Genomic DNA, 67,937 nt, shown 5'->3' on the forward strand with positions numbered 1-67,937 from the left:
TATGGCGCTAGCCCATTGAGGAAGGCGTCGCACTGGGCTGCTGGATTCCAGTCACTAAGCCGGGGCCCGGGTACGGAAGTCAATAGCGTAGTCAGCAATGGGCCGACTTCCCTGCTTCAAGCTCATGAGTTCCCCAGTGGCATCGAGGCCCAGAGAAACTGCCACAAAAACCTTACGAAGTTCAGCAGAGAAGGCCTGGAAAGAAGAACAGGCCGGCGTGCCCCTCTCCCACTCTGCCGTTCCCCACAGGCATTCTCTGCCAGTCAGTTGATTGATGGTAAAGGCGACCCTCGCTGCCTCCGAGGCGAAGGTGTAGGGCTGCAGAGCAAACAGGATAGAACCGTTCGTGAGAAACGGATTACAGCCCTCTGGGTCCCCAGAATAACGCTCTGGGGTTCCCACCCGGGGCTCTGGAGCAGTGCCTGGTGGGGAGCAGGTACCGGAGCTGGAGCTGGAGCAGGAACAGGAACAGGAACGTCAGGTTGTGACACTGAGCCCACCAACTGTTGGACCTGGGTGGCTACTGACGATGGATGGATGGATGGATGGATGGATGGATGGATGGATGGATGGATGGAAGTAATTTAGACTACTTGCCACACTCTTAGTATTAGGTGCTAATTTGAATCATATAAGGTTATTTGGTCTATGTTCTTGTTACAGGCAGAAACATACACACTCGCAAGCTCGCGCTCACGCACATACGCGCACACATGCGCGCACTCATTGACTCATCAGTCTGTCAATATGTTGCATTGTCCAAAAGTACAGATAGAAAAAAAATACAAAAAATCACAAATTCCAAATGGCACACATGTTATTTCTAGGGAGTATCTGGGAGTGCAGGGTAATAATATTAATAGTTCCCACCATACAGCCACTCAGGAGGACTTAAATTGAGTACTGTATTTTCTGGACTATAAGTCGCATTTTTTTTCATAGTTTGTCAGGGGGTGCGACTAGTACTCCAGAGCGACTTATATGTGAAATAAATACATCATTACAGAATTTCACATGTTCATTATTTTCACACTGACAACCACAAGAGGGTGCTTTAGGCTTGTGTACCTGTACCTGAGGAACGAGTTCCTTTAGTGACGCAGAAGAAGAAGCGGCGCTTCGTCTATGGAGTGAGACTTGATTATTTGGTAAACTTGCTCGGATGTTCTTTATGCTATAGTCTGAATAACTGTTAATATGTTGCGTTAACAAAGCAGACACATACTCAGTTCGTTGTGAGTCATGTAGCTGAATGTGTTGCGTTAGCATACCGTAACCCTATTGTTTATCCATTATTATTTTAAATTGCCTTTCAAGATGAAATGTATGTTCTTGGTCTCGGATTTTATCAAATAAGTTTTCCCCTAAAAGCGACTTATAGTCCAGTGCGACTTATATATCTATTTTTCTTCTTTATTATGCATTTTTTGGCGGGTGCGACTTAAACTCCGCAGCGACATAATGTATAGTCCAGAAAATACGGTACTACAGAAGGGCCCACGTAAACCCAAAATTGCCATCATCGTACAAAAAGCCTTTCACTGCTTTACACAAGATATGTTTGTTGGTATATACACAAATGTTTGAGCATATGTAAGTATATATTGGGCATCAAAGGTTACTGTATTTTCCGGACTATAAGTCGCATTTTTTTCCATAGTTTGTCATAGTTTGTCTTGTCATAGTTTGTCAAACCCCACTTTTATGCCCCTTTTTTTTTGTTACAAATATGATACCAAGAAGAGAACTTACATCAGAGCATATATTATTTCTTTTAATTTATTTTCTGTCTCGTTTTTTTTTCACTTACCTGTTCAAAATAAAAGTTATTAAATAAAGCAATTTAATAAACTCACTTAAACTCACAATTTAAGAACCCACTTCACCTTGCAAAAGTGCCCCAAATCTTTGAGATTGTGACGGCATCTCCTTTACACAGTTTTCTTCAGATAATCAGATTGCTCTAAAGAAGAACAGCTGGATAAGGATCTTGTATTCTAGCTGGACTATTTCAAAACATAATTCTTCTACTGGGGAAGCTATATTCTGTTGATTTGGATGTATGCTTTGGGTGGCTCTTGTGAAATTTATTTTCATTTTTGGTTTTCTAACAGAAGCATTAAGGGTTTGTGGCATTTGGAAATGGCTGTGATTCCCTGCCAGCGAGCTGAAGAAAAACACACCTGGATGTATTGAAAGAATTTAAGATATATCAGTGTTTAAATGGTTCTGGCTCCCTTTTTTTCTAATAGTGCACCCATTTTGACTTTAAAGTCATCTAGCGTGAAGCTCCAGACCTGTCTTAAAGCCATAAAGTCCTGGATGTCTTCATATTTCCTCCTCCTTAACCCAGGAAAAACTGAGGTCATGGTGTTTGGTCCTGAACCTCTCATCATATGATCTGATCATATGATCACTCTAGATGGTATCTCATTAACATCTAGTCTCTCTGTGAGGAATCTAGGAGTAACTTTTGATCAAAATCTCTCCTTTAACTCACACATTAAATTAGTCTCTAGAAGTGCCTTTTTTCACCTGAGGAACATCACAAAGATTAGGAAGCTACTGACGCGGCATGATGCTGAAAAGTTAATTCATGCTTTTGTTACTTCCAGGCTGGACTATTGTAATTATTTATTAAATGCTGCAGCTAGAGTTCTGACAGGTATTGACAAAAGAGATCACATAACTCCTGTAATGGCGTCACTTCATTGGCTGCCTGTTAAATTTAGAATAATTTTTAAAACCCTTCTTTTGACCTACAAGGTCCTCAGAGGCCTAGCTCCATCCTACCTGGAGGAGCTAGTGATACCTTATCAGCCCAATAGACCGCTCCGCTCTCAGAATGCTGGTCTACTTGTGGTTCCCAGAGTTTCTAGGAGTAGAATGGGGGGCCGAGCATTTAGCTACCAGGCCCCCCTGCTATGGAACCAGCTCCCTGTCCAGGTACGGCAGGCTGACTCCATCGCTGCTTTTAAGATCACTTAAAACCTACCTCCAAGGCTGCCGGGGTCCGAAAACATGATCACCTGACAGGCCTCTGTCACCCCACTGGGTCATGGTTTCCTCTCCTCTCCTCTCCTTTCCTCTTCCTCATCAAGCAGACTAGTTATGCTGATTCCTGTGTAGTTTTTCTGCCCCCCCCCCCCCCCAATTTACAGGTATCGGAGCTGCATGATGACCTCCAGCCCCGCTGACCCGTTGTATAGTGTATTTTTGTGTGTGTTTCTCTGTTCTGTTCCTCTCCTCTCCTCTCCTCTCCTCTCCTCTCCTCTCCTCTCTCTTTACCCAGCCGGCCATCAGCAGGAGGGTCCCCCTACATGAGCCTGGTCCTGCTCAAGGTTTCTTCCTGTTAAAGGGGAGTTTTTCCTTGCCACTGTTGCTTGTCTGGGGTTAGGCCCTGGGATTCTGGAAAGCGCCTTGAAACAATTTTGATTGTATAAGACACTATATAAATAAAGATTGATTTGATTTGATTTGATTTAGCCCTGCATATGAGTCATTTTGCTAAATATCTCACAGTTTTCATCTCACATCTGGGCTTTTCCCCATGTAAGTAATATCTTGTGCAATATTACTGAACAACAAGTAACGAGCATCTGGAAATAATGTAATTTGCCTCTGATGTCATCCAATTTTAGCTTCTAAAATAGACATAGCTTTTGCACAAAAAAAGATCAACGTTTTTTTCTGCGATCTTTTTACATTCTAGTCATCCTTTTTTAGAATTCTCTGAGGTTTTTGGGGATGTCTCAGTCTTCATTCTTTAGCCATGTAGCTTTTCATAGTGGCAAGATTATCACGCCAGTGCAATTCTAGTGCAGTGGGGAATAAGAGAGGGGTGAGGTGGAGTAACGGAGAGAGAGAAAAAGAGAGAGAGAGAGAGGGGCAGACAGAGCGAGTATTGGTGCATATGTGTGAGAAAAGAGGAGAGAAGAAGACAATATAGAAAGGCTGGGTAGTAAAAAGACAGATCTGCGTTTAGGAGCGAGAGGCAGGGAGAGACAGTGCAAGAAAGAGGGAGGGGACCTGATATAGTGACAGAGAAGGGGGGGTTGTTACGTGGAGCAGCACCCCACTTCATCAGGCAGTGTACGACAGCCCTGCAGTGCGATCACACAGTGTGGGAAATGGGCTGTGAGATCGAGAGCTGGAGACAGCAAGCAGAAAGCGAGAAGAGGGGGCTTTAAAAGAAGAGCTTGAGGAATTTGCTTGGATGAGACAAGAGGGGATGCGGGATGATCACTGAGTCTGTCATGGATACTGGAAGGATGTGAAAGTGGTGGCAGTGGCAGAGACAGACCTGTGATCTCCTGCGCCGAGGTAGCTGGCGTCAGGACATTATGCCCTGCGAGCAGAGAGGGGTGGCGTGCATGTTGTAAAAGCCAGGAGCAGCTGCTGTGTCTGCATCTCCGCTGCCTACGTGGCTCACAGAGGCAAAGGATGCAGCAAACCTCTGCCCTGACATCAGGAAATTGCTAGCCATAACTAACAAGGAGAAGAACCAAATGGGCTGAGTTTGGGAATACTTGTGCCTGTCTGCAGGAAGGAGCTATTGCCACTCTGCATTGTGGCCCTGCAGTGATCTTCAACGCTCACCTATCATTTGTGGGGATGTGAACCTGGATTTACCACTCAGAGAAAAGAAGCATGTCCTCTGGCTGATCCTGCTGAAGCATTGTCTCTGGCTGATCCTGCTGAAAAGTGTGAATACTAGGCAGTAGTAGGAATGTGGGCATGACTAAGAAAAAGGAATCTGTACTTGGATTTGATAATGAATTGAGGAATTTGGAATCAACACACTGTGGACATTCTAAGCCAAAATTTCCCTTTTATGTAGGATTTTTAAATATGTCTACCTGATCGTACTCTGTGTGGCAAATGTGTATTCCTTGATCAAAAATATCATGAGTACCTCAACAGTACTTTAGAATGCTGCTACCTTCATTGTATGAGCCTTGTTCTATATCTCAAAGAGGTTGACCAATGAAGCCATGGGACTCAGCCAGAGCTTTACAAGTATGTGGTTAAACCCTGATGAATTTATTTTGGGGGAACTGAAGTATTTCTAATGGAGGTCTTGCTGATTTTTCAAAGAAGTGTCAGCGTTTTAGAATAAATACTGTATAATGTGTCTAAGAAGATGCATGATTTAATGGTATTTGTTATAGTTTTCCCCAGCCTAATTTAGTCTCTTCAATTGTTGTGTTCAGGAGTAGAACATTGTTTTTACACCTGCTCATCTGTTCACTAAAGGAATGTTTAGTGAACATGGTTTGTTGGAGATGCTAAGTCCAACATAACTAAAGATCTTCAGATGGGCTTCTTTCCCTGCACTACCTCCACCCTCGCCTGACATTCTCAGTCAGTCACACTAACACCAGTGGGTGTACATTAGCCTTGTTAGTCCCCTTCAGGGATTGAACAGGGCCCACAGCGCTTCCTCTTTCCTTCTTATTAACCGGGCCCCGTCTTTACTTTGAGAGCCCCTCACCCCAGGCCTGGACCCTGTCCCCCCCCCCACCCTGCCTGGTGCTGCTGCACTCGGCTCTGCTTCTGTTGGCCAAGGATGATGTGGCAATGCCATGTGTCGTCCTCTGAGTGCCGCTGCTACCGACTGAACGGCTTCTCCCTGCTGAAGCGCTTCCCTCTCTCAGCAGATGGGGCCTGTGGTAAAGCCCTGGACCAGCCTGTGGGAGAGTGGCTGGAGCATGTTGGGCTGCTGCAGTATGAGAGCAAGTTCCTGCTCAATGGCTTTGATGACCTACGATTCATGGTGAGTCACCTGCAGCATGTCTTCACAAGAGTCACTCGTAATTTGCATCACTTACGTCAACTCATGCTGCATTTGTCTTTTTCATGGTGCTCCTTCTTCTCACAGTAGCTCCATTCTTTTTTCTGTGCCAATCACCCCCATCCCCACTTCAAGATCTATGCTTCAGCACCACGCATGATGATGCAAAGATTTATACCCCCATGCTGAATCCCTTTTGAGAATGGGCCATCACTAGTGAAAAGACAAATGGCAACCAAGACCCATTAACTTTTTGCTCAGCTTTCTCAATCGTGATATTTCATTAACTATTGTATGCCAAAGACATGTCCTCACCATATATTGAATGCTTTTAAAAGACTGTTAATAGACATGATTGCTATGTAGATAATATAGTTCATATCAGTCTTCAACCTTAACACTTACACTCTGCATGTTTGCCCTTACAATGGTCTTCCCATGCTTGTAGGAGACAGCTGTGCTCTAGCTTCACAATGGCAAGTTTGACTGCAATAGCATGCTGCATTTGAATACAGTAGGTTAGCAATGATGCCTTTGCATGCAGTTAAAATGACCAGAAAGCTGAATAAAGTGCCCTCTATGATATTTGAAAAACATAATCAGTGTTGGTAAATTTGCTATTCTGCAGGTGATAAACCAAGTGTTACTATGTTCATGAACCTTCATGCTTTATTCACTGTAGTTTTAAAAAGCACCATTCTTTTCTGAGCCACATGATCAACTTAGAAGATAAAGGGTAAACTTGGACACTTGCTCAGAGGCAAAAGATTAAAGGGTTCCAGGAGAGGACTGTGTCTCATTGATATAGCTTTCCTGCTGGAAAGGCATTGAACCACAAAATAATACAAACATGTGATCACTCCTACTTGTGGTGCTCTGCATATACAGGCTTAAGGTACAATCTGTCAGCAAGCCTGCGGGAACAATATGTATATTAATGTAATCATCACTGAAGGAATACAGCAGGGGTGTTTGATGTGGATTAGAGCAAGCTCAAGACCAAGATGTTGGGTCAGAAGATGAGATTAGTGGAGCTTATTAGAGCTCAGACTGTACCAGCAGATATTTTCTTCATTTTTGTAGTACAACTGAACAAAGAAACGACACTGAAGCTACTCTAAGACCCCAACTGATCCTTATAATATTACATTTAGATGTCAATAACATTACATCTTGTTTGACTTTCTCACGATAATTACTGCAAAAGCTCGTTCTAGAAAAAGGAACTAAACGATGAGTCAAAATAATTTTAATGTTTGATTAGGAATTTTTGATACCCTAACCTTAAATGTAAGTGATATACATAGGGCAGTCTTCTTTGGGAATGTATTATTTAATGAAATGACTGATAGTTATTGAATAGCTATAGAAGACATCATTGGAATAAGGTGGAACTTAACACCCATTGATTTTATACAATTGGAAATGACAATAAGAAGGTTTTTACAGGTCCTATAGGCTTTAGTTCAAATTATGATTACCACAGTGCTCTATTAAATGTCTATCAGTATTGCATTGCAGCTTCGTACGGAGATTGGAAAATTATCATCACTTTTTCAATAATTTCCAAATCTTGGAATAAGTTCTTTTGACACAAACAAACCAATGTCGTGTTTACTGTCACAATGTTAAAAGTCAAGATTTAGTCACAGAGACATATTTAAAGGATGCAAAAAACAGTTTAATATTTTATGCTGTGGAATGTGAAAAATCTCACAGAATCAACATTTGAATTTTGGATTCATCAGTCTCTCTTTTTCTCCCTCACTCTTTTAAAACCGGAGTTGTTTTTTTTAATGTCATAGCTAATGCAGCATCATGCAAAACCTTATATCTTAGAAGTTTTCCATCAAGCATCTTTGCCACATTAATATTTCATCATATTTTGCAGTGGCCTTCCTGAAGTATTTAATGTACTGTAATGGCAGACTGACATTATTTTTAAACCTGATCATTGGTACATACATCTTTATAATAATTAGGAGGTCACAGATCCCTTGTGGTTTAGAGCAAAAGGGCAAAGAACTAATTGTTACATTAAGTGTGTTTAGTGTGGTGAAGGGGCTCTTTTGTGGCTGCATCTGTGCAGTGTATAAGAATAAATCAATCTTTAAATATTTTATAAACTATGCTACAACTGAATCATGCATTCTGAACACGTGTTTCAAATGCAGCATCAAATAACAAGCATGAAGCTTCCAGCTAAATTATTAAAAATGGAAAAGTTTGTTTTGGGTCACCTTTAACGTTGACATGGTTTATATTTGACCCTTACTCCATCCAATATCTAACTTGTACCCAAACACGAGGCCTGTGATCAATGTTGTGTTTGGCCTTGAAGTAAATCCAACCAATCCCGAAAATTCAAAGGATGGGGGGGGGGGGGGGGGGGGGTATTTAGCTCTACATTTACAATGGTCCTGTTTAACCTTTCTGCCCATTGCTGAGAAACTACTTGTCAGTCACAATTTCATAATTTAATGTTTTATGTTTCTTAAATAATACAAATAGGTTAGATACATAGGAACGTTAAACATCTTCCTGCTTTCTTGTGTTTAGTTTTCCTCTTCCAAACGCAACAGTGAGCACATCATCAAGATTTTGGTCATAAATTGCCATTGGATCACATTGATTACTCTCAACAATTCACTGAATTCATTGTCATCCCACTCTGCTCTTACTGCTTGTGTCAGCTGATAAAGTGTGTGTGCATGTTTATGTGTATACAAATCTGTATATTACACTGTTGGACTGCTTGTCAAAATCTGGAACAGCTAACAGAATAATGTTTTAATTGTTCTCTGTTTTTACATCTATTTTTTCTAAATGGTAGAATAAATGCAGGATCATTAAGGGTAGTATTTTAAGTAGAAAATATACATATACAAAATTGCTGGCACATGATATATTCATCTTTTGGCATTAGTAGTATGTGGTTGTGTTAGGGAGGAAGAAAGTGATCAGTTTTCTTCCCGTGCTGTTGCCATCAGAGGAATGAGACAGAAGCTTCAGTTTACTTGCTGCAAGGGCAACCACACGTCTGCAGTGAGAGCTACAAGTGTGGGCCCTGGTGAGGTTTATTTTATACTAGCACACGAACATGTACGATTACAATAAGCGTAAGTGTAAGCGTCATATGATAGAGTGTAAGCGTCACAGGATAAAACAAAGCATGACATATACAAAGGGAACATATAAGAAAATGGGGGATGGACTGTCACAGGATGGTCAGGTTGTCTCCTGCTATCTTGAGGTGATAGAACATCAGCTAATGTAGGTCACAGGGCTCTGGTCAGGAGTGATGGTCTGGCCACCAGGCGCTCGCCAACGTGCCCCACCCCCAGGCCTGGCTACAGGAGGGGGCCAAGGGAAACTTGAGACCAATATTGTTATTCATCATTAGGGGGTCCTGGGCTACACTTTGTCTGATCCCTCACCTAGGACCTGCCACCTATGGCAAATAGGTGGCCCTACCAGGGGCATAAAGCTCCAGACAACGGAGTTCCTACTAGGATCATTGGGACATGCAAACCCCTCCACCTCTATAAGGTGGTAGCCCAGGAGGGGCCATTTCCATTACACTGTTGCATTCCACGTCTCGATTTAACATAATTCCAACATTTCCTTGTTCGAGTTAAATACCATTCTGTTAGTTTGTTCAATCATTCATACTGTTGACTACGACGTCCAGTTTCCCTTTTTTGAAAGACTACCAGTTGCCACTGATCCAATCCACCTTTTTTTTGTTTTTATACATCTTGTTTTTCCCCATTTGTCCAACACTGCTGTGACTTGCGAGTTAGCATGTGATCTGACAACAGATACACAAGTATCACGTAGAGAACCAATGTTGGTGTAGTATAAGTACTGTTATGTGTCACATATAGAATCACCTGGAGAAAAAAATAATTGTACTGACAGCTTGTGAAACTCCTGGTACACTGAAAATACTACAAGAAGTAGGTTGAACATACCATAACATAGCGATTTGACATGCATTAGTGTAAGAATGATTGTGCGTATCAATGTGGTTTATTTGCTTGTGTCTGTTAACATTTCTTCACACGCAGGGAAGTAACGTGATGGAGGACCAGGATCTCAGAGATGTTGGGATCACTGACCCAGGACACAGAAAGAAAATTTTGCATGCTGCACGCAGTTTGCCCAAGGTAGTTAACATCATAACTTGAATTCAGCAAGACCCTGACTGACAGTGTCTGAGAGCTTAAAGGTCAAACTTTCTGCACATTGGGAAAAAAAAGTGAAGTGGGTAAAAAAATGTATGAAATAGAGGAATAGAAGCTGGTATTTTATCCAAAGCTGATCTCTAGTCTAGTCGGTTAACTTATCTAAGTCTAGGTGCTTGGTGTGATTACCTTTGCCTAACCATGTCCTGGATGAATTTAAATCTACATGGACAAGCAAATATTTTGTAATTTTATACACAGTGGATGCAATAATAATTAAGCTGATGTTATCTACACATTAGTGGCAAGATGGTGAAACAAGAATAGACAGAACACTCACTCACTTTCTACCGCTTGTTCCTCTACTGAGGGTCACGGGGGGACTGGAGCCTATCCCAGCACAATGGGCAGAGGCAGGGTACACCCTGGACTGGATGCCAATCAATCGCAGGGCTAACACAAACAACCATTCTCTCTCACACTCACGGGCAATTTTAGAGTTTCCAATTAGCCTAATCCCCAATCCCCTTTGGACAGTGGGAGGAAGCCGAAGTACCCGCGCAGGCACAGGGAGAACATGCAAACTCCACACAGAAAGTCCCCAGCCCAACCGGGGATTGAACCTGGGGTCTTCTTGCTGTGAGGCAACAGTGCTAACCACCACACCACCATGCCGCCCCTAGACAGAACACTGTTTAGAAAAAAATGACAGTAGGGGTTCATTTCATATCATAGACTGAAGCCCACCACCAGAGGGCAGTCCAAATGCTCCAATGACACCAGTTTTGGGGAGCTCATTGTACATTGTTTGTGTTATAAAAGGGGTGCATTTCTAAAGATAAAAAAAGATAAGATAAGCTGCATTTGTCATATGCACAGTTATACTCAGTACAGAGTACAGTGAAATGTATTTTTTTGTACTTGCAGCCAATAGCAAAAAACACACATCACAGCACACAAGGTAGTAATAAATAAATAAATTAGGGCTTAGAGATGAGCTGTCAGGTGGCTTGTGGGTTAAAAACTCTTCTTCAAGCTTTCAGTCTTAGTCCTCAGGCAGAGGTAGCATTGGCCTGAGGGAAGTAGGGTAAGGAGAGAGTAGCTGAGGTAGCAAGGATGTTTAAGAATCTTCCTTGCCTTTTACCTAGAATATTTGGTGTGGATGTCCTGCAGGTTGCAGAGGGTTCTTCTGATGGTCAGCTCTGCACATGTGTATGCCAACTACCAAGGAGTTAGGCCAAAAAGTCCTTTTTGGTGCATTTTGCCATCATGTTGATGATGCTTGATGGTGCACGCATTCTTAAGTATCTTAAGTGGGAGCTTAAAATTGCTATATGCAGTCCTTAAAACTGCATATAGCAATTTTAACATGGACATTGATTTATTTTGAAAAAGAAAAAGTCTTATTTTGATAATTAGATACATTTTAAAATGTTTTGATTAAGTCAAGAGCAATTAAAGAGGTATAATTTATCTGAGATTTATGTGAAGCTGATGGAAAAAAAGGTGAAGTCCATAAGGCTTTTGAAAATTCAGTGGTAAAAATTTTTGTAGCCAAATAGCAGATGTTTTTGTACAAGAAAGAACTAATGTTGTATAAACATGAACATAGCTTTAGGCCAGAAAAACGATGGATATTTGAGCTGAAAATTTGTCTTCACGTCAAATTTAAATGTCAGCGTTTACAGAGAGGTTTTATATTTTCTCTTTTTAACGTGAATAAATGAATAGATTAAACAATTTCCTTTTACTTTTTACCATTGGATTTACCTCTTAAATAGTGTGAGAAAAGTGGTCAGTTGCTATTTTAATTTTTGAGTGAACTATCTCTGTTCTGCTATCATATGTGTCTCCTCCTTCACTGTAGGTAAAAGCATTGGGCTGTGATGGCAGCACGTCTCTTGCCTCTTGGCTGGATAGCCTTGGCTTGCACGAATATCTGCCCAACTTCCTGTCAAATGGCTATCGCACACTGGAGTGTGTCAAGAATCTGTGGGAGTTGGAGCTAGTCAATGTAAGAGCTGCTCTTTTGCCAGTGCAATCTCAGTTGGGTCTGACAGAGACCCACAAGTGTCGATGAACACAGCTCTGATGAAGAGCTTGCAACAAATATGACATGATTGGTCAGAAGGTTTCCGTGTCTCTCAGCATAGTGTAGAGAGCACAAAGGATATCCTTTGGGGCATATGATATCAACAACCTACCAGTTTTGTACAAGGTAGAACAGGAGTGAGAAGTGACAGAGTCTCCAAAATGGCCTCCGCCAAGCCATGCACATGTCACTGGCCGACAGATACAGGTCAGATACAGGCTTCATTGACCCCCAATGACTTACTACATACACATACACAAATGGGATCTGTCTCAGTGAAGCACAGTGAAACTTAATTGGCACTTTCCAGGGAACACAATAACAATCAGATTTGCCTTTGGTGCCATGTTCAGTTCACAAATGAGAGCAGGTTCACAAAGTGCACCTGCGATAGATATGAGAGAGTTTGGAGACAATAGAAATCGTCTCTGCTGAGACATCGTCCTCTCATCAAGAGCATGCTTAGAAGTATACATAGGCATGTGAGGGCCATCTACATTGTTAACAAATTTTTAAAAAATAAATGAGAAAAACTACACAAGAATCAGCATAACTAGTCTACTTGATGAGGAGAGGGGAGAGGAGAGGAGAGGAGAGGAGAGGAGAGGAGAGGAGAGGAGAGGAGAGGAGAGGAGAGGAAACCATGACCCAATTCGGTGACAGAGGCCTGTCAGGTGATCAGGTTTCTGGACCCCGGCAGCCTTGCCCTATAACAGCATAGCTGAGATGTTAACCTAATGATTAGACGACCCCCTAAGTATGATAGTTTGTCTGTCTATGATAGTAACTGGAACTGCAGAATTAGTAACAATAACAAGAATAACAAACATACTGTACATGCAATGAATAAGCAACCTGTCCAGAAGACTGCAGTCCAGGAAGATGGGTGTGACAGTGGGACAAATTACACTCTGTGCAGGGTTCTAATCCTGCATCTGAGCTTGTTGGCACAACTTGCTTTCATTCCATTTCCTGAATCTTAAGCATTGTGCATTAAATAATAAAGAAAGAACAACATGATTGCACAGCAGATTTAGCTTCCTGTGTAATCTGAAGGCTCTTACATGCATTTTACGCACCTATTGCATACATGTCTCACAAGAATTCTGCACACATAATGGAAAAACAGCTCCAGAATTGCAAATGACAACGATTGTCTCTTCTGTTGTCACGTCTCAATAGATAAATAATTGAAGCCTTCAGACAAAGGCTTGTATGAGCTTGAATTCCTGTTATGGAATAAGCATCATAATTTCCAATGTAACATTAATCATGTGACATCCACCTTCACTGGATGATCATGAATGCTAATAGCCAATTATGCAAATGTACCGTCTTAGGATAATGAGTTTTACATAAAATGAGTCTATGCCACCTCCGCTGAGGGACGTTGCCACACAAACTGATACCAATGGTTCATGTACAATGTTTCAAATGACTATGACGGTCTGACACAAATTTACAATCTTAACATTGTACATATTTAAACATGATTCATTTTAAAAAATCTGTCTATTTACATGTTGATTATTGTCCCATAATCCCGCCAGACTCTTTCATAAGAGGCACAATGCCCCAAAATGTGTTTTGAATTATAGAGTGTCCTGAGAAGAAGGCAGTGCTGCATTTTAAGCTTAAGGCAAAACAGATTGGGGCTGAATTATTGAGGAGAATTATTTCTGTCTGTCTGTGGATTTCTACCAGGGACAGATGTTGCATGCCACTAACAGTGTGTCAGTGTATTTTATAAATGTCTCTCTTGGCTTAGTGTAGGTAAATGCTTAGGTCTCTAAATATTGATGTGATATAATATAACCTGATGCTGTTCTGTATAGGTGATTAAGATCAATGCCCTGGGTCATAGGAAAAGGATAATTGCATCTCTTGCAGAAAGACCCTATGAAGAGGCTCCAAGCAAGTCCCGTCGTCTCTCTCCAATTCTGGTAAGCGTGGCAGCTAACAAGCAATATCACAATTATATTTTTGCATGTTGTCTATTATATTGACTCGAAGCAATTTTGGACAATCAAGGATCTACATATATTGCCAGTGTTGGTCTGTATTTTGTTGAATTCTGGATAAAATGATGCATTCCTTCACAGTGCACTATTTATAGAATTTAAATCATAATTAAAACAATTGAATATCACATACATTCTGTGGTTTAAAGCAGATCGTGGCTTTCCTAAACCACTGTGAGCCTCCATGAGCCATGTGTGCACAAACACATATTGGGTATTTAGTCTTTTTTTTAATTAAGAAAATTTTACCAAAACCCAATAAAAAAAATCTCACACAGTTTGTGTCAGCAAAAGGAAAAGAGTGACGAAATATACAATTAAAAATCATTTCTTGCACAGTGGATTTTTTCAGCAGTTTCTTTTCATCCAAACATTATTTTAGCAATTTGAGGGCAAAGCTCCACTTTGCATTTAACGGCAATCTAATTTTAGAATGAGAGTGCTTAATGTGATTAAATTCCCAGCCATAAGATACTGATTTCCCAGGCAGATTAAAATTGGGCTCAAAACATTTGAGAGTCCCTAAAATGGATAATGTTTCTACAGTATGTAAAGCTCAAGTTGATGTTGATGTCAAACCTTAATCTGCTCTTTTTGTATGTCTCTTCTGTCATGTGTCTGTGGTAATAATCTGTGAATGGCAGTTCCATGACCTTTTGTCCCAGACAACATCTCCCCTCAGTAAACTTGACCCCTATACCAGTCGCTCCATGGACATGCTGCTCCCACTGGCTGACTCAGATCGGCGGCGGCGGGCACTTGAGCAAGACTGTAGCATTTCCCTACGCTCGTTTAGTGAAAGGCCACGCTCTGTAGTGAGTTACAACTTCTTATACTTTCATTTATCTCTTAAACATCTCTTAAGGTACTATCTAGGACAATGTAGAATGCCAGAGAATATAGTTTATTTTTTCATGTCACAGTAGGCTGACACTTATGTCAAATCGAGGCCATACATTTTGATAATTTGGAAACAATAAAATGTAATCAAAAAATAACATTTGAAACAGAAACTTTATGTTTTGATGCTGAAAAACAACCAGGTTTTTTGATTTTCAGATTCAAATTTTATTTTTTTTATGTTTACAGTTCCATATGTTATATTTTCAGTTTCAAAAAACTTAAAAAAACAAAAAAACATTAGCTTCAAATTTTTTTCTAGTTACAAGTTGTACATTTCCATGTTCAGACTTATGGCACTGATCTGGCGTGGGTAAGGTGGTTAAAAATGATGGGTGTAGAATAATGAGTGACAGCATGGCAATGAAGGATGAGAGGTCTTTTAATCATATTGCCTTCAGGGAATGTAGACCATACGGCATGTTAAAATCAAAGCACATTATCTGTCGGTATTGGTCTTCCCAGCATTCTCATGCCACACTGCGAAGTCAACGCAGCACATGGTCGTGGCCTGAAGGTAATTTTTCCTTAAAAATAATTTTAAAAGTCCACTAAAGGAAATTCTTTCCTGCTTTTAGGTAGACCTGATGGAGCATAGAAACGCCAATACCAACAATTTGGATTTAAACTGTAAATTCTACCATAATGTGCTGTGATTGGTGCCATGACAGTTTTGAAACAAATGCAACTTTGCTACCAGTGTCAGGTTTTTTTTTTCTTGTGGCGTCTCTCGTCACATGACATATACAGTATTATGTGCTGATTTTAACATGCTATATGGCCTACATTCCAATGCAGGTAATATGATTAAGGGACAGTCTCGGCATTCATTGCCATGCTGCCCCTCATCATTCTACGTATACCCTTCATTTGTTACCACTCCTCCCCATACCAGATCAGGGCTATAAGACTGAACCAAAAACTATGAGCTGAGAGAAAGTAATAAAGAATATGAAACTGAAAATATAAGATGAAGAACTAGGCAAAATGAAATTTTAAATCTAAGATTAAAAACACTGTAACAATTGGCTCTATTTCAACATTAAAACCTAAAGTTTCAGTTTCAAATGTTAGCTTTTAATTGAATTGTAATTGTAATGACCAAATCCTACATTGTATTTGTATCTCATAAAACTAAACCAGCTTAGTTATATTTTGTTATTGAAAAACTTCTTTACACATACCGGGAAGTGGATGTCTTGAGAGACATTATGCTGCCTGTGTGCTAAGCCTAAAGCTACGGTTACTTGCTGATATAGCAAACATTCCTCAAGGACATATCTGATGGTTGCAGCCAACATGGCCATCATGTGCCTTTTAAAAAAGAACCCCAGAAGATCGTGTTCATGTCTGATGTGATGGTGTTTGCCTACTAAAGTTTAACCACTAGGTAAGAAAATATCAGAAATGATCCTCTAGGTTATAATAGACAGTTGAGTCAATAGCGACCAACATATCTACATATACAGTATAAACACAACTTATAAAGTGTTAGGTGAAAGAAATGTTGCAAGCAAAATTTTACCAAGATGATTAATGTTGTTTACGTCATTTATCAGTCAAACTAAAATGTTACATTGAGAAAAATATTCAGACCCTTGACACAGTTCTGTATTTGAAGCATCCTTTTGGCAGTAAATATGCCCTTCAGCCTTCCTGGGTATGTTGCCAGAAATGTGCTTGCCTGGACTTGTTGAATTTCTGCTATTCCTCTCTGCAGATCCTTTTAACTCCTATCAAGTTGGACAGTAACATTGTTGTACTGACAATTTCAGGTCTCTCAATAGGTGTTTAATTGGGTGCAAATCACATCTCTGGGTGGGGCACACAAGCATATTCACAGTTGTTTTGTGTCATCGCCTTGTTGGAATGTGAACCTTGAGTCCATGCCTTGCCAAAGGAAGGGTATCGAGCAGCTGCCTGGTTTTGCCCACATATGGTACTTCGGGAAGAAGCTCGATCTTAGGTCCATTGAGTAGCAGACTGGTGTGGTGATATGGAGATCATCTGTCAGTGGGACAAGGTTGTCAATGGCCTTAAATGTATAGAGCAGGATTTTGGAAGATGGGGGAGTTGAAACTTATGGAGGGATTTTTGAGGGAGACCAAAAAGAAAGGAGTTACAGTAGTCAATATGAGAAGTGTCAAGGCTGTGGATGAGGATAGAAGTGGTGTGCTCAGTGAGGTAAAGGCAGACAGCTAATGTTGCAGAGATGGAAACATGAAGGCCAAGTGATGTTTTTGATGTGAGATTTAAATGATAGTGAGCTATTGAGAATGACAAGAATAATAATGGAGGACACTATAGCCTGGGAACCTTCAGTGCAGCCTTCACAATCCTGTCTCAACCTTTTATACATATCACTTCGTCAACTTATGTCCAATAATATAATATAATAACCTCTCAAAGATGAAGAGAAAAACAATTCAAGACAGAGTTTTTTGAAGTTTAAGTATGATACAAAATAATATTAATACATCTGTCAATGCAATATTAATGCATTTACAGATCATTAAAATCTTCAAAATAAGAACTACAATATTTAATTTAATTTAACAAATATTAATTACAACACAGCTTAGTGTCTTGATAGACTTTAGTGCTTAGTGTATAGAGGTGTTTATCAAGTATGTTTAGGCGTGTGATAACACTTTATTTGATTGCTTATTTTTGTTTAAAGCTTCTTTTCTTTCGCTTTCTTCCTTTAATAAGGAAAGACACAGTGACAGACACAAAGACGCTCGTCCAAACCTCCGGCTGCCAAGCCAATCCACTACTTACACCACAGTGTCGGCCTGGCATCACCTACCCGAGAAATTAATTTTGGACTCCTGTGGGTACGAAGCAACTGTGAGTCATGTTTTACTGACTTCAACAAGAAAGATGCACTGTTTATGATTAAACATAGAAAAGCAGTCCCCCTTTTTTTGCAATATGTTACTGCATTGTGTCAGCATTCACTTTGAAACTGTAAATGAATCCAGCCCTGCTTTGCTCTTTCTCTTAGTACCTAGGATCAATGATAATCAGGGATCTGCGAGGGATTGAGTCCACACAAGATGCCTGTGCTAAAATTCGAGTAAGTTGATAAGAACCCTCTTTCTTTTCTCTTACTCTTTCCTATCTGTGACAATAGGGCAAATCTGCATTTTTAGCTCTTTTATGCTGCTTTTCATTTTCTCTTACTTTTGTAAACACACTGCAGAAATCCAAAGATTCAAGGAAGGGTCCAGTTGTGATATTGTCCATTACTTACAAAGGGGTCAAGTTCATTAATGCAGCCACTAAGGTAACATGACTGCACAAGCATGTATCCCATTGACCAAATGGCGCACGTGTCCTTCTCGGTCTACATTGGCCAGGACTAATTTCCTCCTTCTATCCACTAGACTATAGTGGCTGAACATGAGATTAGGAACATTTCATGTGCTGCTCAGGACCCAGATGACCTCTGCACATTCGCTTATATTACCAAGGATTTGAAGAGCGGCCACCATTTCTGTCATGTCTTCAGCACTGTGGAAGTGGTAAGTGATTATTAGCCTCTCAATACTTATAATAATACAAAAGTTAATTCCAATCATCTTGTCTTAAAATCTGTCACAACTGGCACTTAATGTCGGTAAGGATATTTTTAAAACAGTAATTGTGACCTTGATTCTGTTACTGCGTATTACTTAATTACACTTACTTTATTGCCTAAATGCATTAGGGACATCAAGTGATATGATTATAAATTGCATTGCTCTAAAGCATGCTGAAAAATGGACCCAAAAAGACAAAATATTAACAATAAATTATGGCCAAAGGATAAGTCAAGACAAAAGATGCCTTTGTACTTTTGTAAATCTCAGTGTCCCTCCTCAACTGACTGGAGCAATGATGCATGAAGAAATAAAGCAGTTAACACAGAGCAAGTTAGCCGAAAATGACCATCCCTAACCCTCACTCCCAAAAGATTCATCTCAGTGTGACAGAAAGATTTCAGATCATGTTTTTAGCTATAGCTTAATCGAAGGGAGAATCTCCATACTTTTATCGTGCTGTTGTCTTTCCTTATTTTTATAGTACAATAATTCTAGAGGGTTTTCTTAGGTTAATCATTCTTCTTTCCTGTGGTTCTTTCCTCCTTTGAAATAGAAATCTTTCTTTGCATGAATTAATGGCCTTGTTTTTACTAATAAATGGCATTTGCAGAATGGAGTAAAATCAGTATCATAGTTGACGTGTTGCTGTTTACAAGAGAGGCTCATGATCACATCATAGTTGTGCTAAAATACCACTTAGGAGAGATGCCATCTAACTGAAGTAGAGCATCTGTAAGTAAGCTCTAAATAGTCATGAGATCTGGATTTCTGAGACCCTAATTAGTTGGACAAACTATGGACAGAACCAGCAGCTTGTTTGAATGATGGTCAAACCTTTTGGTATAGTACTGACTGAAGCATCAATGCACAGTCACACTGTGCAAAGGTGAAACCAAAATATGATATGACTCAGTCTATTTTCAGCTCAACTGTCTATTATTATTATTATTATTATTATTATTATTATTATTATTATTATTAGTAGTAGTAGTAGTAGTAGTAGTAGTAGTAGTAGTAGTAGTAGTAGTAGTAGTAGTAGTAGTAGTGTTGTTATTTCTACCATGCAGACCCAAACCTATGAGATCATCTTAACCTTGGGACAAGCATTTGAAGTGGCCTACCAGATGGCGGTCCAGTCCAGAGCAAGGCAGTATATCCCTCCTTCATCCCTGCATTCGGAAGTTGTAGAGACTAAAACCAGCCGTCCAGTTTGTCAGGCGTGGAGCAGCATGCGGAGATCAGCAGTGAGTGTCATGCTGCAATTAAAACATGTAAATCTGTTTGAGTTTGTTTGTTATTTTTTAAAATCTTTTTTTAAGGCTTAGTCCTGCTTGTTGAAACCCAGTCACTTCCTTAATGTTGATAGAACCTTTTGTGGAAATATCCAGGTACACTTGGGACTAAAAACTGATGCACTGCCCTCTCAGGCTCTGTTTAATGACCACGCAGTGATCGCTGTCACCAGAGAGAGAAGCAAAGCTGGCAGAATGCATAACCAGGCAACATGCGTATGTAGAGAGACAAATCACTGCTTAACTAATTGTCTGAGAGGATAGAGCTGCATTTCTGCCAATTTATTTAAGTCTTAAATTAAAAAGGAAGAATGATCAATCTGCTGATTTTTCTTAAATGACTTAATTAAGTAACACAACTTTCTTTTCCAAAAAAATTGAATCAACCTTTTCTTAGTTGCGCATATACAGTAATTAATAATAATGGAGTTGTCAGAGTTGCAATGCAAACAGAAGCTTAACATTAAACTGACTATTCATTTGTGTCACCTTGTCAGACATGCAGAATTCTTTGCAAAAGCAGATAAATGGCAATATGGTTTAAATGCGGGCATTTTTTGTTTGTTTGTTTGTTCTTATTTTCTTCTGGACAATATTGACAGATGTTATTGCCAGTTCAGTTCCCAAATGTTATCTCTTATCTGCATCTCAAAGAAATTTATAAATTATTTGTATTTATCGAAAAAAGTCACTTTTACAATAGGACATAAGAATTTGTAAGCATGCTTTATGCCAGGTATACAATTTAATTTTTATCAGAAATCACAATGTTCAAGGCAGGTCTAATAAAGATAAATGTATATAGACAACAATGATAATGCCACTGAACTCTAGGCTATGACTCAAGCAAACAAATGTCATCTGCAATCAGAGGTTTTATACAATGAAGCTTTGAACCTTTGCATTGGTGGTGTTTCATCAACTGGACAAATCTTCTGCTGCTATATATCAGTGAGGTTTTTCTGTGTTTGACTGCCACACATTTGCCTGTCCTCTGGCTCATTTTACCTCTCTTGGCAGGATGCTAAATTTTTGTTTATTTTTAGCACATGCATCATAATTAGTTCAGCATTAGTAATGCTGCCTTTCAATTGGCTGGTAAGTGAACTTGGGGTTGTAGTTGCAGTCAAATTGTGAGATGGTCATTTTGAATTTGGGATAGGCCATCTTCATTGACTTTGGTCATCCATGAATCTCTAATACTGCGCAACATTTGGAACCATAAACAAAGACATTGCCAAATTTCTGCCAAGATTATTATTTCTTACCTGGGACAGTCCAAAAATGTGCAGTGTGTATACAGCATAAAGCTCTTAATTTTGGGTGATATTGAGTTTGATCTTCATCAGAATTTTGTCCTCCTATTAGAAAAGTCTGTTTCCTTCTTTAAATAATTCAGGACCTATACCCCTACCACTAGACATTAGAGTCACTATTAGAATCACCACTTTGCTACAACCACAGTGCCTTTGTTCACTCTTGATTACTAAAGCTTTTTTAAATTAAGAATAGGGAAAACACCTTTATTCTTATTATGTGAGTGCATAGAAATATAAAACCAGGAGTGGATTAGCATTTTTGCAATTTTTACTAACATGTTTCCTCTAATACCGTAATTTACTTTTTGTGGGTCAAAGCAGACAAATTCTTTATTTGTTCCTACTCTGTCTCTCTGTTCTACTTTATATAAAATGTCTTTGCTCTTGTCTTCTTGGTCCTCCTGCTACCCAGGGTGCCCCTCTGCTCGATTGCCGCTGCTGTCACTGTCACACGTGTACTACCCACCGTCCCTCCTTCCTCCCGTTGCACTCTGTTAGCCCTGGAGTCCAGGTCCTTCTTTTTTCCTTTCCTTTTTTAAACCTGTGATCACCACATATCTGCTTACACGCCAACCTCGCACCTCCCTCACCTCTTCATCTGATTGCTTTTACTGTTGTCTACTGTTGTTTTCTACTTTTCTATTTCATTATATTATTTCTCTATTTTCCCCCATTGTCATTTTCATTTCTTTCTTTAATATACATATTGATACAGTCCATGTATTGAAAAGGATTCTCAGGCATGTGAAGGCTTGTACAAAAGGTTGAGATAGTGTCTGCTGGATGGTGCCTCGTTGTATCTTTTTAAGATGATAGATGTTTAACATGTACACCGCATCAAAAACTTTCACATCATTGATCAGCATATGTGCATTTTGTTAACAGCAGCCATGACTGTATGAGATCTTGGTGTGTAGCGAGCAGGCAGAGTGAAGTGCTACATGTGTTTCTGAGGAGCTGTAGTTTTGTTTCAGCGCTGCCATTTACAGGGTTTATGTGTCAGGCATCATCCATGTTGTGGTGGATTGAGCCCCGAGTGTCTGATTATGCCATGATCACTGGATTTTTTCCTCTAATCCTCTGCACGTGTGTGCGCTGAGGATTTGTCAGTGTGGCTCAATGGGCTCCACTGACACCCGTCTCATGCCCTCCTCTCGTCCCTCCTTCCTCCCTCCTCCTGGCAGATTGACCCCCTGGAGATGGACGCAGATATGCACTCCCTGGAAGGCACCAACTGGCTCTTGAACCAGCGAGATTCCAGCAGGCGCCCTGTCAGCACGAAGTACGAGACCACCATATTCTGAGGCCGGATCCCCTCAGCTCATCCTCTACCCTCCTGCCCATTGTCTCCCCCCAGTACTTCTTCCCTTCACCCTTGCATCCAGTTCTGTATCCAGTCACATACTTACATGCAAGCCCGGTGCCTTCTCACTGTGATGGTAAAGCATCCCTCAGGGCTGCCTACTCCTGCACCCTCCTCTGATCTGCCCAGTGATCCATGCCAGCCCCTTTTCCCACCATGACACACATTCCAGTGGCTCTCCCTGATCGCCTCTCTTGCCTGTTGCCTCTGCGGCCAATGGTGGAGCCTTGGGACAGATGACACCCCTCCTCCCCCCGACTGATGTCGTTTTACAGTGGCCCTGTTCTCTCAACCAAACTGCCTCTCCCTCCTCATCTTCATCTTCCTGATGATTTACGTCTGCCTCCAAATTTCTGTTCATTAGGAGGTTGCATCTTTTTTATTTGATTTTTTTTCTGTCATGACATGTTAAAATAGTTTATTTTGTTGTCGCATTTGATTTAATTTTCTAAATGGGGCCACACTTGTTTAAAAGAAAACATTTTAGAAATTGTCAGCATGAGAACATCAACACCACTCACATCTGTGTACATCTTTAAAGACAGGTGACCACATGAGAGCTCTCCCAAAGTGAAGCATGTGTTAGCAGATGGGCTGAATTTGCATCTTTTTTTTACCCTCTAATCATTTTTTCTCCAGTTATATTTACTTTAAGACTTATCTTTGATTAAATTAAGATAGTTACAAAGTTACTACCACCACAACAAACCACATATCCTCATTTCCATAATGCTGTAACAGAAAGTGACATCACTGAAGAATTGAAATAACACCTCCTTCTTTGGAAGAGGAATATTTTTTAAACAAAAGGCACAAGCCCAGTGTTATGTAACCCAGACAATCCAGTTTGACTGCTGTGATGTTAATTCACTGTATTTATATTAGATTTTAAAAGTCTATTTAGAGGTGCTGGCTGCTCCACTCTTTATAATTTGTATCATAACTAGGCATGATGCGTATATGCTTTCATGTTTTTCAGTCTTAGATGTAAGGACTACTAGCCAAATTCTAGTGGTTACAAATATAATGTGAGTGGTAGGAATATACACCTTATTGAAATTATTTGGGCTTTACATTGCATTTAAACTGGCGTTATTGCATGGCCATTATGCCGGAAAAACCTATTAGTCAAAAAATAAAACGGCCCATTCTATATAGCCCATTCTATATTCTATACAGTCTATAATGTTAAACCTTTGACATTTTTGACATTGGAAGAAACAGTTTGTTCTAGATTCAAATCTATTGCAGTTTCTCTTTTTGAAGCATTGCCTTTGATTCATAATTCACATAATTTGTTTTGCCTACATTTTTACTTTTTTTTCTTCATCTTTAGCTTGTCCTGTCTAACAAAGAATCTAACACTGTGAGACACAATGAAGAGGCTGCTTGCTAGCCTGGGATTCAAGGATAACGGTGAAAAAAGAAAAAATCAGCAACATGCAGCATACAACCGAATTTTTTTTGTTTTGTTTTTAATTGTACAAAATGTTGGATAAACTGATGGATCAGTTTAGAATCTAGCACCAATGTCCATGGACTGAACCCTTGTTACCACATGCAAAAGGCTTCTCCCCTCTTTGAGGACAGTTTGGTAATCTGTAATAATAAAAATTTCAACTTCTAGATCTCCCGCAATACTGCCACCGCTTCCCCCACCAAAAAACTCCTTCTGATACAAAATATTTTTTTTTAAAAGACTGGTGTATTAAATTGGTCATGATGGGTGGAGGAGATGATGGCTGAGAGTTTTCCAGACGAAGGTCTTTGCTCGGGTATTGTCTGCAGCCTCTAAATCAAAACTTCTTGTAAAAGAAACCCACTGTGTTAAAACTTGGCACTATCCCTTTTAACACCTATTTTTTTATGGTGCAAATAACACATTTATTGAATTTGTGATACTTTTTGATAAATGTGGGCTGACCAAGTGGGTAATTAAGGAGATGGATAAAGCCAGAGGCAAACACGACATACAGTGGTAAACTATACAGTAATGAATAAAAACAGTGCTTAATATCAGTCAAGTCAAGTCAAACAAGGTACGGTACATGCTACTTGCAAATACATAGCATTTAAAAGATTAATCTCCACTTGGGTTTGAGCTGAACCTATGTGTCGCACTGCTGTCGTGTTAGTGCAGATGGTTTTGCTTATGGTATTTGTTTGTTTTTGGGTTTTTAAAAAAAATACCTCCTGCACTGTGATTTAAAAAATAATGCTTGTCATGGAATTTAACACATTTCTCTGGGTTCTCTTTTGTGTATGCCACCTACTGTGTGTGCTGTATGCTTTATTTTTTTGTGTGTTGTCATGGGAGGTTTGGACTGTTGCTGTTACATTGTTGTCCACATCCTTGTTTCATCTGTGCTACAAATGAAGTGAGATACTGAACTCCCAGGAGAGACAACATGCCTGCACACTGTTAACATGTAGCTAGTCTGTGTGTGGTACCATGGCTGTGCAACTGTACTGACTGTTAGCTTCCACTGACGATGCATGTTGGCAGTGTTTGTGTTCTTTGTAGCCTTTGATGCACACAGCCTGAGCAGTCTTTGTATGTACTGTAGCACCGTCTGTCTTCTTTCACCCATGTGCCATATGCTTTTTTTGTCCCCCTTCTTTGCACTCCATTCCCACATTCACTTTCTACCATTATATCATCATTCCTTCAACACTGTCATGTATGTTCTTCCATTCTTTGTGTCACCAGGATGACTTGAACTAGAATGAATGCACAATGTGAAAGAATTAGCTATTCATGAGGAGCCACTACGTATTTAAAGCTCAAATTTTGGTGGCATGATATGGCAACGCATGTACCAGTCTTTTTGTTAACATTGATGTTTTCCTTGTGTAGCTCACCCCAGCATTCAAGTTTCCGGATACCAAGCTGTGAGTTGAAGGGGAGCTGCCCATGTGAGTTTGTTTGTGTGCGATGAGTTAGAAATAGATGTGATGAGAGGTAAGCCTTTCGCAACGTGTAGCTAGGGCTAAACAACACAGTGTCATTCAGATCTCACTGCATATCCCTTTCTCCACCACTGGCCCTGATATAAAGCCGAGAAACAAACAAACAAAAAAACACACTAAAAGGCAAACCTGTTGCCTCACATAAAATGGCTTATCCGGACCTGTACATGACTGTTGTTCTGAGAGTGCAGAAATGTCGAGTCTAATTCCTTGCCTCAATGTGGGTATCTGATGTCACCATGTACGGTCACCGTGGATTGTGTCGCTATGTACGGTGCATTGTGCAGTGTGCTGTAGACCATTACTGAGCATTTGTATTTGTTTAGGTCTACTTGGAAATACTGAGCGGCAATCAAAAAAAGCAAACAAATGCAAATAACAGCAACTGTACCAACATTCAATGCTTTGCCCGTGTTGTGGACAGAGTATTGTTTGTGAAAGAAAATGTGATACTGTTTTGAATTTTTTAAAGCAATATTATATTGATGAAATCAATGAATACAGTTTCAAAAACAATTCTTCTTAAGTATGTTGTCAGAGTTGATTATGTTTTATGTATGCTTGAATAGTGTAATAAAAGGAAGAACAATTATATTCCAAATAAAACAATACAACCCACAACAGCTTGAATGCTATGTCGTGCATCCATGAAAAACCACCGTAAATACTGTATGTGTTTAATGTGCAAATACTGAAAGAGTCCACAGACAGGTTGAAGTCAATCTTTGATTAAGGTTACACGGTGTGCCGTTTATTCTTCTGTTTTTTTTCCAAATCTGTGTTTTATGAAATCATTACGAAATTATGTAACTAACATTTTCCTTACATTTTAGCTTAGTGGGTGGTGTAACGTCTAATGTCTTTGTCTCTGTTAATATGCATGGCCCTATAACATCTTTTACCTTTGTCTTCCACAACTGAAAACCTGATATTGTGCCATAATAATAAAGGATTTAACCCTTTGCACCTGTGACTCCTAAAACAAAAGCAATAGCAGGGAATTATGCAAAAATCAGTCATCCCTTTATAGTGCAGCAAATGTTTCATTCAGATGTTATGTGTATGTCTATATCATTTCACTAATTTGAAAGCTAAAATTTTAAGTATCCATTTTTCCTGAGAGCAGTATTCTCTTGATTTGTTGTTTTTATCTTTGTTATCTCTTCAACACTATTGTTATAACCTCATGATTAATGTGTAATTATTATTATTATTAATAATAATAATGTGTATGTATTATGCAAAAGGAGAGACTCATCATGTACAAAGGAGATTGCAACTATAAGATCTAATAGACATAGAATGTCATTCCGACAGTGTTATTGGCCATATGCTGCTTTCAAAAGCAGAAGGCATCTGTACGTTTTGTTGACCATAGACAAATGCAGTCATGAATTTTTAAAAAATTCATATGGATGTTATGAGAAAGGTTTATAGTAAAATTTCTCACTCCAGATCTGTTATTTTACTAAATCTTCTATATATTCTACAAAATCCTTATCGGTAATTCCCTCAATTGTTTATTAAGACTTGTTCAATCTTCAACAAATTTGCCAACCCAAACAAAATGACAGCAATCTATTTAAAACTCTTACAGATATCCCATGACTGTGTGTTAAACCTATAGATTTTTTTTGTGAACAGAAAAAAAAAAAAAAAAATATATATATATATATATAAAAAATTCTGTATATATATGTCCCTACATTTCCTGTGTTTAGTCCATCTGTCTGAGCCCCTCTCTGAAATGATTAAATACAGAAAGGCCCATCAGACCAATCAAATCTTCATAAATATCCAGCTTACTTGTAACTCTGTATGACCTTTTATCTCCTTTTGTTTTAAAAAATATATTAAAAAAAAAAGGAAAATATATCCCCCATACAAATCTATGAATAGAAGCTATAAGCTATAAAACAGTGTAGTTTCAGTTTTGTCCTTCTTTCGAATACAACAAATTCATTTTATGCACATAGAAAAAAAATGTAAATCATTGTGGTCAACATCATTAATAACTGAAAAAAACCACCAAAAGTAAAGGAAAATGTAATATATTTGTAATTTATAGCACATTTGATAAGTTAAAAAATGAACAGGTGTGAACATTTCTTCACTGTTGCATAAAAGGGTGATTTACATGAGAAGCAAGTTCTTTTAAAAGTTCACATGGTTGTTTTGGTAAAATAGAATTATGTTTCAAGATTTTGTTATAAAAATCAAGTTCCCCTCATGTTTCTAGTTATATCTGTATCTCACTATTTACTAAATGTCATTTATGATAAGGTGTTCTGTAGGTTGGGTGTTTCCTGTGGGTCTAAAATAATTCATTCAGTCACCCTGTCTCCTGCTGCCTGGGAATAATGATTTTCTGAAGATGGTTGCACAGAAGGCACCAAAGACTTTTCAGTTGACATTTCGCCCAAAGGCCGTCCCCAGCTTTATTCGGCCAGCACTCAGCAGCCTTAGGGGAAAGGGCAGCTGCAGATTCCTTATAGTGGACCTCCCTGCAGGGTAGCCTAGAGGAGGTCCTGTACCCTTTTTCCTGTTTGAATTAGAGGATAGTGGGAGATGGACAAGGCAAAGAGCTCAACTTGCTGCTGCAACAGCTTCCATCTATGGACAGAGACAATCCATATGAAATGGCAAGTCTCACACACTATATCGTCTGTGTATAGGATACAGTAAAACACACTACTACTGTATGTGTTATATTAAATAGGTATCCACTAAGTCTTGGAAGTTTTCCAACCTACATATCAACAGTCAAATCAAATTCTGAGTGATAGATTACAGCAAACAGTTCCAATTATATTAATAAATCTGTAACACAAACTGATACTACCCGACTGTGTGTTTATTTGCCTTTAGTTTTGATAATTACATACTATTATTATTATTATAGCTAATTTTTACATATTTAAAATTAATATTGATATGATAACTCCCTCTCTGGTGTGTGGCTTGGATTGACTCTGACCTGTAAGAATACCAACTGGTTTGTCATGGCCTGTGTGGTGGTGTCTTTTGTTTGTGTTTTGTGTTCCTGGTTTTCTCACTAGGGGGCGTGTTAGATACACCTGGGTAACATTCGCTGGTTTCCAGTCTACACTCTTCAAAAGCCGCTACCTCCTGATCACCAGCAGCTGATCTTTTCATCAGCTTTGTGGTCACCACGCGCCCCTCTTTCGGCGTTGCACTCTGCACCCCCTTATTCTGCCGCACCGCGTGAGCCACACGTTCCCGTTCCCGAGCAGTACTCTGGTAAAGGGGTGAAGAGGCGGCAGCCAAGCTTCTTTCCATACGACAGGGGTTCACATCAGTTGCAGATTATTCCATCCAGTTCCGCAGACAGTGATTGGAATGATGCCACGCTACAGGGAGTGTACATTAAGGGGCTGGTCGAGCTAAAGGACGAATTGACAGCGCAAGACGAGATACCAGACCTCAAGACTTTGATGTCCCTCCCAACCCGCCTGGACAATCGCCTCAGAGAGAGATGGAGGGAGAGGTCCAGATTTATCTGTTCTCTTCCCCTTACATCTCCAGCATCCCCGACTAGTCCCACGGTCAGTGTGTTGGAACGAGTGTCTACCCCATGTCTGTCAGCCGCAGTAGAGGAGCCCATGCAGTTGGGCCGTGTGAGACTCACCCGCTCTGAGAGGCAGAGAAGGTTGTCTGAGAGGGTTTTGCCATTTCATCAGTGGGTGCCTGGTCCGGCCTAAAAGACCAAGCTCGCATGCACTTGCAGGAGTGCTGGGGAGCGGAGCCGTTTCCTGCTCTATGTCCTCCGCCTCACACTCCCTGGGACACTCCTCTGGCTTCATGACTCTAATTATCTCTCGTTCTTAGTAGACTCTGGTGCTGATAAATGTTTTATTGACCTTGATGTGGCCAAGTAGGCAAACATCCTCGTTGAGGCCCTGTCCAAGTCAAAGACCATCCTGGGCTTAGATGGCAATGTCCTGGCCAAATTAACCCACTGTACTGCACCGTTGACCCTCGTCATATCAGGTAATCACTGGGAGACGATCCAATTTTTCCTTATTCACTCTTCTTTCTCCCCAGGAGTCCTGGGCGCCCCCTGGCTAGTCTGTCACAACCTGCAGGTTGATTGTTCAGCCAGGAGGTTCAACTAGCTGGAGTGTAAGCTGTCATTCGAACTGTCTGCGCTCAGCTCTCTCCTCTTCACTGAACAGTGTTGCGGAATTTAGCCATTTTGAGAAGTAAACGATGAGTCTAAGTTACTGCGTAGGAGATGGTTTATTCAGTCAGTCGGTCAGGATACATGCATGGAAGCATGCAGAGAGATCTCTGCCTATGTGCACACAGATCTGATCTTATATAGCTGAAGGCCCACCACCAAGGCACGGACACAGGGCACCTGCACAGCATGTGCTTGCACCTATCTGGCTGATGCCAGAAGTTGATTGGCTGAAAATATCCCCGCCCCCCTCAGGTTCCATGATCCTGGGAGATATGTAAGCGTGAACTGAAACCTACCCAGGAATAGCCTGCCGGGAGTTGAGCCTCTTGGTGTTCTGAAGGTAGGCCAGGTTCTTGTGTTCAGTCCATATGACGAATGGCTGAGCCACGCCCTCTGGCAAGTGCCTCCACTTTTGGAGCGCCAAAATCACAGCCAGGAGCTCCTTGTTCCCCACATCATAATTTCTTTCAACCAGAGAAAGCAGGCGGCTGTAGAATGCGCACGGATGGAGCTTCTGGCCCGTTGCGCTCCGTTGAGACAGGACGGCCCCAACTCCCACAGCCGAGGTGTCCACCTCCACCATGAACTGCCAGCTGAGATCAGGGTGTGCAAGGATTGACGCCAACAAGAACAGGCCCTTCAACCGGCCGAAGGCGACTTCGGCCCCAGGGGTCCAGCAGAAGGTCTGTTAACAAGTGACTGGAAGACGGCAGGAGCGTTGGTGAGTCCCAACGGCATGACCCGATATTCGAAATGCCCCAACGGGGTGTTGAAGGCCATCTTCCATTTGTTCCGCTCCCGGATCCGCACCAGATGGTAGGCGTTGCGGAGGTCGAGCTTGGAGAAGATCCGGGCCCTGTGGAGTGGAGCGAATCTTCCATCGAGGAGCGGCAGCGGGTATTTATTCCTCACAGTAATCTCGTTGAGGGCCCAGTAATCGATTTAAGACCACAGCGACCCATCCTTCTTCTGGACAAAGAAAAAGCCGGCCCTACCGGGAAAGAAGAGGGCCGAATCAACCCGGACGCCAGAGACTTCCCGATATAGCTCTCCATATCCTCCTGTTCCGCCCTAGTGAGGTTATACAGGCGGCTCAACGGCAAGGTGTCCCCGGGGGGGGGACCAATGGCGCAGTTGTACGGACGATGGAAGGGAGAGCGCGCGCTCTTTGCTAAATGTTATTTGCTAAACACCACGCCCAGGTCGTGGTACTCCATCGGGATACAGGATAGGTCTGCGCTCTCCTGGGCGTGGTCCGAGCCCCTCATCGTGGGGATGACCGCAGAGCAAAAACAGTTGGTGTGGCAGGCCAAGCTTTAGCTCACCAGTCTCCAGGTCAACCAATCAATCTGGGGATTGTGGCGAGCCAGACAAGGAGCCCCCCCGAGAAGGGGACACCGTGATGAGGACTTGGTCCTTAGAACGGACAAAGTCATTATCATTGGAGACTTTAATATCCATGTAGACGTTGTAAATGACAGCTTTAGAAATGGCTTCATTTCATTCCTTGAGTCAGTTGGTTTCCTCCAGCAGATAAACCAACCAACTCATAGCTTCAACCACACCCTAGATCTAATTCTGATTTATGGTGTTGAGGTAGAATATGTGTCAGTATTTCCTCAGAACCCACTCCTGTCAGACCATTCTTTGATCACTTTCACATTTATGATTAAGGATTCTTCTATGCTCAGAACAAAGTCTTACTATAGCAGATGTCTTTCAGATAATGCTGTAGCTAAGTTTAAGGAAGTGATCCCTGTGCTAATCCCAGGACCACCATGTGTTTCCCCAGGGATAAATCATTATAATCTTAGCCCTGCTGAGGTGGACTCTGTTGCTGAAGGTGCAGCAACCTCACTGACAATAACGCTTGATTCTGTTGCCCCCCTGAAAAAGAAAATAGTAAATCAGAGGAGGTGTGCCCCCTGGTATAATTCACATATCAGGACCCTCAAGCAGAAAGTGCGAAGACTGGAAAGGAAGTGGCATTCTTGTAAAATAGACAGCTATCATGTAGCCTGGAAAGACTGTCTATTAGTTTACAAAAAGGCCCTCCGCAAGGCTAGAACATCTTATTTCTCTTCTTTAATTGAGGAAAATAAGAGCAAACCCACCCAACATCCACGTATCCCTTCTTCCCTTAGTGGTGAAGACTTCATGAGCTTGTTCACTGATAAAGTTCTAGCTATCAGAGAGAAAGCTAACCAGGCCATCCCAACAACTGGACCATCACCAGATGTGCTGACTGTAGGAACATACAGGTTCTCCAACGAGCCCTTAATCTCCTTCAGCCCTATATATTTTTCTGAGGCGTCATCGCTAATTCAGAAATCCAAGACCACCACGTGTCTCTTAGATCCCATCCCAACACACCTGTTGAAGGATGTTTTACCATTGATAGGCAGTTCTATCCTGGACCAGATCAATGGTTCTTTAGTGACAGGTTATGTACCCCGGTCCTACAAGGTGGCAGTGATTAAGCCGTTGCTTAAAAAACCATCACTGGATCCTGATGTATTAGCAAATTATAGGCCAATATCCAACCTTCCTTTTATCTCTAAAGTTCTTGAGAAGGTGGTGGTGACTCAGTTACTGGAGCACCTGCAGAGGAACAGCCTGTTTGAGATGTTTCAGTCAGGCTTTAGAGCTCATCACAGCACAGAAACGGCACTTCTTAAAGTTGCTAATGATCTTCTCATAGCTTCAGATCATGGACTGGTCTCTATGCTGGTTCTGCTGGATCTCAGTGCTGCTTTTGATACAGTTGATCACAGCATCCTGTTACATAGACTGGAACATGTGATTGGGATTAAAGGGACAGCACTAGACTGGTTTAGATCATATTTATCTGATAGATAGATAGTTTGCTCATGTCCATGGTGTTCCCTCCTCATACAGTAGGGTTAGCCATGGAGTTCCTCAAGGTTCTGTACTTGGACCAATCCTCTTCACCTTGTACATGCTTCCCTTAGGGAACATTATTCGGCAGCATGGGATACATTTTCATTGTTATGCTGATGACACTCAGCTTTATTTATCCATGAAACCAGAGGAGACAGAGAAGTTAGTGAAGCTGCAGACCTGTCTTAAAGACATAAAGTCCTGGATGTCTTCAAATTTCCTTCTCCTTAATTCAGGAAAAACTGAGGTCATGGTGTTTGGTCCTGAACCTCTCAGGGATAGATTAGATCATATGATCACTCTAGATGGTATCTCATTAACATCTAGTCTCTCTGTGAGGAATCTAGGAGTAACTTTTGATCAAAATCTCTCCTTCAACTCACACATTAAATTAGTCTCTAGAAGTGCCTTTTTTCACCTGAGGAACATCACAAAGATTAGGAAGCTACTGACGCGGCATGATGCTGAAAAGTTAATTCATGCTTTTGTTACTTCTAGGCTGGACTATTGTAATTCTTTATTATCAGGGTGTCCAAACAACTCTTTAAGAAGCCTCCAGTTGATCCAAAATGCTGCAGCCAGAGTTCTGAGAGGTATTGACAAAAGAGATCACATAACTCCTGTAATGGTGTCGCTTCATTGGCTGCCTGTTAAATTTAGAATAATTTTTAAAACCCTTCTTTTGACCTACAAGGTCCTCAGAGGCCTAGCTCCTACCTGGAGGAGCTAGTGATACATTACCAGCCCAATAGACCGCTCCGCTCTCAGAATGCTGGTCTACTTATGGTTCCCAGACTTCTAGGAGTAGAATGGGGGGCCGAGCATTTAGCTACCAGGCCCCTTGCTATGGAACCAGCTCCCTGTCCAGGTACGGGAGGCTGACTCCATCGCTACTTTTAAGATCACTTAAAACCTACCTCTTTGAAAAAGCTTATTGTTACTAATTCTGTAGTTCCAGTTACTATTATAGACAGACAAATTATCATACTTGGGGGGTCGTCTAATCATTAGGTCACATCTTAGCTATGCTGTTATAGGCCAAGGCTGCCGGGGTCCAGAAACATGATCACCTGACAGGCCCCCCCACCCCCCATTTACAGGTATCGGAGCTGCATGATGACCTCCAGCCCCGCTGACCCGTTGTATAGTGTATTTTTGTGTGTGTTTCTCTGTTCTGTGCCTCTCCTCTCCTCTCCTCTCCTCTCCTCTCCTCTCCTCTATTCTCCCTCTCCTCTCCTCTCTCTTTACCCAGCCGACCATCAGCAGGAGGGTCCCCCTACATGAGCCTGGTCCTGCTCAAGGTTTCTTCCTGTTAAAGGGGAGTTTTTCCTTGCCACTGTTGCTTGTCTGGGGTTAGGCCCTGGGATTCTGGAAAGCACCTTGAAACAATTTTGATTGTATAAGACGCTATATAAATAAAGATTGATTGATTGATTGATTGATTGAGGAACAGGGGAATCTGCTCTCGATGGCTGGAGGTCGAATACTAAGGAGCACTGAAGCAAAGAATTGGCACATGCACCCGCCTCACTAGAATACCACTCCAAAATAGGCACATGGGGCTCCTGTGGTGAAGCGGTAACCGGCAGAGGGACTGCCCTCGATGCCTCTGTGGGAGTCTGCTCCGTCCGTCCAGGAATGAGCAGGGCCATCACACTGGTTTTGAGGGTCTGGAGTGAGGCTCAGATATCCAAGAGGAGCTTGAAATGCTGTCCCAGCACCCTCCCCTGGGCCTCCAACGACTGCGTCTTGACAGCACTGGGCAGCTCATTCAGTGAGCGGCTGCTCCACCCTCGCTGTGTGAAGGAGAGGTATCACAGATCTTTCCTGCCAGCTGCTGTCAGACTGCACAATAAACATAACGCCCGCTAGTACAATCTGAATATTATATACTGCTCACAAAAATTAAAGGAGCACTTTAAAGAAACACATTAGATACATCAGATCTCAATATGAAGTTGGATATCTATACAAATAACGACAGGGCAGTGTCTTAGGAACAAAAGGACGCCAAGTCTTTTAATGGAAATAAAGGTTTACAGCCTACAGAGGGCTCAATTGTGTAGACACCATTAAATCAGAGTCAAATGAAGATGTGGTAGGCTAGTCCATTTTTTCCAAAACTTAATTTCTGCAACTCAAAATGCTTTTCAGTATCTTGTGTGGCCCCCACGAGCTTGTATGCATGCTTGACAACATCGCGGCATGCTCCTAATGAGACGACGGATGGTGTCTTGTGGCATTTCCTCCCAGATCTGTGTGAGGGCATCCTTGACCTGTTGTACAGTCTGAGGAGCAACCTGGCGGCGACTAATGGACCGAAACATAATGTCCCAGAGATGTTCTATTGGGTTTAAGTCAGGGGATCGTGAAGGCCATTCAATTGTTTCAATTCCTTCATCCTCCAGGTACTGCCTGCATACTCTTGCCACGTGAGGCCGGGCATTGTTGTGCATTAGGAGGAAACCAGGACCTACTGCACCAGCGTAGGGTCTGACAATGGGTTCAAGGATTTCATCTCGATACCTTATGGCAGTCAGAGCACCATTTCCTAGGCAATAGAGGTCTGTGCGTCCCTCCATGGATATGCCTCCCCAGACCATCACTGACCCACCACCAAACCTGTCATGTTAAACAACGTTGCAGGCAGCATAACGTTCTCCTTGTCTTCTCCAGACTCTTCCACGTCTATCACAGGTGCTCAGGGTGAACCTGCTCTCGTCTGTGAAAAGTACAGGGCGCCAGTGGTGGACTTGAGCAAATGCCAGTCGAGCTCCACGGTGCTGGGCAGTGAGCACAGGGCCCACTACAGGACGTCGGGCCCTCAGGCCACCTTCATGAAGTCTGTTCCTGATTGTTTGGGTAGAGACATTCACACCAGTGGCCCTCTGGAGGTCATTCTGTAGGGCACGAGCAGTGCTCAGCCTGTTCCGCCTTGCACAAAGGAGCAGGTATCGGTCCTGCTGAGGGGTTGAGGACCTTCTACGGCCCTGTCCAGCTCTCCGAGAATAACCACCAGTCTCCTGAAATCTCCTCCATGTTCTGGAGATTGTGCTGGGAAACACATTTAACCTTCTTGCTGCAGCACGTGTGGATGTGCCATCCTGGAGAAGTTGGACAACCTGTGCAACTTCTGTAGGGTTAAGGAATTGCCTCATACTGCCAGTAGAGATAATTACGCAAGCCAAAATCAGCACGAGTGGAAAACCAGCCAAAAAAGATCAAGAGGGAGAAACTTGAAAGTCCTGTTTTGACGGTTTTCTAATTGTTGCCACTGAAGTGCACCAGTTGTTAATTCCATGAACACCAATACAGCTGAAATTGATTAACGAGGCCCTCAGCTGCTTAACCAACCAGAAAATTATCAGACAGGTTTAATTCAATTCATGCCAGGCCCAATAAAAGAAGTGTTCCTTTAATTTTTGTGAGCAGTGTATATTCTGATATGTACGGAGTTCTGTTATAGAGTGTTTTTTCCAGGACCTGAAAGCAGGCAACACGCAGTGGGGAATAGAGTCCAAATAAGTGTTTTTATTTAAGTAGTCAAAAAGTCCTCCTGGACCACAGGGGAATCTCTCGTCCAGTCCTCCGGGGTCCACCGGGAGCTCCAGCACGGAGTCAATGCAGGAGACAGGTCCAGCAAGCAGTTTACGTCTGCAGGTTGATGTGGAGACCTCGACCGAGCGAGAAGCAAAGTTAGTAAGTGTTTTGTTCAAAAACCAAGCAGCAAGAGTCAGGGTTACCGTATGTAAACTCTCCAACACTGGCAGACAGGCGCTCCTTCCTTAAATGGAAGGCTGATGGAAATTGCCAGCAGGTGCGTCCGCCTGAAACACCAGCTGTGGATAATCATCGGCTCCCCCACGCCCCCTGAAGGAAGAAACAGGCAACAAGCGACCCCTGGACCCCAACACAGCGGAGGTGGACTATGACATAGGGGTTGCTTGCAGTTGTTCTGACGTTACAGGAATGGAGACACTGGCTGGAGGGTTTGGCTCAATCATTCCTGATCTGGACGGATCATGAAAACCTGTCCTACCTTACAAATGCCAAGAGACTGAACTCCCGACAAGCACAGTGGCTACTTTTCCTTGGTCATTTTAATTTCTCCCTCACTTATCACCCAGGTTCTCGTATTGTCAAGCCAGATGCCTTGTCTCGCCAGTTTTCCCTAGATCCCTCCAGTTCAGAGCCGGAGCTGCTTACTGGCAGGTGGAAGAGAGGGTCCTAGAGGAGCAGCACTCAATTCCGGACCCTGGGGGTAACCAACACTTTGTTCCAAGTTCTGCCCATTCGGACGTCCTGCTCTGTGGTCATCCTTCCAGACTTACCTGCCACCCTGGACTCTCACGGACTCTTCACTTCCTTAGGCAACACTTCAAATTCAGATCAGATTCAGGTCCTTTATTGTCCCACATGGGAAAATTTACAGCGCAACAATAGCAAGAGCACGCAGAGACAATTAAGATAAAAATAAAATAGAATAGAATTCAGAATATACAAGAGGATGTATATTTACAATAATCCAGATAAATGGATACGCAACCCCTGTATACCTGTACATAGTACAGAGGGTGAATACAATATACATATCAGAATATATAATATTCAGATTGTGCTAGCGGGCGTTATGTTTATTGTGCATTCTGACAGCAGCTGGCAGGAAAGATCTGCGATACCTCTCCTTCACACAGCGAGGGTGGAGCAGCCACTCACTGAATGAGCTGCCCAGTGCTGTCAGGGTGTCCTGTAGGGGGTGGGACATGTTGTTCAGCATGGATGACAGCTTAGCCATCATCCTCCCGTTTCCCACCACCTCCACCGAGTCCAGGGGACATCCTAGGACAGAGCTGGTCCTCCTTACCAGTCTGTCCATCCTCTTCCTGTTCCTGTCCGTGATGCTACTGGACCAGCAGACAATCCCATAGAAGATGGCTGATCCCACCACAGAGTCATAGAAAGTCCTCAGGAGTGGTCCCTGCACTCCAAAAGACCTCAGCCTCCTGAGCAGGAAGAGTCAGCTATTGCCCTTCTTGACAAGGGCATCTGTGTTGTGTGTCCAGTCCAGGTTATTGTTTAAGTGAACGCCCAGGTACTTGTGGGACTCCACCACGTCAACATCCGTTCCCAGGATGTTCACTGGTGCAGGCGGGGGGTTGTGTCGCCTGCGGAAATCCACCACCAGCTGCTTGGTTTTGCCAGCGTTGATCTGGAGGTTGTTCCACAGGCTCCAGTCCACAAAGTCCTGAATAAGTCCTCTGTACTCCGTATCGTCCCCATCAGTGATGAGGCTGACAGCAGCAGAGTCGTCAGACAACTTCTGGAGATGACATGAAGACGTACTGTGTGAAAAGTCCGCAGTGTAGAGGGTGAACAGGAAAGGAGCCAGATCTGTTCCCTGCGGGACACCAGTGCTGCAGAGAAGCCGATCTGACTCGGAGCCCTTCACGCTCACAAACTTTGGTCTTTGTGCGAGGTAGTCCAGAATCCATGTTGTGAGGTGGTGATCCACCCCAGCTACCTGCAGCTTGTCCCCCAGTAGCCTGGGCTGGATGATGTTGAATGCACTGGAGAAATCAGAAAACATGATTCTCACAGTGCTTCCAGCCTTCTCCAGGTGAGTGAGGGAGGAGTGGAGGAGTTAGAGGTCGGCATCGTCCACCCCGATGCTCGGCTGGTAGGCAAACTGCAACAGGTCCATGAAGGAGCTCACCAGTGGGCGCAGGTGGGTGAGGATGAGTCTCTCCAGCGTCTTCTATAGATGAGACGTCAGAGCTACTGGCCTGTAGCTGTTGAGCTCCTTAGGGTGCGATGTCTTCGGCACTGGGACGATGCAGGATGTCTTCCACAGCTGTGGCACTCTCCCCAGCTTCAGGCTCAGGTTGAACGTGTGACTGAAGATCCCACACAGCTGGTCTCCGCAGGACTTCAGGAGCCTGGAGCTGATGCCATCCAGACCCGTCGCTTTTGAAGAGAATTAGTTTTGTTAGCATCTTTTATCTTATTAGCATGTGTTATACTATATTTTTTGGTTTTATGTTACAGTTAGTTTAGAAGTTAGGGATAGTATATAATCTATAGTAGGAATACACATAAGCAAGTCAGTTGACCCTTCTTTGACATGAATACTGCTTAGACAGTTGGAGCCAGGCAGACAGGAAATGGTAGACCCCCATCGTAAAACATGACAGCATAATTTACTGGTGATTGATAAGTTCCTGGACAGGAATAAGACATCTGATCTGGCCATCTGAGAAGACAATGGAGAAGAAGGACTGCACCAACATCAAATGAGGCTGGAAGAAGATGAGGTCACCCAAGAAGAAGGACTGGATTGGACTGAATTAGCATCAATAATTACATATGTCTTTCTATAAAAGACTGGGTCAAGGGATAGTTAGGTTGTCAGACTTCATGCCCTGACAATTGACTTTGTTGTTTATAGGGTTATGAACTGGCCCGGAGCTCTGTAATATTTGTATCTTGAATACAATGTGCTAAATACATTTTGAAATTGACATTTGTTTATTTGGGTTAGGGTTAGAGAGTCTTCATTAAAAGAACACGCGTATTGGCAGTGACACACGAGAGATATTGCAATCCAACAATTTGGTGACCCCGACGTGATGAAGACAGAGAAGTCATCTGAGGCAAAGAATTCAACAACGGTCACTTTGGAGGACAACTGACGACAAAGGGATCCCTAATAAAAGGTAAGCAGACACCTGTTTAATCAAAGCTCTGCACATTGGCAATTTCCAAATTTGTCGTCACTGTCAATTGAAGTGTCCTAGTTATAAATTCCAGATACAAATATAGAAAATATTGAAACGACTGCAGGAATTACGGTTCGAATCCGGAAAATAGACGGTTAGAGGCCGGAAGTACTGTTGAAAAAACAGGGAATAGACGGTTAGAGGCCGGAAGTACTGTTGAAAAAACAGGGAATAGACGGTTAGAGTAAACCGGAACTAGTACAGTGCTGTATTGCTGTATACACAGCACTGTTTATGAAAAAGATTTGGGTTGGGACTCGGAGCGCAGTTGACGGGACGGACACTCCCGACGCCCGAGATTTGTGTTTTTGTGTGGGTTGGAAAAGAGTGAACGTGAATTAAAAGGCTCTTTGTCCTTGGGAATTAACCCCCAGAGTGGAACCGGACCAACAAAGTTTGGGGAGAATGTTCTCCCTATCCCTGGTCTGTGGAAGAACAGTGGAAGTGGACTCTTGATCAGGTGGTGAGTGGCATGAAAGAACAGGACAGGGAAAGAGAATTGGATGCAATAAAAAAGTTGTGGAAGGAAGCTCAGAAGCAAAAGATACTTCCCCCTCCAGAGGTGAAGCTTAATTTAGCTGAAGCATTGTGTAAGTGGGAGTCAGAAACTCACACCATATTACAGGATCATCTTGATAATCCAAAATTAGGTTTTATAGCAGGAGAATCGTGGCAAAAACAGGGTAAGGAGTTGGAAGATAAGCGCCGAAGGATACATGTTGTGGCTGTGACATGTGCAGCGGTGCACAATTGCAGATCTAGGGGGGTTACACGAGTGCCCAATGAAGAGAAGCCTCCATTAGATGATCCAAACCAGACACTGACACTTAACACCACTCTTTATCCATCATTACCTACTACTACTTCCCCACCCCCGTATCAATTGCCAGTTTTGACTATTAACAGTGGTCAGTTAGATGTGGACAGAGATGAATAACTGCAGGAGTTACGTGAAACATTGGGTGAACTTTGGAGACAGGTTAGAATGATCAAACAGGGACAGGAAGAGGTTGAAGATAACTTACGAAAAAATGAATTTAGAGAGGAAGCTCAGGTGGTTCGCCCTAAAATCTCCCAACAAACTATATTTAAAAAACAGGACAGTCAAAAATCTATATTAAACGTCTTTAAAACACTTAGCAATCAAACAAAACAAGTGAAAAGAGCTGATCCCTCAGGAGGATTTGCCAGGGCTGAGCGCAGGGAGGAGAAGGCAAGATTGATTTATGGCAGTGATAAAGAGGAGAGTGAAAGCAAGACAGACATCCTCAAACTTCTGGCTACATTTATTGGGGAATTGGAGCTTCAGGAGCCTGTTGAATCTCAGACCGAATTATATGAAAAAGATCCAGGTTCAAGTATAGAAAATTATGAATCAGAATCAGGGGAAGATAGTGAGTGTGAGTATAGAGGTTTACCGTTGACAGGTGAGAGAGAAGAAATGGACCACTTCTTGTCAAAGTGACAGGTTGACCTTTCCCTGAACCCGCCCACACCTGTTCCCCCCCCCCCCCCCCCCCTCTACCTCCCTTTCTCCCTCCCGCCTCCCGCCTCCCGCCATTCTCCCTTGCCCACCTGTTTCTAATAAGGAAGGGCGGGAGTTACAAAACAGTTACAAATCAGTTTTGCCATAGTCCTGACATATCCATCTGTGGGTAACATGAGTAGTTCTACATCCGTGATTGGTGAGACGGCTGTGACCGTTATAAGAGAATTGTGTGGAAAAGTAGTTGAAAAATCCACGGTGTTTGTACAGCGTTCTCAGGCGTCACCTTGTGAGCCTTTGCAGCAAGAATGGTCTTTGGAGCCTTATAGTCAAACAGGGAGTTTTGGGTATGTGTTCCGTTACAAGACGGGGGAGTTGATTCTCTATCAGCGGGAAGAATCTTCCAGTGAGGGGCCTATGTTGTCGGCTACGATGTCTTCCAATGACTGGGGTGTGTTGAAACTGATCAAACCGGGAATGGTGTGTGTGACTGAAGAAGGCTGTGAAGAAAGAAACAACACAGAACAGAAACCTTCCACAGAACAAACATTTGTGAGCATTTGGTTGACGAAAACCTCGGGTACGGGAAGATGGTTCTATCGTGCTAGCTACAAGATGCAGATGGAAGAGATGTCAGGGAAACCGAGACAGTATTTTGTCTTGGATCTTTTTAACTCAGACTGTGGGGTTTTCAGCAACGTGTTGACTCTACCTCTTGCAGCATGGATCGAAAAGATGCATGAAATGGATGATAAAATCACAAAATTTTTTCACCATTGTCGTCTTTGGAACAACACTGTGGTGACGAAAAAAAGAGTCCTCCCTCGTGTAAGCCCACACCCATATCTCAAATGTATAAAAGACGTTCGTCTGAACCATACGTTACCCACTACCGGAGTGAAACACTAAGGAGAGCATGTCTACCAACAGAAGCGTCAAGAGCGGATCTGACAATCCGAGCAATTCCTATCTGTGGGATGAGGATGAGACACAAGCGGAATGCCGTCAACGTCGGCTTCGGCCTCGCAGGCTGGACTTTGACTCACTCATCCAACGCTTGGATCCCACGGATTCTAACGAGTCTCTCACTCCTTGGCTAAGCCCTCCACCAACCCCACCCCTCGGACGCTCGGCATCGGATCCTGGGGTGTCCAGTCCTCACTCACCCTCACTGACACCACCCGTCAGAGACTCGGCATCACTTCCAGAGCTGTCCGAGTCTCTTCTCCAAGGCAGAGATCCTGCGCCGTCTCCGGCTTCTTCATGTCCAGGTTCTCCAATCTCTGTGAGCAGTGTGGAGAGTCCTTCACGCTCAACAACCCCTGATCCGCCTTTGCCCGACGACGCATCGGATCTCCCCGGGGCTGTATGTAACGGTGCTGACCAGCTTGACGGCTGGGCATCTGAATTCTTTGGTCTGGTAAAAAAAGGCGTTCTTCATCTACTTAGCGTCGTCCTGGACCTGTACAAGGGTGAGGTTTGCAACGGATGTCGGATCGACCACCCCAGCCAGCGCCAACACCAGTGTTTGGATGTGATCGAACCGGGTTTCTACCGCAACAACTTTTACATGTTGATGAAAAGACTCTACACACCCAAGTTCATTCCTGCTATTCAAAATTTCCTGAAAGCGTGCGGTGTCAACGCTGACTACGTGAAAGTCAAGATCGCCGCAGAGAGCCTTTTGCTCGAGCTGAAATCCAGCGAATTAATCTACACTCCCATCCAACAAATGTACGAGAGTATCGCCGACAACGACAGCGAGATTAAACAGGAACATCTGGACACGGTGACTCAGTACTGGACTGAAAACACTTATATCTGAAAACACCATTTTCAGATATAAAATGGGGAGCTTCTGGGGAAAAGTTGTAAACGATGTAGAAGGTGTCAAGATCCAATTGATCAAGGGTCAGATAATAAACATCTTGTACCAGGCTATTGAGAACAAAACGGCTTCAAACAAAAACATCTTGCTGGAAAAAACCAGAACGTGTGCAGGACCCGCACTTTGGGAAGAGATGGTAAATGACACGATGCTTATGAGCAAATCTGGATTGTCGGATTGTTTTAAAGTAATTTTTAAAGAACTGTCCAACGATGTTGTAAAACCATGTCATATGATAGCCTTTTATGCTTTGCTCATTGATGTGACCAGCAGACTTGTGCAAAACAACCATTCTGTAAGCATCTTGGAAGAACTTGGAAAATTTCACGATGATATCTGCCTCAGTCTAGATCATAAAGTCTTAACTCAAACTCTATTGATGATAACGCATTGGTCTTAGACTAGTTTTTGACTATCTGTACTTTCACATTACAAATGTTACAAATGTATTTGCTCATGTTACTCACAAAATGTATTTACTCATGTTACTCACAAAATGTGTATGCTAAAGATTTCTTAACAGCTAATAAAAAAATAAATACCTCTCAAACGAGCATCCCTTCTCATTCTGTTTTCAACATGTCTGAGACACGCTTCATGGAAAAAGTGTACTATGATCCCGCGCATCCCGGTAGCCTCGGTGGTGTAGAGCGGCTCCATAAGGGGGTGCAAGAAGAAATGGGAAAGACGGTTCCTCGAGAAAATGTTAAAACATTTCTACAGGGACAGGATGCTTACACTCTACACAAACCGGCCAGGATACATTTTCCAAGAAACAGGGTTTTCGCCCCCCGCCCTTTAAACCAATTTCAAGCGGACCTGTGCGATATGCAAGCCCTGTCGGAGCATAATGACGGATATAATTATTTATTAACGGTCATAGACATATTTTCCAAAAAAGCTTACGTCAGGGCTCTGAAGAGAAAATCAGCGGCTGAGGTGGTAAAGGCGTTTGAATCCATTTTTGAGTCAAGTCAGACGCCTGAAAAAATACAAACTGATGCGGGGAAAGAATTTTTTAACAAGAGTTTTGAAGCTTTGATGAGAAAACACAATATCGTTCATTTTTCCACCGCCAGTCACCTTAAGGCCTCTGTGATTGAAAGATTTAATCGTACATTAAAAGGTAGAATGTGGAGATATTTTACAGCAAACAACACTCTGCGATACACCGACGTCTTACAAGACTTGGTGAAAAGCTATAATCACAGTTATCACAGCAGTATCAAGATGAAACCCGCTGAGGTAACCTCGGAGAACACTTTTAAAGTGTTTCAAAACTTGTACGGTAAATCTGAAAACCGACGGAAGGTTGAAACCAAGATGAATTTCAAGAAGGGGGACCTAGTTAGAATTTCAAAACTGAGAGGAGTGTTTGATAAAAAATATGAACAGAGTTTTACGAACGAGGTGTTTACGGTATCTGAACGCATCCCTCGCGACCCTCCAGTGTACAAGTTAAAAGATTACGATGGAGAACCCATCCAAGGGTCATTTTATGAGCCAGAGCTACAAAAGGTAACGATGGGGGAAGACAGACTTTTCCACGTAGAAAAGATTCTGAAGCATCGCGTCGTCAGGGGTGAAAAGCAAGTCTTTGTAAGTTGGAAAAACTGGCCGGAGAAATTCAACAGCTGGATCAAAGCTGCAGATTTAAAGAACGTATAAAAATCAACTCGCGATCGCAACGGATATCATTTCATCATGTACGGTCCGAAGGACGAGGGTTTTTTTATTACCCTACCCTCCAACGCCAGCGTCGATGTTTTTAAAGAAAACACGAGTTCCAGTTACCGCGTGGATTTGCCTCAACATATCGATTTAGAGGGAAGCTGGGAAGTAGCTTTAACGCAGATTTCATACCCGCACACCTTTTATCACCTTTCTCAGGAGGATGCCTACTTTTACTGGAGGGAAAACCCTCAAGAACCGGCCACGGAGAGCAAGGTGCATCGTCAAGAGATGAAACAATCATATTTCAACGGCTTCTCAGCCTTTAGATTCGAGATGGACGGACAATTTAGAAGAATAAAGTCTGATATTTACCTCGTCTATGACAGTCTTCTGAAAAGATTTGATTTCCAATCGGGAGGTAAAACCCACGTACTCTTCGAAGGACCCCTGGCATATTTGATGGGTATGAAATCAGGGGAATGGTTTACGTTTGACCAAAGGTATGCGTACTATCCCTGCGATTTACGAGCTGGGTTTTATCACATGTATTGTTACAGCGACGTAGTTGCACCGCAGATGGTCGGCGACGTTTATGCGCCACTTTTGAGAACGATTGATGTAAAAGGAACGTTCGGGGAAATCGTCACACAGTATTTCAATCCTGCTTACTATTTACCGGTGTCCAAAAACCACATTGAAAACATTCAGGTGGAGATAAAAACGGATCAAAACAAACCGGTAAAATTTTCATACGGCAAGACTATCGCGACTCTCCACTTTAGACCTAGAACTTGAACCCCAGGGTTATATATATTCCAATCGCCCGCGTCCTCATCATTCATTTTCAGGAGGCTGATCAGCTATCCACACACAAAGTGTTCAAGGCTAAGAGAAAAATAGAGAAAAAGAAAATGGCTCGGGTAGGTTTGAGAGAAGATCCTCACCGATTTGTACAATATTATGAGAGTCAAGTAGGGGGGAATTTGCCGGGGTTTTACGGTGCACCGGTCATGTACGGTCGGGGGATAGGATCTTTGTTTTCTAAATTATTTCGTTTCGTCAGCCCTTTGGCCAAGAAAGGTTTCGAAATAGCTAAACCTCATCTTAAAGCCGCTGCGAGTAACATCGCCTCCAACGCCGTCAAACACGTGATGGAACGGTTCGCCGGTGATCAAGAAGATGATCAAGAGATAAAGCAAGAAGGATCCGGGGGCATTATGGTGTTGTCGCGTAGGAAGAGAAGACGACCCCCCGGAGAACGCATCCCCTCGAGCTTTAATAAACAGCCGTTCGGTAAAAGGAAGAAATCAGTTGCAAAAGGCCGTCGTGTGAAGAAGAAGTCCGTCCGGAGCTCTGATATTTTTTAAGAATATCTTTTCTTTGAGAAAAAAGAAAATGGCTCTAGTACATCAGAAATCTCCAGAGTGTACTCTGGCCGAATTGGATTTATTTTCAGCACCTATGACGCAGCTGTCTATCGATGAAAAAACCTACACGGAAATTTCTCCCCTGTCAGCCATCACCGACGGGGGACCCATTGAGTTTTTCATCCCCGGAGACGGGGACCGGTATCTGGATCTGAACGACACTCTGTTGCATCTCCGTGTAAAAATCACCAACGCTAACGGATCGAACCTAGCTAATGACGCAGCGGTGGGTCTTATCAATTATCCTCTAAATACAATTTTCAGTCAATGCGACGTGACCCTGGGGGATCGACTCATCTCTCAGTCGAGCGCTACCCACCCCTATCGCTGCATGATTGAGACCCTGCTCAACTTTTCACCGGACACACTCTCCAGTCAGTTTACCGGGGGTCTTTTTTACAAAGATACCGCCGGGTCAGTGGACTCTATCGTGCTCGTGAACGGTCCAAATAAAGGGTTAACGAGGAGAGCCGCGTCCACAGCCCGTTCCAGAGAAGTACACCTGCTCGGTCCTCTCCACGGGGACATCTTTTTCTGCGAGAGACTATTGCTCAACTCTGTCGATTTGAGAATTAAACTGATGCCAGCCAACGATGCTTTCTGCCTCATGGGGGCGCGTGACTCTACTTTTAGCCTAAAAGTACTGGGGGCTTCCCTATTTGTTAAAAAAGTAGCCGTGTCCCCTGCAGTCAGGTTAGGTCACGCCGCCGCCTTAATGAAGGGCAACGCTCTCTACCCCCTTTCACGCGTTAATGTGAAAACTTACTCTATTCCGGCAAACTCTAGGGTTTGCAACCAGGAGAATCTGTTTCTGGGTAGCATACCAAAGTACGTGGTTCTGGGTATGGTACACCACGAAGCTTTCACAGGAAGACGAGACCTGTCGCCTTTTAATTTCAGACACTATGACATCGAATACCTGGCTCTCTGTCAGGACGGCCGGCAAGTTCCGGCTAAAGCTTTCCAACCCGATTTTAACAACGGGGTGTCCGTCAGAGAATTCTACAACATGTTCCTGGCTACCGGGAGACATCTCAAAGATTTACCCCTGAGTATCAGCCGTGATGACTTTAATGACGGCTACTCTCTGTTTGTGTTTAATCTCAATCCGAGCGATGACAACGACGCACTGTCTACCGTCTCAAACGGAAACCTCAGGCTGGAGTTGAGATTTAGAACACCCCTGCAGCACACCGCGACCCTTATCGTCTACGCCTGTTACGATTCTATTCTGGAGATCAACGCCAAGAGGCAGGTGCTGGTGGACTATTATTAAAAGATGGACAACGTTCAACTAGAGAACCTTCTGCATAGCCTGCTGGGAGATGTGTTTTGCGGGGTGTGGGCGTCCGATCAACTGCCCATGCTGAATCCCTCTTTTAGAACCCCGGCCTACTTTATCGTCAACACACATCCGGCTCACATGCCGGGGGAGCACTGGTTAGCTTTGACGCTGGAAAATGGTGGCATAGCCACCTTTTTTGATTCTTATGGATTTCCGCCGGACTTTGATCACTACCCCCCGAGCATCTTACAGTTTCTGGAAAAACGTTCTAAAAACATTGAGTACCACGACGTTCAGTTGCAGCACCACATGTCGACGGTCTGCGGACAACATTGCATCTATTACCTCTGTCACCGCGCGTGCGGGCTATCTTTTGATCAAGTACTGTCTTTGTACAATGATGATGTAATAAAGAATGACTTCATGGTGTACGACTATGTGAGGAAATATCAGCGCTGTATTAGAAATAAAATCAATGGTCCCTCCAAGCAGGGGTGTTGTTTTTTGCAATGTTTTAAAGATTTTTAAAGTTTTTGAATGAATGACTGTACGCTCGAAAAAATGTTTAATAAACGCTTTATTGGTAAAAGACAAAACTTTGTGTATTACATTTATTCACGATGAAATGTTAATCCAACGCGGGGGGTCATTTGTTCGTCTTCTAGTTTTTGACGGTAGATCCGCAGGTGTTTCAGAGTCTTGAGATCCGATCGCATCCATCTTGAGGAGTCGGTATTGATTACGCGCTTTTGGGTTACTTATAGAAGACAAAGGGATGTTTAATTCTGAGAGAGTATTTAAAAAATGTGTCCATCCGGGAGGTTCAGAACCCTCTGATTTTTTCTTTTTAAAAGGAAACAAGAGTCGTTTGAATAGATCGATCATGTGAGACCCTTTTACAACGTTGCCCCGGTACACAAATTCCCCTTTTGTATTCCAAACATCGTGACGGTCGGATAATTTCTTTAAGACGTATTCGGCATTCTTGCGATCTCGCGGTGGGAGGCTCTGCAACACGTCGTCGATGATGCTATCGGACGTCCGTACGTCCGTCCCAGAATCTGCCTCTGCCTCCGTCTTTGTCAGATTCTCTGTCAGATTCTCTGTCTGATCCTGCTTCACAAAGGTCAGATATCTTTGCAGTAACGCGTTATATTTTTTAATTTTTTCATGAGCGCTCAGCCCCTGCTCGTTTAAGATGGCTCTCATCCTAGCATCCAAATCGTCCTCCGCGACATCTCTGATGGACTGGGAGGGCCGCGTCAGGCGGTTGAGTTGATGAGGGGTGACGAGAAACATTTTTTGGGCCTTTTTCAAAGTCATTTTCGTATCAATCCTCCGACGAGGTTCCCGATCAAAGGTACCACCGCTGAGAGGAGAGGTAAAAGAAATCCGCCCGTCTGCTTCTTTAGAACCTGTTGCTTCCTCTTTAAACTGGTTCTTTTATCAGCCAACAGTTTGATAATTTTTTTCTGTCTCTTCAGTTTTTTAAATTGAGAAGGAGTCAGGGGGAGGTTTCCTTTTAGAAGATTTAAAGAAATCTCACACAGTGTCTGGATAAAATCCGGGGAGCTGTGAATAAGAATGTCTCTACGTTTCTTGGGTGTGGCACGGTACAGGGCCTTCAGCAGGGGTGCGTTTCTTTTTATACGCGCTGACATGATGATCTACGTCGACGCTCTGGGGATGTAAACGGCCGCTTGCTGGTGAGGAAGCACACCCGTCCTCAGTCTGTACGGATCTGGGCAGACGGGGGTGAGATCCACTATTAAATACCCGTGAGGGTCTTTTGTGGCGTCTTCAAAACTCTCCAAGAAAAATGTCTTTTGTGATGGAAAAATCTGATGAGCCAATATATTCATTTGTAGTTTATCCCGTGGGTTTTTAAACATGACCAAATAATTGCTGTTCAAACTGATGGTGCGACTGTGTTTACCCTGGTGAAACACGTTTTGAGTCAACATCATAACACTCATGTTTCTGTGGTGGCGATACTGTGTAAAAATCTTTACCACTTCAGGATGGTCAGAGGCTTGAAAAATAACATCGTCCAAAATAATCAAATGCTTTTGATCAGGAGGAAACAGTGTTTCATCTTCAAAAGAATCAGGCAGACCTTTGACAAATTTAATGTTTTTAATCATCTTTTGCAGTTCAGCGTACATAGGTTGAAAAGAGGTATAAATCCACACGATATTGTCAGGTACAACATTTATTACACGGTCACAGTTTTCCAATACATTTTTTACAAAATAGGTCTTTCCACACCCGCTCGGACCCGCGATTAAACAAGAAAAAGGAAAGATAAACCTAGGATCAAATTCAATTTCCTGCATTTCTAATACCCGAAAGGCAGAGTTGTTCCGTCAGCAAAGAGTCGTCTTTTGTCATACACCACCCTAATTTTTTTATCAAATGACACATTTCTCAATGCGAAACCCTTTTTATCACGTCTGATGCTGTGTTGACGGATCTCGATCGTGTTTCCCTCTTGTTTATTACTCAGGTAACCCTCCACCAGCTCTCTGACACTGTCAAAGCTCACACGCTCACAAAATTCCCGGGTCTGAGTGATACCTTTCACACGCATGACGACTTTCTTTTTATTTCGTGTTTGGTACGCGTAACTCTTGGGACCCGCCGCTGCAAACTCTTGAATGCTGTCACCATCCAGTTCATCCGTCAGGTCACCTAAATAGTTACCCAGCTCTAGAGGTTTCTCACCCTCTTTGACCAGATAGATTAAACTATCTGTGTCGATGTAAAACACTCTGTCTTGTAGTTTTTCCAGATAACTGTACAGCTTCAGTCGTGCGTGTGCTGTGGTGAATGCTGCAATAAAAACATTACTCTGTTTACCTGGGGGTTGAACGTACCTGTCGGTGTATTTCCACCTGATGAGAGCTCTGTTGCTGTGGAGAACGGAAAAGTATTCGACTTTGTATTTACCTGAAAACATGTAACTAAAGAATTCTTTAGGATCTGAGACAATGGTGGTTTTAAACAAATTATCTCTCTGTGCAAACTTTCCCCACAAACTGTTGAGACACAATTTAGCAACCTGTCTTTTCACAGGATTGGTCTCGATTTTGCCAGCATCTAAAAGAATGCCCTGATGCTCCTGATAGTCCCTGATGTATTTTTCCCTGCTCTCTCGGTCCGTCGCCTCAGCGGGGTAACCCGAGGCTTCCTGCTTTCCTTTCAAAAAGGTGTGTATGTAGTCGGTAAACACAGTGTCGCTGCTCTTGTCAAAGTGCCAGACTTCTGTAATTTTACCCACCCTGTACCCCACATCCAGAGCTTTGATGAATTCAACGGTGACCCAGACCCCCGTCAGAGCTCTGCCCTCATCGTCGTGTTCGCAGGGGCCACCCTCATTGTTAGTTTCGGCACAGGTGCGACACAGTGTAAAGAGTAATTTACCTCCCTCACTTTTGTGCGGTAACACGGGGAATAAAAGACCTCGAGGAGGATACACAGTGGCTCTGATGAAGCCGTAGTAGCTGCGTGGGTCCTCGAAATCTTTGTAGATGATCACGGGGTGACCAAAGGGGTAAGAGCAAGTACTGTTGACAAACGGGTACAGTGAGGTGACATCAACATAGTGGATGGTTTCATCGGGCGCTGCCGTGTGTCGCAGTTTTAAAGCGCTCGTTCTACCTCCGAAAAGTGCTTTTCGGGGGTTGAGAGGCTCAGGAGCGTTAAAGCAACGGAGAAATTCTTTAACCTCCGTGCATGTTGTTTTCATCTGGTTCCACGTGTGTTCTCTCATGACTACAACACGAACCCCATGTGTGGTCTGTAGCTCACTCACCCTCTTCTCACTTTTGTAGTGCAGTTCACCAAAGGTGACGCCTCTCATATCGCACTGTACTGTGGGATCAAAGCAACTGGGACAACCGTGGTAAAAACATCCATGAAATTCCCAGACATGTTTTACACCGTCAATCTCAGCATATCCGTCTACGAAAAATGCACCAATCTGTTTTTCACCCATGTTTAGAGCATGCTGTATAAAGATTTTTTCTTTGTGCATCAACCATTCTAACCATTGAACCGATGCGCTAGAGAATCTTTTGCTCTGATTCAAATAGTTGTGCGGGCAGGGGATAGCCAGAGTGTTAGGAGTCAGATAATTGGTGCGAAACACCTTCATACAGGCTCCGGCTATGGCGATAGAACCAAAAGGGTCTACCCCCGTCTCACCTAGGAACTGATCTCTAAATTTAAGACTGCCCTGGGTGAGAATGTCAACATCATTTTTGCAGTACAGCGAGGCCTCCTTTTTGAAGTCAAAGGTACCGCGGCTGACCTCGTTGTACCACGGGTCAAATTCTTCCCGTTCGCGCACCGTCATGCGATCTACGTCGTAGTCGGACGGAACGGGATAGGGCCCCACGTAATTGAGGTGAATTTCTGAGCTAAATTTGTGTGGGAAATACCCCTTGGTCTTGTCAGTGAATCCTAAGGCTTTGGGCATAGCGCTGAGACGCATGGGGAGAAATGACAGGGAATCTATGAATTTGAGACCATAATGGGATTCCTCAAAACTGAGGATTTTACTCCCGTTCATCAGAATCTGTTGTGGCGTCACATCCAGTTCCAACATACCTTTTAACACCAGATAACTGTCAAACCCCTTGGCATTATGGGCTATAAAGATGTTCTGTTTGTATCGTGGCTTCCTGAAATGCAAAATAAACATTTTAGCACAGTCAAGACCATAAAACGCCTTCTCTTCACCTTTGGATGTTTTTGTATGCACTAAAAAAGGAACATGCTCTCCATTTTGACCCACAAATGTTTCAAAATCATAAAAAACCAAATCAGGATGTGAGATGTCTGGTTGGAGGGTAGGAATGTAACAACTATGATCGACTTTAGAGTCGCTCTGCAGTTTTTCACCACAGATTTTACATTTTTTCACCGCACAGCGATGCTTTGCATCGTCTAACGACAAATTGACACTGTAGTATAGTTCGCATCGTGCGCATTTTTTGATTTGGTCGCAGAGGCTGGACTTTCTGCTTGAACCGACCAATTTGTGTCTGGTGAAACAAGAGGGTGAGCGACACGTTCTGTTACAGTCAGAGCAAACCACTGTGTTGAACCCTTCTGTGGGGCAGGCAGGATCGTTGCACACTGCGCAGTAACCTTTACAAAAGTGGGTATAGGGGTGCTTAAAAGTCTTGTAACAATAATTACAGACTGACGACCCCAGGAAGGCTTTGAGATTTTTTATCCCATAATAGTGATTTTGTAGTAAAAAGAGAAACAACTGATTGGAACGATCAGAGAATTTTGTCTCATAATGTGAGAGGGGTTTACTGTGGCATGTTCTGTAAAACACAACAATTTTACGCCCCAGAATATTTTCAAATTTACCAATGTCACTGAAAGTGACGGGGGTCTCATCATTTAAACCAGCCTGATGCTGCAACTTCCTCGCAATATCAAGGCATTCTCTTTCAGTAAGTTTCGGGTAGATAACGTGAGCTAGACTGATGGCGAAGCAAAGCTGGTTGTCTCTGTTGTCTACGATAAATAAGTGACGTCTTTTTTTGTCAATGATTTCACAGTCTAGAGTTTTCTCCATCTTACGTTTGGCACCTCCTCCTGGGTTCTGCACCACGTGAAGGATGAATTGTATATTCTCATCCGATGAAATGATACCGTTTGACTGCACAATCCGATCTAGCATTCCATTAAAAGCCGGTAGAATATTTTCACCTTGTTCATCCACAGCAACTGTAACATGATTGTGTACGTTTTCACCCACCACCTCCAACTGTATTAAATCATTGCGACTACTATGTCGTCTGGCAACATCCACCAATTCGCTGATAACCCCTGTTACATCTCGATAGAATGTTGCAATGTCAGGCACATTTCCCCGAGTGGGAATGTTAAAGGAGCGTCTTGTTCTCCATGTGATAAAATCATTAAAAAACCTCTCACCCCGCTCAGGAGAGAGATCGGATGGATTTTCTCCTAGCCCTCCTCCCCCTTGCTGAGGAGAAAGTTTAGGGGGGGCCATGTGTGTAAGGGCTGAGGGGCTGCTCTCTGACCCCCCTTCTTGTGTCTCTGCTGAATCCATCTCTGATCTGATTGTTACCGCGTGTAAGACATGATCACTTTGCGTGTGGAGAGCTGATGAAGGAGAATGATTTTCAAACTCTACTGCATTAACTGCATTAAGGTTTTCGAGGGCATCATTTATGAGTTGTAAGGTGTCAAGTTCTAGGACGTTTTCATTTTGCTCTGTAAAATGTAAATTTATTGGAATGGAGATTGGAATTTCACTTAATTGATCAACAGCTATTTGTAAAGCATTCGGTACTTGATTAAAATATTCAACATTGAAATCCTCATCACTTAATTGATCAACAGCTATTTGTAAAACAATCGGTACTTGATTAAAATATTCAACATTGAAATCCTCATCCATATCTTAAACAAAAGACAGAAAAAGGAAAAAAAAAATTACAGCTTTTTCAACACTGTTTTAGTACACCTTTGGTTACAATTGGAGGAAACAATATACCGTATGACATTATTGAAAATCTCCAGCACTACCTTGTCTTGGGGGTGTTGGGAATGAATGTAGCAGCCTGTATCCTCCTCCACCCTGTCAAAGAGCGGATCAGGAACGTTCTCGTGGTGCTCGTGCTGTTGTTGGGGATGATTGTATCCGGCTGTACCCCCGTCCACCCTGTTGAAGGACGGTTCAGGAACGCTCTCGTTTAATCTCAACCCTGAATCTGTAATTAGATGAGAGATGAGTTATTATTTTTTTATATATTATTATTATTATTAGTCAAGAAGATATAGTATAAAATATACCATCAAACAATCTCCTGACAATGTTAGACTTGTGTCTCTGGTTCCTACGTCTCCTTATCGGCCTCGCAGGTTCGAAAGGATCTGGTGAAAGCGAGAGTGGAGCTGCCGTGGGTCCCGCTGTAAGTACAGGGGTCAGAGTGGTACACGCTTGCCGTATTCTACGTCTCCTCGCAGGGGCAGAAGGTTCACGGGAGAGTGGAGCTGCCGTGGGAGTCACAGTGCTCAGAGAGGCGCACGTTTGAAGGTTCTGTTTTGATGGTTCTGTTTAGACAGAGGGGAAAATCGTTAAAATACAAATCATCAAAACGGCACATATTTTGTATATACTTCTAATCACAGATAAATATATTACCTTGTACAGTCGACTTCGGTCCTCCTGGCTGTCTCACACGTCTTCTGGAGAGTTTGTTCGTCTGCTTACTTGAGTCAGTCCCATGTTGAAGTGCCGAGGGTCTGCTCTCAATCTCAATTTCACCAATTTCAGTTACACAGCAATTTGTCCCCTGCACGGGGGGTGGGGTTTCAGAACACAGCAATGCTTTTACTGCTTTTTCAGTTTCTTGGTTGTCTTCGGATACCAATCTTTCAGCCCTGGCTAACAGATCTGAAAATGTATCATAAAAAGTTATATTTCAGCAATCTATGAACAACTGAGCTGTTCATAAAAAACAAAACAAAACAAAACAAAAAAAAAAAAACTGTATGTAAAATACCAATGTCTGTTTGCGTGAGGGTTATTCCTTCAAACTCATCGGCGCTGACTTTAAAGATACAGAAAGTTACACTTAAAAATCTAGAATAAAAATAGAACAACTTTCAGGTTAAAAAGATCACGGATTGCTTACCAGGATAAATTGGCATATGGTGAACCTCTACTGTAACTTCTAAAACACAGTTATTCGTAAATAGTAGTTAATCATTAATAGTTCATTCATTAATAGTTTTCTAAAACTATTTAGAAAACTACAGAGAAAAAGTTTGGGAAGAATTTGAGGCTTACCGGTAGTCATCTTTGCAGCCATCTTTGTTTGTTACACGCGCTCGCAGACGGTGAAGCTTCCGATGAAGTTCTGGAGGACTGAGCTAATGACTGTGAGATGATCATGTATATATTCGCTTTACAATGCTTGGCGAGAAGGAAAAAAAAAAAAGTTGATTGGCGCCGAAAAGTCTGATATTGACGACTGCCCCGGTGGACCAACTGGTGGTGATGTAGCTCCCATGGGGATAAGTCCCTACACGGGAACTCTACCAAACAACAGGTTCAGGCGATATAACTCATGTTAAGAATGTTTTTCTCCAGGAGGGCCTCCAGGTCTCCAGGGGATTTAAGCTTCTTCAGTTACACACCTCGGACACCGGAAGACAACGTAGGCCCCTAAATTTCTTACTTGAGGCCACCAACTCATTTCTCTTTTCTTCTGAACCACAGTGTTAGGGTTCTAACAGTCTAACTTTCTCCAATAGTTTTCTCTTCTCTAGTTTTCACAAATGTTTCACAAAATGTTTGTTCTGTGGAAGGTTTCTGTTCTGTGTTGTTTCTTTCTTCACAGCCTTCTTCAGTCACACACACCATTCCCGGTTTGATCAGTTTCAACACACCCCAGTCATTGGAAGACATCGTAGCCGACAACATAGACCCCTCAGTGGAAGATTCTTCACGCTGATAGAGAATCAACTCCCCCGTCTTGTAACGGAACACATACCCAAAACTCCCTGTTTGACTATAAGGCTCCAAAGACCATTCTTGCTGCAAAGGCTCACAAGGTGACGCCTGAGAACGCTGTACAAACACCGTGGATTTTTCAACTACTTTTCCACACAATTCTCTTATAACGGTCACAGCCGTCTCACCAATCACGGATGTAGAACTACTCATGTTACCCACAGATGGATATGTCAGGACTATGGCAAAACTGATTTGTAACTGTTTTGTAACTCCCGCCCTTCCTTATTAGAAACAGGTGGGCAAGGGAGAATGGCGGGAGGCGGGAGGCGGGAGGGAGAAAGGGAGGTGGAGGGGGGGGGGGGGGGGGGGGGGTGGGACCCTCCTCCCTTTTTAAAAAAAGGCGGGCAAGGGAGAATGGCGGGAGGCGGGAGGGAGAAAGGGAGGTGGGGGGGGGGGGGGGGGGGGGAACAGGTGTGGGCGGGTTCAGGGAAAGGTCAACCTGTCACTTTGACAAGAAGTGGTCCATTTCTTCTCTCTCAGGTGCCATAAACAATGAGGAGTTGAGTTAAACAGGAATACACACACGTAGTAAGGGGCCCGTTTTAGGAATGCCGCAGTTCCAGGCCCCTCTGATACAGAAACAGGAACCAGTATATGTTCCATTTGCTATCACAGACATTAATTGTTTGGTGGATAAGATGCCCCCATCCGCAGAGGGAGGCGGCAAGTGGATGTCCAGCCTTTTTAGTTTAACACAGAGCATGCAGTTGGCGATGGGAGACTTTAGAGGAATTTTAGGGAGACAAGTGTCTCTCTGGGATTTGGATAAAGTTCAGGTAGCAGCAGGCATTAAAGACAGACCTAATGCTGCACGTTTTGGGCCTTGTGCAACCAGGGTTGGTGAAGCTATGAGACAGATATTTCCAGTATCTCCAGGAGTAATGCAGAACTTAGTGTTGGATCGCGATACCTTTCAAGTGTAGCTGCCGATCCGCGTGTTCTTTGAATGAAGACTTCGAGAAGAAAAGTACCAATTTCAAAATGTATTTAACAATAGAACCAATTCCAGACACAAATATTACAGAGCTCCGGGCCAGTTCATAACCCTAGCAACAACAGAGTTAATTGTCAGGGCACGAAGTCTGACAACCTAACTATCCCTTGGCCCAGTCTTTTATAGTAACACACATGCAAATTCACAATGTTCATGCAATCCAATCCAGATCCCCTGCTGGGATGGCCTCGTCCTCTTCCTCCAGTCCCATTTGGTGTTGGTAGAGTTCTTCTTTTCCATTGTTTTCCCAGGTGGCCAGATCCCATTTTTCATGCAAATGTGATCATCAACCCCCTGATGTCCTGTATACAATGAGTGTTTGACACCTCCTGCCTGACTGGCTCCTGAGATAACAATAGAACAAACAACAATCCTGCAAATGGAATGTCTCTGCTCTTTATTACATTTACCAGTGAGTCTACCTTGCCTAACTTCTAAGAGAAGACAGAAACATATGGTGAAACACATAACAAGATAAAGACAATTCTCAACATTAGGTGTAAAGAGGAATGGATGTGTGCCACAGGGTGCCATCCTGGCTCAGATAATCGACACACCTCTTTGTTCCATCAGGCCATAATTTTAGGACTTCCACAATTAGTGAAAGAAGCCATGGAAGGAAATCCTGACCTTCCAGGCAGTACGGCGGATGTCTGGGAGAGACATCTTTCACACCACATCAACACATTTAAAGTTAAACAACAGGGAAAGAAAGAGGAGGTGATGACAGCGCAGGAACAGCTCCTAAAAATGCAGTTAGATGAAGCACGGAAAAAGCTAAATGATAAACACAAGGATGAGAAACAGATGGTTCAGCGGTTTCCTCGGCAGGTGCAGCCAGATCCGTTAGGTCCGCAGCAAGATTTTGCTCTGATAAACCCGTATTGGGTCAGTCCAAGGGGAGGCATGTGTGAGAGACGTGGCGGGCAGGGATATGGCTTGATAGGCGGGTACTTAGGCCGAGATCAGTGTCACGCCTGCAAAGGGTATGGTCATTGGCAAAGGGACTGTCCATATCACAACTACCCGGAGGTACCAAGCAGTGTTCCACCATCTCATGGAATTTATCACCGGAGCTGATTTTATCTGACACCGTCGAGCTTGTGGGGTTCTCAGGGAGACCGGAGAGACTGCCGTTTTCTGTGCCATTAGTGACTCGTTTTGCCGGACAGAATGTGTTGCACCCTTTTTGATTTCACCACATTGCCCTATCAACCTGTTGGGACGAGATCTCCTGGTGAAGACAGGAGCAGCTATTCTGTGTGGAGATAAAGGTCTTGTGGTGCAATTTCCTAATGGACTGAAACTGAACTGCTGTATTTCACACCAAGGTGTGAAGGGACAAATGCTGAGGAGTCCGACACCCTCTCCAGAACAGGGGGTGTGGGCGGACATTTATTGGGGAGAACTTGAGCCTGAGACCTCACCTGGTGTCGGTGTTGTGGCATTGTTTCAGAGCTGGAGGCCCTGGTTGTCGATGCTGGGTCCCTTTGCCCCGCCAGTTGATCCCTATCATGTCACCCTATTTTACAACCGTGAGAATAATGAGGTGTATTAGGATGCGTTTAGAGAAAAGTTATAGGGAAATTTCTGGATGATTACATCACCGTGTTTGTGTGTTGGGCCTGAAGGTGTGGCTGCGCAGGTCGACTTTGCTAAACAGAATGAGTGGTATGAGAGACTGTAAAGGAAATGTTGTCATTTCTGGGTCTCGTGAGCTATAGTAGACATTTTATTCCTGCAAATTCAGAAAAGACTACGCCCCTACGTGCAATGGTGAATGAACAGGGAATGCGTAATTTGACAGCTCTTAAACAGGCACTCCCTACAGCTGCAAATTTGGCAGTTCCAGATTATAAAGAGCCTTTCTTTTTGGATGTTTCTGAAGGAGAACATACAGTAAATGGTGTTCTCTTTCAGAAAAAAGGGGGTGAAAGGAAAGTATTAATGTATGCAAGTATAATGCTGGACCCCATTGAAAACAGGCAGCCACCATGTGTAAGGCATGTAGCAGGGGTAGCAAAACTTTTACAAAAACAGCACATTTAGTTACGCTCTGACAGTTCTTACAACACATAATGTGGTATCACTGGTCAGCTCAGCAGCATTCACCATGACCTCACTTAGGCAGACCAGGATGGACAAGATTTTAACGGCACGACACATAACATACACACATGAAGGGATCAATATGGGATGGTATGGGAGAGGGCGAACCACACAGATGTGAGGAGAAAGTGAAGAAAGATGAAACAGGTAAAGAGTCAGCACAACTTGCAGAATTGAAGGCAGTTATTAGAGCATTAGAAATATCAAAGGGAAAGAGTGACCATCTATACAGATTCAGCATATGTAGTGGGAGCGATTCACTTAGAACTTTGTCAATGGTTGCGGGCAGGTTTTAACACAGCATCAGGATCTCCTATAAAACATGAGGCAGAGATGAGGCAACTGACACAGGCACTCATGGAACCAGCAGAGGTCGCAGTCGTAAAGTGCTAAGGTCACAGCAAGGAGAAATCTTTAGAGGGAAAAGGTAATGAGGCTGCAGATCAGGCAGCAAAGAAGGCTGCAGGTTATAAACCAAGTTACAATTTGTTGTTGGCAGAGAAAACAGTTCACAAAATTCTTCCAAGATACGACAGGGAAAGACTTAGTTGTGATCAAGAAGAAGCTTCTCCACATGAAAAAACAGTTTGGAAGGAAAGGGGGGCTGTGAAAGTTAAAGGAATTTGGCGGGGCCCAGACGGCAGACCTGTTCACCCGCCCGGTCTATAAGATGCCGTTCTGGAAGAGGTCCACGGCCTGACACACTGCGGGAAACCACGATTGATGCAGAGAATGTTCAATATGCAAACACTTTAATGTAAAATCAACAATTCGACCACATGAGGGCAAGTTTCCATGGCAGGGCAAGGAAAATTATAGATTTCACTATGATAGACCGAGTCAATGGGTTCTGATACCTCTAGGTGGCAGTGGATGCATACACTGGCTGCCCAGAGGCGGTTCCTGTAAAAGCAGAAGATGCAATTTTCCCCCTGGGAGGCTGGAGTCAGTTTCAGCATTCCTTTCTAAAGGCTTGGTGTCCATTCCATTGATTTCCGTGACCATTTTATGAGACATGGGTGCGTTAGACTCTTTTGTGCGAGAAGCAATCTTGCCTTTTAGCTCAGATACTGATACTGGTAAGTGTGTGGTTGTCCGTGGAATGGGTTTGGTCCCTCTCTTTGTCCGATTACACAAAATGGAACTTACCTCTGCCTTGGTGTCAGGTGAGGTAGAAGTGGCTGTTCGCCCTGAACTTCCTGATGATGGAGTTTTGCATGGACGTCTTAAAAACTCTGAAGAGTTAAAGCATTGCCTAACCTTCTGGGGCATCTGGATGAGGACAAACGAGTTAAATTAATTGAACTCACAAACAGTTTTCCTGAGGTGTTTTCAGACGTTCCATCCCGTACAGGTTTAATAGTGCACGACATTGATGTGGGCAGTGCTGAGCCAATTAAGCAAAGTTTTTATCAAGTTTCTCCCGAGAAACAGGTGCAATTGGATAAGAAGGTACAGTATATGCTAGACAATAAAATTGCAGAGCCTTCAAGGTCTAGCTGGGCGTCACCTTGTCTCCTTATTCGAAAACCTGACTCTACCTTTAGGCCGTGCACTGATTTTAGCAAGGTAAATGGTGTAACCAAACCAGATGTGTTTCCCTTGCCCCGAATGGAGGATTGTATTGATCAAGTAGGTTCAGCCAAGTATGTCAGTAAGTTTGACTTGCTGAAGGGTTACTGGTAAGTCCTATTGTCTCCCCGGGCTCGGGAGATTAGTGCCTTCGTAACCCCTTCTGGACTGTATTCCTACGCAGTAATGCCATTTGGTTTGCGCAACGCCCCGGCCACCTTTCAAAGGCTCATGAATCAGGTGGTCTCTGGTCTTGCTGGTTGTGCGGTCTATTTGGACGACGTGGTGGTTTTTAGTGACACCTGGGAGGACCATCTCCAACGGGTTAGAGCAGGCCTGGCCAACCTGTGGCTCCCGAGCCGCATGCGGCTCTTTGCCTGGTTTCATGCAGCTCTAACGTTCAAAATGTGGCTCTTGGGCTCTGACTGGTTGGCCACCCCAGGGTTAGAGCATTGTTGGAGAGGCTTGTGTGGGCTCAGCTAGCAGTTAACTTGGCTAAGTGTGAATTTGCCAAAGCAACAGTGACTTATTTGGGTAAGGTAGTTGGTCAGGGGGTGGTGCGTCCAGTTGATGTTAAAGTTGTGGCTATCCAGCGGTTTCCAGTTCCTCTCATTAAGAAAGATTTGATGCGGTTTCTGGGACTGGTAGGTACTATCGGAGTTTTTGCCGTAACTTCTCTACCATCGTAGCCCCTCTGACAGACCTACTGAAAGCCAAAGCCAAGTTTGTTTGGTCTTCTGAGTGTCAATTGGCTTTTGATACTGTCAAGTCCCTCCTGTGTGCTTGTCCAGTGCTGGCTGCCCAACAGTTTGATAAGCCTTTTATACTGCAGGTTGATGCCAGTAATGTAGGAGCAGGTGAGAGAAGAAATGGACCACTTCTTGTCAAAGTGACAGGTTGACCTTTCCCTGAACCCGCCCACAACTGTTCCCCCCCCCCCCCCCCCCCACCTCCCTTTCTCCCTCCCGCCTCCCGCCTCCCGCCATTCTCCCTTGCCCGCCTTTTTTTTTAAAAGGGAGGAGTGTGGATCCCCCCCCCCCCCCCCCACCTCCCTTTCTCCCTCCCGCCTCCCGCCTCCCGCCATTCTCCCTTGCCCACCTGTTTTCAATAAGGAAGGGCGGGAGTTACAAAACAGTTACAAATCAGTTTTGCCATAGTCCTGACATATCCATCTGTCGGCAACATGAGTAGTTCTACATCCGTGATTGGTGAGACGGCTGTGACCGTTATAAGAGAATTGTGTGGAAAAGTAGTTGAAAAATCCACGGTGTTTGTACAGCGTTCTCAGGCGTCACCTTCTGAGTCTTTGCAGCAAGAATGGTCTTTGGAGTCTTATAGTCAAACAGGGAGTTTTGGGTATGTGTTCCGTTACAAGACGGGGGAGTTGATTCTCTATCAGCGGGAAGAATCTTCCAGTGAGGGGCCTATGTTGTCGGCTACGATGTCTTCCAATGACTGGGGTGTGTTGAAACTGATCAAACCGGGAATGGTGTGTGTGACTGAAGAAGGCTGTGAAGAAAGAAACAACACAGAACAGAAACCTTCCACAGAACAAACATTTGTGAGCATTTGGTTGACGAAAACCTCGGGTACGGGAAGATGGTTCTATCGTGCTAGCTACAAGATGCAGATGGAAGAGATGTCAGGGAAACCGAGACAGTATTTTGTCTTGGATCTTTTTAACTCAGACTGTGGGGTTTTCAGCAACGTGTTGACTCTACCTCTTGCAGCATGGATCGAAAAGATGCATGAAATGGATGATAAAATCACAAAAATTTTTCACCATTGTCGTCTTTGGAACAACACTGTGGTGACGAAAAAAAGAGTCCTCCCTCGTGTAAGCCCACACCCATATCTCAAATGTATAAAAGACGTTCGTCTGAACCATACGTTACCCACTACCGGAGTGAAACACTAAGGAGAGCATGTCTACCAACAGAAGCGTCAAGAGCGGATCTGACAATCCGAGCAATTCCTATCTGTGGGATGAGGATGAGACACAAGCGGAATGCCGTCAACGTCGGCTTCGGCCTCGCAGGCTGGACTTTGACTCACTCATCCAACGCTTGGATCCCACGGATTCTAACGAGTCTCTCACTCCTTGGCTAAGCCCTCCACCAACCCCACCCCTCGGACGCACGGCATCGGATCCTGGGGTGTCCAGTCCTCACTCACCCTCACTGACACCACCCGTCAGAGACTCGGCATCACTTCCAGAGCTGTCCGAGTCTCTTCTCCAAGGCAGAGATCCTGCGCCGTCTCCGGCTTCTTCATGTCCAGGTTCTCCAATCTCTGTGAGCGGTGTGGAGAGTCTTTCACGCTCAACAACCCCTGATCCGCCTTTGCCCGACGACGCATCGGATCTCCCCGGGGCTGTATGTAACGGTGCTGACCAGCTTGACGGCTGGGCATCTGAATTCTTTGGTCTGGTAAAAAAAGGCGTTCTTCATCTACTTAGCGTCGTCCTGGACCTGTACAAGGGTGAGGTTTGCAACGGATGTCGGATCGACCACCCCAGCCAGCGCCAACACCAGTGTTTGGATGTGATCGAACCGGGTTTCTACCGCAACAACTTTTACATGTTGATGAAAAGACTCTACACACCCAAGTTCATTCCTGCTATTCAAAATTTCCTGAAAGCGTGCGGTGTCAACGCTGACTACGTGAAAGTCAAGATCGCCGCAGAGAGCCTTTTGCTCGAGCTGAAATCCAGCGAATTAATCTACACTCCCATCCACCAAATGTACGAGAGTATCGCCGACAACGACAGCGAGATTAAACAGGAACATCTGGACACGGTGACTCAGTACTGGACTGAAAACACTTATATCTGAAAACACCATTTTCAGATATAAAATGGGGAGCTTCTGGGGAAAAGTTGTAAACGATGTAGAAGGTGTCAAGATCCAATTGATCAAGGGTCAGATAATAAACATCTTGTACCAGGCTATTGAGAACAAAACGGCTTCAAACAAAAACATCTTGCTGGAAAAAACCAGAACGTGTGCAGGACCCGCACTTTGGGAAGAGATGGTAAATGACACGATGCTTATGAGTCAAATCTGGATTGTCGGATTGTTTTAAAGTAATTTTTAAAGAACTGTCCAACGATGTTGTAAAACCATGTCATATGATAGCCTTTTATGCTTTGCTCATTGATGTGACCAGCAGACTTGTGCAAAACAACCATTCTGTAAGCATCTTGGAAGAACTTGGAAAATTTCACGATGATATCTGCCTCAGTCTAGATCATAAAGTCTTAACTCAAACTCTATTGATGATAACGCATTGGTCTTAGACTAGTTTTTGACTATCTGTACTTTCACATTACAAATGTTACAAATGTATTTGCTCATGTTACTCACAAAATGTATTTACTCATGTTACTCACAAAATGTGTATGCTAAAGATTTCTTAACAGCTAATAAAAAAATAAATACCTCTCAAACGAGCATCCCTTCTCATTCTGTTTTCAACATGTCTGAGACACGCTTCATGGAAAAAGTGTACTATGATCCCGCGCATCCCGGTAGCCTCGGTGGTGTAGAGCGGCTCCATAAGGGGGTGCAAGAAGAAATGGGAAAGACGGTTCCTCGAGAAAATGTTAAAACATTTCTACAGGGACAGGACGCTTACACTCTACACAAACCGGCCAGGATACATTTTCCAAGAAACAGGGTTTTCGCCCCCCGCCCTTTAAACCAATTTCAAGCGGACCTGTGCGATATGCAAGCCCTGTCGGAGCATAATGACGGATATAATTATTTATTAACGGTCATAGACATATTTTCCAAAAAAGCTTACGTCAGGGCTCTGAAGAGAAAATCAGCGGCTGAGGTGGTAAAGGCGTTTGAATCCATTTTTGAGTCAAGTCAGACGCCTGAAAAAATACAAACTGATGCGGGGAAAGAATTTTTTAACAAGAGTTTTGAAGCTTTGATGAGAAAACACAATATCGTTCATTTTTCCACCGCCAGCCACCTTAAGGCCTCTGTGATTGAAAGATTTAATCGTACATTAAAAGGTAGAATGTGGAGATATTTTACAGCAAACAACACTCTGCGATACACCGACGTCTTACAAGACTTGGTGAAAAGCTATAATCACAGTTATCACAGCAGTATCATGATGAAACCCGCTGAGGTAACCTCGGAGAACACTTTTAAAGTGTTTCAAAACTTGTACGGTAAATCTGAAAACCGACGGAAGGTTGAAACCAAGATGAATTTCAAGAAGGGGGACCTAGTTAGAATTTCAAAACTGAGAGGAGTGTTTGATAAAAAATATGAACAGAGTTTTACGAACGAGGTGTTTACGGTATCTGAACGCATCCCTCGCGACCCTCCAGTGTACAAGTTAAAAGATTACGATGGAGAACCCATCCAAGGGTCATTTTATGAGCCAGAGCTACAAAAGGTAACGATGGGGGAAGACAGACTTTTCCACGTAGAAAAGATTCTGAAGCATCGCGTCGTCAGGGGTGAAAAGCAAGTCTTTGTAAGTTGGAAAAACTGGCCGGAGAAATTCAACAGCTGGATCAAAGCTGCAGATTTAAAGAACGTATAAAAATCAACTCGCGATCGCAACGGATATCATTTCATCATGTACGGTCCGAAGGACGAGGGTTTTTTTATTACCCTACCCTCCAACGCCAGCGTCGATGTTTTTAAAGAAAACACGAGTTCCAGTTACCGCGTGGATTTGCCTCAACATATCGATTTAGAGGGAAGCTGGGAAGTAGCTTTAACGCAGATTTCATACCCGCACACCTTTTATCACCTTTCTCAGGAGGATGCCTACTTTTACTGGAGGGAAAACCCTCAAGAACCGGCCACGGAGAGCAAGGTGCATCGTCAAGAGATGAAACAATCATATTTCAACGGCTTCTCAGCCTTTAGATTCGAGATGGACGGACAATTTAGAAGAATAAAGTCTGATATTTACCTCGTCTATGACAGTCTTCTGAAAAGATTTGATTTCCAATCGGGAGGTAAAACCCACGTACTCTTCGAAGGACCCCTGGCATATTTGATGGGTATGAAATCAGGGGAATGGTTTACGTTTGACCAAAGGTATGCGTACTATCCCTGCGATTTACGAGCTGGGTTTTATCACATGTATTGTTACAGCGACGTAGTTGCACCGCAGATGGTCGGCGACGTTTATGCGCCACTTTTGAGAACGATTGATGTAAAAGGAACGTTCGGTGAAATCGTCACACAGTATTTCAATCCTGCTTACTATTTACCGGTGTCCAAAAACCACATTGAAAACATTCAGGTGGAGATAAAAACGGATCAAAACAAACCGGTAAAATTTTCATACGGCAAGACTATCGCGACTCTCCACTTTAGACCTAGAACTTGAACCCCAGGGTTATATATATTCCAATCGCCCGCGTCCTCATCATTCATTTTCAGGAGGCTGATCAGCTATCCACACACAAAGTGTTCAAGGCTAAGAGAAAAATAGAGAAAAAGAAAATGGCTCGGGTAGGTTTGAGAGAAGATCCTCACCGATTTGTACAATATTATGAGAGTCAAGTAGGGGGGAATTTGCCGGGGTTTTACGGTGCACCGGTCATGTACGGTCGGGGGATAGGATCTTTGTTTTCTAAATTATTTCGTTTCGTCAGCCCTTTGGCCAAGAAAGGTTTCGAAATAGCTAAACCTCATCTTAAAGCCGCTGCGAGTAACATCGCCTCCAACGCCGTCAAACACGTGATGGAACGGTTCGCCGGTGATCAAGAAGATGATCAAGAGATGAAGCAAGAAGGATCCGGGGGCATTATGGTGTTGTCGCGTAGGAAGAGAAGACGACCCCCCGGAGAACGCATCCCCTCGAGCTTTAATAAACAGCCGTTCGGTAAAAGGAAGAAATCAGTTGCAAAAGGCCGTCGTGTGAAGAAGAAGTCCGTCCGGAGCTCTGATATTTTTTAAGAATATCTTTTCTTTGAGAAAAAAGAAAATGGCTCTAGTACATCAGAAATCTCCAGAGTGTACTCTGGCCGAATTGGATTTATTTTCAGCACCTATGACGCAGCTGTCTATCGATGAAAAAACCTACACGGAAATTTCTCCCCTGTCAGCCATCACCGACGGGGGACCCATTGAGTTTTTCATCCCCGGAGACGGGGACCGGTATCTGGATCTGAACGACACTCTGTTGCATCTCCGTGTAAAAATCACCAACGCTAACGGATCGAACCTAGCTAATGACGCAGCGGTGGGTCTTATCAATTATCCTCTAAATACAATTTTCAGTCAATGCGACGTGACCCTGGGGGATCGACTCATCTCTCAGTCGAGCGCTACCCACCCCTATCGCTGCATGATTGAGACCCTGCTCAACTTTTCACCGGACACACTCTCCAGTCAGTTTACCGGGGGTCTTTTTTACAAAGATACCGCCGGGTCAGTGGACTCTATCGTGCTCGTGAACGGTCCAAATAAAGGGTTAACGAGGAGAGCCGCGTCCACAGCCCGTTCCAGAGAAGTACACCTGCTCGGTCCTCTCCACGGGGACATCTTTTTCTGCGAGAGACTATTGCTCAACTCTGTCGATTTGAGAATTAAACTGATGCCAGCCAACGATGCTTTCTGCCTCATGGGGGCGCGTGACTCTACTTTTAGCCTAAAAGTACTGGGGGCTTCCCTATTTGTTAAAAAAGTAGCCGTGTCCCCTGCAGTCAGGTTAGGTCACGCCGCCGCCTTAATGAAGGGCAACGCTCTCTACCCCCTTTCACGCGTTAATGTGAAAACTTACTCTATTCCGGCAAACTCTAGGGTTTGCAACCAGGAGAATCTGTTTCTGGGTAGCATACCAAAGTACGTGGTTCTGGGTATGGTACACCACGAAGCTTTCACAGGAAGACGAGACCTGTCGCCTTTTAATTTCAGACACTATGACATCGAATACCTGGCTCTCTGTCAGGACGGCCGGCAAGTTCCGGCTAAAGCTTTCCAACCCGATTTTAACAACGGGGTGTCCGTCAGAGAATTCTACAACATGTTCCTGGCTACCGGGAGACATCTCAAAGATTTACCCCTGAGTATCAGCCGTGATGACTTTAATGACGGCTACTCTCTGTTTGTGTTTAATCTCAATCCGAGCGATGACAACGACGCACTGTCTACCGTCTCAAACGGAAACCTCAGGCTGGAGTTGAGATTTAGAACACCCCTGCAGCACACCGCGACCCTTATCGTCTACGCCTGTTACGATTCTATTCTGGAGATCAACGCCAAGAGGCAGGTGCTGGTGGACTATTATTAAAAGATGGACAACGTTCAACTAGAGAACCTTCTGCATAGCCTGCTGGGAGATGTGTTTTGCGGGGTGTGGGCAGTCCGATCAACTGCCCATGCTGAATCCCTCTTTTAGAACCCCGGCCTACTTTATCGTCAACACACATCCGGCTCACATGCCGGGGGAGCACTGGTTAGCTTTGACGCTGGAAAATGGTGGCATAGCCACCTTTTTTGATTCTTATGGATTTCCGCCGGACTTTGATCACTACCCCCC

At 43.3% G+C, this 67,937-nt stretch overlaps 1 protein-coding gene across 9 annotated transcripts; it reads left to right on the forward strand.

The window, feature by feature from the left end:
• Nucleotides 1-3,913: 3,913 nt before the first annotated feature.
• On the forward strand, nucleotides 3,914-26,016 carry anks1ab (ankyrin repeat and sterile alpha motif domain containing 1Ab). Of its 9 annotated transcripts, none has more exons than XM_029827218.1 (14): nucleotides 3,918-5,019; nucleotides 5,658-5,776; nucleotides 9,865-9,963; nucleotides 11,849-11,995; nucleotides 13,909-14,016; nucleotides 14,739-14,909; nucleotides 17,707-17,844; nucleotides 18,002-18,073; nucleotides 18,200-18,283; nucleotides 18,384-18,521; nucleotides 19,649-19,825; nucleotides 21,605-21,703; nucleotides 22,377-22,474; nucleotides 25,413-26,016. In XM_029827218.1, the coding sequence occupies exons 1-14, from the start codon at nucleotides 4,995-4,997 to the stop codon at nucleotides 25,492-25,494; spliced, it is 1,557 nt and encodes a 518-aa protein (XP_029683078.1). In that variant the 5' UTR covers nucleotides 3,918-4,994; the 3' UTR covers nucleotides 25,495-26,016. The 9 variants fall into 9 exon arrangements, with proteins under 9 accessions (XP_029683076.1, XP_029683082.1, XP_029683080.1 ...); XM_029827219.1 differs by having other exon boundaries at nucleotides 5,661-5,776; XM_029827216.1 differs by having other exon boundaries at nucleotides 3,914-5,776; nucleotides 14,760-14,909.
• Nucleotides 26,017-67,937: the final 41,921 nt, after the last annotated feature.

This window comes from Takifugu rubripes, chromosome 19 (genome assembly GCF_901000725.2).
Source record: "Takifugu rubripes chromosome 19, fTakRub1.2, whole genome shotgun sequence".
Lineage (NCBI taxonomy): Eukaryota > Metazoa > Chordata > Actinopteri > Tetraodontiformes > Tetraodontidae > Takifugu > Takifugu rubripes.

What these genes read in the sequence shown, in the direction of transcription:
- anks1ab (XM_029827215.1), top strand. Translation starts at nt 5,570, where the DNA reads ATGATGTGGCAATGCCATGTGTCGTCCTCTGAGTGCCGCTGCTACCGA. An exon ending in GGGAGTTGGAGCTAGTCAAT is followed by an intron (nt 11,996 to 13,908) that starts GTAAGAGCTGCT and finishes TGTTCTGTATAG; the next exon opens with GTGATTAAGATCAATGCCCT. An exon ending in ATGCCTGTGCTAAAATTCGA is followed by an intron (nt 18,074 to 18,199) that starts GTAAGTTGATAA and finishes AACACACTGCAG; the next exon opens with AAATCCAAAGATTCAAGGAA.